At 39.6% G+C, this 72,089-nt stretch overlaps 4 protein-coding genes, 1 long non-coding RNA gene and 1 other non-coding gene across 8 annotated transcripts; 2 read left to right on the top strand and 4 right to left on the bottom strand.

Annotated features, from left to right (window-relative positions):
- The first annotated feature begins 886 nt into the window (after positions 1-886).
- LOC128632902 (uncharacterized) lies at positions 887-3,120 on the top strand. Its single transcript, XR_008396526.1, has 3 exons — positions 887-967; positions 1,800-1,848; positions 2,329-3,120. It is a non-coding gene; the product is annotated as an uncharacterized LOC128632902 (long non-coding RNA).
- Positions 3,121-3,284: 164 nt separating this feature from the next.
- Positions 3,285-7,205, bottom strand: cryba2b (crystallin, beta A2b; the record flags this gene model as incomplete). The annotated part of the gene is given in 4 exon segments (NM_001201164.1): positions 3,285-3,518; positions 4,352-4,494; positions 4,583-4,724; positions 7,018-7,205. Coding segments are annotated over 4 exon segments (597 nt in total). The 3' UTR covers positions 3,285-3,370.
- Positions 7,206-21,844: 14,639 nt separating this feature from the next.
- Positions 21,845-21,958, top strand: trnal-caa (transfer RNA leucine (anticodon CAA)). Its single transcript has 2 exons — positions 21,845-21,882; positions 21,913-21,958. It is a non-coding gene; the product is annotated as a tRNA-Leu (tRNA).
- A 2,070-nt stretch (positions 21,959-24,028) lies between these two features.
- dnajc10 (DnaJ (Hsp40) homolog, subfamily C, member 10) lies at positions 24,029-52,240 on the bottom strand. 3 transcript variants are annotated; one of them, XM_053680723.1, is made up of 23 exons: positions 52,094-52,240; positions 50,759-51,027; positions 49,916-50,081; positions 49,629-49,679; positions 49,254-49,336; positions 48,870-49,001; positions 47,100-47,193; positions 45,323-45,400; positions 43,556-43,599; positions 43,283-43,414; positions 41,342-41,431; positions 39,353-39,463; positions 38,224-38,338; positions 37,797-37,924; positions 37,430-37,546; positions 33,471-33,572; positions 31,910-32,065; positions 30,495-30,628; positions 28,538-28,591; positions 28,103-28,250; positions 26,645-26,767; positions 26,418-26,525; positions 24,029-24,773 (listed from the first exon to the last, which is right to left on the bottom strand). In XM_053680723.1, exons 2-23 carry the CDS (start codon positions 50,984-50,986, stop codon positions 24,762-24,764), a joined length of 2,406 nt encoding a protein of 801 aa, XP_053536698.1. In that variant the 5' UTR covers positions 50,987-51,027; positions 52,094-52,240; the 3' UTR covers positions 24,029-24,761. The 3 variants fall into 3 exon arrangements, with proteins under 3 accessions (XP_053536698.1, XP_053536699.1, XP_017325246.1); XM_053680724.1 differs by having other exon boundaries at positions 52,157-52,228; XM_017469757.2 differs by lacking the exon at positions 52,094-52,240 and adding an exon at positions 51,442-51,502.
- A 4,074-nt stretch (positions 52,241-56,314) lies between these two features.
- cxcr2 (chemokine (C-X-C motif) receptor 2) lies at positions 56,315-59,995 on the bottom strand. The gene is made up of 2 exons (XM_017469760.3): positions 59,612-59,995; positions 56,315-58,831 (listed from the first exon to the last, which is right to left on the bottom strand). The coding sequence occupies exons 1-2, from the start codon at positions 59,720-59,722 to the stop codon at positions 57,779-57,781; spliced, it is 1,164 nt and encodes a 387-aa protein (XP_017325249.1). The 5' UTR covers positions 59,723-59,995; the 3' UTR covers positions 56,315-57,778.
- A 1,951-nt stretch (positions 59,996-61,946) lies between these two features.
- Positions 61,947-68,240, bottom strand: LOC108266440 (C-X-C chemokine receptor type 1). The gene is made up of 2 exons (XM_017469761.3): positions 67,851-68,240; positions 61,947-66,705 (listed from the first exon to the last, which is right to left on the bottom strand). The coding sequence occupies exons 1-2, from the start codon at positions 67,855-67,857 to the stop codon at positions 65,618-65,620; spliced, it is 1,095 nt and encodes a 364-aa protein (XP_017325250.1). The 5' UTR covers positions 67,858-68,240; the 3' UTR covers positions 61,947-65,617.
- Between the last annotated feature and the right edge of the window lie 3,849 nt (positions 68,241-72,089).

Here is a 72,089-nt window from a genome sequence, read left to right as displayed (position 1 = left end):
AAAAGATTATTCATATGTTTAAAAACGCGGAAATAAATAAAGTGTAAAAAAAAAAAAAATATATATATATATATATATATATATATATATATATATATATATATATATATATATATATATATATATATATATATATATATATATATATATAATAAATATATATATATATATCACATGAATATAAATGAGGTGTGTAAAAATAAATAAATCACACATATGGCTAGTGAGTCATTCAAAAAGAATCAAGAATCATTTGAGAATGAATCATGATTCTCTAACTGATGCTCATATTCTGCATACAGAGAGATTTAATATGTACATGAGTAATGTACATAATAAAACATTATTTAAAACACAACCACTTATTACTTATCACTTATTAATTATTACTTCCTGTTTATGCCCCGCCCTCTCTTTCTGGTCTTTTTGAAGTTCTTTCTAAGGTTCTTTCATCAATTTTACTCCATAGTGTTCTACATAGAACCTGACAGTCACGTGAGAGTTACAAACATCAGTTCTCTTAAGGGTTCCACATGTGACTAATGAGTTCAGAAGAACCTGCTTAAAATTTGCTGTATTAAAGCCACAAACCCAAAATACATCCCTGAACACTACTGTGAGGAGGCAGAGCTTTCTGAACTGATTGACAGGAGACTAGAGACACCAAGTCGTCCTGATCACATAATTCTGAATTCTGGATTCTGATTGGTCAGAAGGTGTTGATTAATTCTCTATATCAGCAGCTCTGACAGTAGCGCTCCACATAAACTAACATTTTATTTATTTAACATGTATGGAAGGAGTCTCCAGTGTCAGCACTTTGTAACAGTCAGAACTTTAAGTTTTCCCAGTTTTCTTCAGAATGACAAGCTGCGTGTTTTTTTTAAACCTTATTAACTTGAAGGGAGAGAATAAAGACAGAGAATAAAGAGAGGGCACAGATGGAATTGTTTACAGCTGCTATAACGTAAGTGAGAACAGGAACTTGCTTAACAGATATTAAATGTGACTATAAATGAATAAAAAAAACTTGGCATGATGAGGATGACTTTACTATTCAATAGAACTTTAATTGATGAGAAAAAGAACAAGGAAAGACAAGTGTACATAATTAAATAACGTCTACCTAACCTCTACACGCCAATATAGTGAAGAGTTGAGATCATATATAGACTTCCTGTTTCTTGTCGATGTCTCAGTCTCGGTCGTGGTGTCTGTGGCGTCCCAGACTTGCTTTAGCTGCCTGAGTCTTTTACATTGATCGCAGGCAACTTAAAACAAGCCTCGAATGCTAGACAAGGACTCTGTTAGCACGACTGCAGCTAGAGTTAACATAGAGTAACATTACTTTAGCATGTTCTTAACGTGTCGTTTACAATAGAAACATCTCACACGATATTTTTCACAAGATTCCTCACATCTTCGTAGCCCGGATCCTAAATCAGCATTATCCAGTGAATTAACCACAGAAATCTGATAATCCATCGTCTGTTTTCACATACAGAAGGATGAAAGTGACTCACCATGTCCTCTGAGGAGTCCACACACACACACATACACACACACATGTTTCTGTCGAACAGCCTGTCCCCTATAGTGTCCTCTCCATCCACACACACACACACACACACTGGTTCTGCAGCACAGCCGGAGTGTTCACACCACTTTTAATACTCCACACCTGAAATGTGTGTTTGTGAAAGGTGTGTACAGTTGAACATTTATTAGGAGATCCTGGTCTGGGTGTGGAGTTTTCAGCCAGCTACCGATATGTAAACGTGTGTGTGTGTGTTTTGCAGGTTCCTCAACAAACAAACCAACAGACGGACTCGGAACAGGATGCTGATGGTAGTGATTAAACATGTCAAATTAAAACACACATGATTATATGAGTGTAATAATGTGTATGATACTGTGTATAATAATGTAAACTGGGTCTTGTTAGTATTTGGTGTCTGTAATGGTTGACATGGCTCCACATGGCTCCACATGGCTCCACATGGCTCCACATGACTCCACATGACTCCACATGACTCCACATGACTCCACATGACTCCACATGCCAAAGTGTCCCTGGTCCTTGGTCACTGAACCCCAAGTTGCTCCCGATGGCAGGCTAGCGCCTTGCATTGAATGTGTGTGTGTGTGTGTGTGTGTGTGTGTGTGTGTGTGTGTGTGTGTGAATGGGTGAATGAGAAACAGTGTAAAGTGCTTTGTAGAATGACTTAAATAAGTGCAGCACGTTATTCTACCATTTACATTTGAGTTTGAGATAAAAAGATGAGACGATGGATCAGAATTTCAGCTTCAGGAACATTTTATCTGCAGATTTACAGAGAAACGCATCCGAATGAATCAGGAGGAACTTCATCATGCAGCAAGACAACGATCCAAAACACACTTCCACCTCAACACAGGACTTCATCAGGGGGAAAGTGGAAGGTTTTAGACTGGACAAGTCCATCACCAGACCTTCACCCAACTGATCAGCATCTCACCTCCTGAAGAGGAGACTGAAGGGAGAAACAACCCGAAACTACTGGAAGAAGCTGCAGGAGAAACCTGGAGAAGCTTCACAGAAGAAGAAACCAGCAGTTTGGTGTCATTGAGTCGCAGGAGTGATGCACTTACTGCGAGTAAAGGAAATGCAACCAAATATTAGACTAAAATGTTAGTCTTGAAGTAAATTAAAGTAAATCTGTTCCTATACTTTTGCTCACCTAAAAATGGGTTTGATACAAAAGGTTCTATGTTTGATGTTGTTTAACACGTCTAGATGTAAACACCAGGAAATAAAAGATGAAATCCTAAACTGATCTCATCTCCACCTTTTAATCTCAAACACAGATGTATTTGGTGTGGAGCACAAACACATAAACTGGCTTTGTGTTCCAATAGTTTTGGATGGGGCTGTATATTGTTTATACCTGTATATAAACAGTTAGTCTTTTTTTTTTTCATCGTCACATAGCAGGACTCGGGTAGGGGGCGTGGCCTAACTCAGAATGCAGGTTATAATTTGTACATTTTATTATTTTCTAGTTCATGGTGAATGTTTTGTTTTGTTTTGTTTTACACTGCACTATTCCTTTTTGTTATTAAAAAGCGTGTTGAACACTGTCCCTCTACGTGCAGAGTGGTGATTATTGTGTGTTTAACGTGTAGTGTTGATCTCTGTGGAAATATTTGCTTCATGATCGTTACGTCCTGAGACAGTTACGCAACGTGTCCGTGTTTTAACCGACATTCTGTTTAGTTTAAAAAGCAAAGAAACGACACTCAGAGAGGGTTTTCACACAGTTTAATCATTGCTTATGGAAGTACAAGGAAGGGTGTGTGTGTGTGTGTGGGTGGGTGTGGGTGTCAGTGTTTAATGCTGAATCCTGCGGATCGACTGGATCTGGTTGGTGTGAGCCTGAGTACCGAACTCGTTGTAGTTTCTGTACTCGCCCTCGCGTCGGTCTCTCTCCAAGATGTACTGATAACCACGATAACCTGGGAACTGGTACGCCACCCAGCTGCAGGAGAGAGAGAGAGACAGACAGGTAGAGAGAGAGAGCGAGAATGAGTATTTTCATTATAGCAGCACTGTTCCAAATCTCACCTTATTCCCTCTTCCCTACACTAGAGAATTATAGAGAACATACATGTTGTGTATATGTTACACCATTAAAGCCAAAAAAACATCATTTTTTTTAAATACTGGAAGCTGGTTACGAGTTGCTGTAGTGGTGAATAATATCAGGAATGTTTGCAAACCTTAAGTTCTACCTTTTTTTTTTTTTTTTCCTTTTAACGCACAGCACTTATATCCGTTAAAGAGAAATCGCCTCGGAATCATTTTAACTTCACGTAAATCGTTGTCTTCATTTCTGTCGATTTCTAAATGTCTGTGATTATATTTTTACAAACTTGCTGCACAAAATCTCACATTATATCAAAATATTTTTGATCCGGATTCCAGTCCCAGCAAACAGGGGACGTCACCGGGACGTTGTGAACGACCACTTAGGTCCGCATGAGGTCCGGTTTATAACGTTCGCTGGCGGACATTCGGAATACGTCAGAGGATATCAAATCATAACACTACTGAATGTGTTCACTTCAGCGAAAGTCCCCTAAACATCCTGAATGTCCGCTGGACGTCCTGTGAACCCTACACATGGATGTTCGGGGACGTTCGTAGAGGCCATTTAGGGGACGTCCTGAGGACCTTTTTTTTGTCAGCTGGGGTGACGCTCCTTGGCTTAGAAACGATAGTGTATTAATCAGCACCTTCTGACCAATCAGATTCCAGCGTGCACTAAAGTCTGACTTGACACAGTGAGGTAATACGGCAGCGTGTCCTTACGCTCCGGAGTTGACTTTGATGGACGGTACTTCCTTGCTGCACCAGCCCATGGCCTGCAGAGACGGATAATCATCACACAGCTCGAACTTCCGGCCCTGGAAATCCTCACACTCGTACAGGGACACCTTACTGTCACTGTGCTTCTGTAGGACAGAGAGAGATCAGTGTTAGGACTGCTGTGTGTGTGTGTGTGTGTGTGTGTGTGTGTGTGTGTGAGCGAGAGAGACGTACAGCACAATGGATGGGCCTGAAGGACAGAAGGTGTTCAGTGCGGTAGCTGCTGTTTCCACTCCAGGCCTGATAACACGGATAATCTCCCTTCTCCAACACAAACTGCTGTCCCTGGTACTCCGGGTACTCGTAACCCACCCACCTATACACACACACACACACACACACATACACAGAGATAGAGAGCAGTGTAGGTAAATACAGTAGGTCAGACAGAAGGAAGTTGTGAAGGAACAGGAAAAAAGAGTGAAAGAATAAATGAATCAAGAAAAAGTGAGACAGAAGGAGAGATGGTGGAGAGAGAGAGAGAGAGAGAGAGAGAGAGAGAGAGAGAGAGAGGAAAAATTGGGAGTGAGAGATTTGAAGCATGGGAAAAGGAAGATAGGTGAATGCAGAGAGCGAGAGAGCGCAGTGAGAGAGTGAGAGATAAATATATACAGTATGTTAACATTAAAATATAAATGGAGCGAATTACATATTCATATTACTCTCAGCATTGATTTGGAATAAATATGTATAGAATATTACAATCAGAGTGAAAGACAGAAAAAAATTAACATGAGAGAGACAGTTACACAGAGACATGAAGAGAGAGAGAGACGGATGATGTGAGACCGGAAGGCATGTCTGATTGGCTGTGTGTGTGTGTGTATGTGTATGTGTGTAAAGCTCTGTGCTCCACTAATCAGCAGGGAAACACAAAGCAAACATCACGTCTGTGTGTGTGTGTGTGTGTGTGTGTGTGTGTGTGTGGCAGCTGCTGGCCTTTTGACACACTATCGCCACACTGTGTGTCTCATTCACACCCAAAACGCATACACACACACCATGAATTTCTAATTACTGCAGTCTAATCTCCCCCTTTTTGTAATTCATCACATGTTCACTAAACATCAGGAACCATATTACAGTTTAATATTATACAATCTGTTTATATATGTTTATTTACCCGTGTTATACATATTTCATATAATCTAATGTACATCAATGAGATTTATTTATCTATTATTCTTGCTTTAAATCTCTTTTTTTAAATGAAATTCTCATTTTTAATATCTGATAATTGTTAAGTCTCCATCCCTGATAGTTAATAGCTTCAGTTTGATACGAGAAACTTAAAGTTAAAACTCTAACGATGCTCATCTTCACGTTCCTATCAACACACTTTATGACTCTGTAGTACACAATTATAGGCGGGGTGTATTTATTTATAATCGCACTGTTGGGTGTCACCCAGATGACGATGGGTTCCTTATTGAGTCTGGTTCCTCTCGAGGTGTCTTCCTCATGTCGTCTCCGGGAGTTTGAGAAGGAGCGATTTCAAAAGAGCTGGAAACAAGAACACTTTCTCAGCGAGAGCTAACGCGTGTGCCTCATATGTCAAGAGACTGTTGCAGGAATGAAGGAGTTTAATAGGACGAGACGTTATGAAACAAATCACAGGCATTGCAAAAATATATATATTCAGAGAGAGAGCAGAAAAACTGAAGCAGCTGGAGGCTCTCCTGGCTTAAAGAACATTTTATCAGAGCAAACATGGAGAAGAACATTAGCGCTAGAGCTAACAAGTGATGACGATTTCATCCACTAAGCATGGAAAACTTCTCATGAATCCTTAAGAGTCTTCAACTAAAGTGGTTGATGTCATGTGTTTGGAAAAGAAGCACGAATTTATGAGGATCATCAACATCTTCAGCTGCATTTAATCCGCTAAAATGAAATTCACTATATCGGCGCTCTAAAATAATATTTTGGTGACTCTGGTATTTTAATGTGTCCTGATCTGGGCCCTTTTTTTTTAAATAAAGTTTTGACACCCCTGTTGTAATGGAATTGTTCAGGGTTTTCTGAATTTTCTCACATGGTGCAGAATTCCTCTCACTTCTCAGGGAAGTAAAGGGACATGCATCGGCCTGATGGTTTGGTGGTCTATATCTCATTAACTGTAAATCAAAAAAAAAAATTTTCACTGATTTCATGGCTTTTGCCAACAATAAAAAACACTCAAGATCTGTTTTATCCACCCAGTTAGATGTTAAGCTCATAGTTACTTCATAAACATGTATTGTTGAGCATCCATGAGCTCTGGAAAGGCACTATATAAATGAAACATGTTGTACACAAGGCTGCTGACAGCCAATCAGGATTCAGCGGGCATTTCACACAACGAGCACTAAGCTTTCATTACAAAACAAAAGTATTTTCATCTCTGGCCTCTGCCAAGAACTGGCCATCAGGGGCATTATTTGCAAAGAGTGCTTGGCCCCCATAGGTTGCTGCTTGTTTCTATATTTACTGTAAATATATCATGTGACCAGTGTGACTCAAACTTTAAGTTTACCACACCCCCTAATCCCCTAAACCTCCTGAGCCCTGTGCTTAGATTGGCTCCTGCACTGACTTATATGTAAACGAGGGAGTCAGAGGTCACTCACGGTCCGTTCTCCACCTTGATGGAGCGGATCTTCCTGAAGTCTCGGTCCAGGATGTTCTGACACTCCATGGTGAAGTGACAGCACTTTCCCTGGAAGTATTCCTCCTCGAACACGGTGATGCTCCACTGACTCCCCCTCTGCTCCATCTGCTGCTCCGGGTTCATGTCTGCCGCTCTGTGTGTGCGTGCGTACAGGGGTGTGTGTATGTGTGTAATCACTGCGCCGCCGCTCTGCCCCGGGGTGCTTATATACCTCACTGACCCCCGCTGGAGCCCCGGGGCGAGAGGCACAGACCTGCACAGTCAGCACACACACACTCAAAACCTGCATTAACACACAACACTGTGAGCTTCAGAGACACAATCACACTCACTGACTCAGCACAACCTGTAAAAAACACTGCGTGTGTGTTTGTGTGTGTGTTTGTGTGTGTGTGTGTGTGTGTGTGTGTGCGATGAAAGCAACCATACTGAGCTCTGAGTGCACTGACGCACTAATATAGTTGCACTATTTGCATTTTGTAACAAATTTTCTGTGTGTGTGTGTGTGCACACATGTGCATGTTCAACTTATCGCTTAGTTAAGTTCAACTTATCGCTGGACCAATAGTTGATCAGAAATACTAAATTACCCAAATTTCCGCTTTCGAGTTGATCTGCTTGTCTTCCCCACATATTTGGGGAATAATACAAGTAGTTCAATCAAAACAAGTCATTTTCTTTACATAGAATGGTGGAGAATGAAACAATTTAACCCCAACAGCTAATTTTCCCTACACAGAGGAAAGGTTCCGGTAGGTTCTCTACTACATCCGGTTCTCAGCGGTGAGGTTCTGGAGCTTCAGGGCTGTAGGTGAATAAACTATTACTGAATTGAGAGAACAAATTCTGATCTAAATAATGATAAGAAGGAAAAATACAGTTCCACTACTCACATTCAGTCGGTGCTTGGCCCCCTAATAACAACACGTTGGAGCCTCCAGAGAAAATAGCCGGTGTAAAAGGATTTACTGATCCAACCAAATGGCCTCCACAATTCTCCATATTTTGGAACATTTTATATTCAAATATCATTTTATTTGTCTTTCCCTCTGTGTCTTCATGATTTCCTTTATGGATTAATGATCTCCATGTGCTATTTAAATCATTAAGAATAAAAACACAGGATGACATAGAACAAATAATTGGGCCTGGCGTCAGGGTTTACCTCATTAGCATAACAGCAAAGACGTCTGGGAACTGGGACGCTACCATGGACTCCTTAAGCGGGAGACTTTTATCTTTCCAAAGAGACCTGTCTGAGAGAATGAGGAGGACAGGAGGAAGGTGGAGGAGGGTGAGTGACATCTCCTGGGGCATCTCCTTATTGCAAGATGGTAATGACAGATGCCTCCCTCAAGGGCTTGGGCGCGGTATTAGATGGCTGTCCAGCCGACATCTTTGCAGCAGCCCTCTTCTGGAGTGGCATATAAATTGCCTAGGAATGCGGGGCGTATTTCTAGCACTGAAATTCTTTTTTCCTCGATTAAGAGGTCACCATGTCTTAGTTGTGACAGACAACACCACAGTGGTCTCATATATCAACCACCAGGGAGGGTTATGGTCACGCCCCCTGTTAAGTCAGGTGCAACTAATTCTTCTCTAGAGTGAATGTTCTTGTCAGTGAGTGCAATGTACATCCTGGGCAACCGGAATGTGGGGCCAGACATCCTGTTGAGGCAGGGGCTGAGGCCCAGGGGTTGGATGCTCCATCCTCAAGTGGTGGAGCCCTTATGGTGGAGGTTCAGTCAAGTGGAAGTGCATGTGTTTGCCCCTGAGGAGACAACACACTGCCCACTGTGATTCGTCCTCACTCCACCATTGGGGCTGGATGCCATGGTGCACACGTGGCTGAGGTTAACTCTGTATGCTTTTCCCCGATTGCTCTGGTCCCACAAGTTCTGTCAAGAGTTTGCCAAGACCGTCTACATCTGCTAATAGCACCTTATTGGCCAGCTAGAATATGGTTCTCAGAGATAATATCCCTGCTAGATGGCACTCATTGGGAGATTCCCATCTGCAGGGATCTACTGTCTTTGGCTGGAGGGCTGATTTATCACCCTCGGCCGGAACTATGGAAACTGTGGGACTGACCCCTGAGTGGCACCAGCTCATAGATTCTGGTCTCAAAACTGAGGTTGTAGAGACCATGTTGAATGCTAGAGCACCATCCATGAGGAAATTGTATGCACTCAAGAGGCAACTTTTTGTGTCTTGGTGTGAGGAACCTACAATCAGTGTCTACATGGCCGCCATTTCAGCCAGCCATGCCCCTATTGATGGAGCCTCTGTGAAGAAACATCCTCTATCTGCAAGGTTTATGCGTGGTGTCAGGCAGCCCATTTATGGAGGCCCATCTGCAAACCACGTATACCTCCCTGGGACCTTTCTGTCATCCAGGAAGGTCTGTCAGGTGCCCCATTTGAGCCCTTAGAGTCAGCTTCTAAGAAGCTTCTGACTCTAAAGGTAGCTTTTCTGCTGGCTCTGACATCTCTCAAGAGAGTAGGAGATCTACAAGCTCTCTCTGTTACCCCTTCCTGACTTGACTTTGCCCCTGGATAAGCCAAGGCCTTCCCATATCCTAGGCCTGATTATATTTATTAAGTGCCTACATCTTCTGCTCAGCCAGTGGTGTTGTAGGCTTTCTCCCCTCCTCCAGTAAGGGCTCTCTGTACTTACTTCCACTGCTCTGGCCAGTGGCATAAGTCGGAGCAGCTGCTTGTCTGCTTTGGTGGCGACAGTAGGGGTGATGCTGTGTTGAAGCAGCGCATCTCTTCTTGGAGGGTGGAAGCAATCGCTATCGATTAAGAGGCGCGCAGTCTCGCTACACCTCTGGGCATAAGGGCTCATTCCACTAGGGTGGTTGCCTACTCGAAGGCTTTGTCTAAAGGGGTACCCTTACAGGATCTATGTGTTGTGGTGGGTTGGTCTATGCTGCACACATTCATTCAATATTACAACTAGGATATATGTTCCACCTCGGGCTCTGACCTTTTGTACAGGCTGTACCCTCAGTATGACAGAGTGGTTATTCTTGTTCCCACAGCGTAAATCTCAGGCAACATCGTGACCCCTTCTAAGGGAACAGGATCATAACCCAGATGGTTTTTGTGATGTAAAAAAAAGGTTTTCCATTCTCAAAGTGAAATTACAATGTATACAGGTACACAGATATCTGGCATGCTTAATATCTGGAGCTGATGGGCAACTCCACACCCTTTGGTGTGAAAAGTGTCGTCACTGGAAGTGATTGCAGCGATGAGCTACAGCCAATGAGAGAGCAAGGTATGGGGTGAGCTCACCATGAGGAAGGGAAACCCGCAAAACCTTCTTTCAGTGAAACAGGCTTGTCATTACAAAAAATTTTTTACTCACCTCCAGATCTCTCTGTAACACACACAATCTCTGCTGCCTACATGTGCTAATCCATTCTTTCACACACCTTCTTTTTTTTCCTTTTTAGGGTTTCTTCAGCACAAAATAATCATGCAAATAGCTCACACCGCTTAATTTTGTCCTACGTCCATCTTCAAATAAACTACTCCTGTTTCAGGCGTGGTTTTCACGTCACATAACCTTGTGACTTCTTGCATGTGTTTTCATGACAAAACATAGTTTGGATGCCAGATAGAGTCATTGGGTGACAGAGTCATTGTCAGATCATGTAGTGTGTGTGACCCCCCCTGCCACCAAACAATCACGTAGTGTGAACACCACAATGACTTCATGACTCCCAGTTACAAGTGAGCAAGTCGTGTAGTGTGAACAGCACAGCGATCTGCCGATGTTGAAAGTCGTGTAGTGTGAACTTAGCCTAAGAGCCTATCAATGTGGCACACCTTGACTTGGCAATATTTTCCCAAGGTTTCTTACAAAAACATTCAAGATCTGTCAAATTGAAAGGGCATCTCCTGCACACAGCCCACATCAGGTCATCCCACATATTTTTTGATTCAGTTCTAGGCTCTGGCTAGGTCATTCAAAAACATTATTCATTCAAAACAAATCTGTATAGCTTTTTTTTTTTTTTTTTTGCACCAAACATATCTTTAGGAATTATTATACCTTTTGGATTTGGTCTCATCAGACCATAACACATTTTGCCACATGGTTTGGGGTGATTTAATTGGGCTTGGATGTTTATTGTGACATCAGCAACAACCTCCACAGGGCTGGGTTGATGGTATCACAATCCACCATCCAAGGAACACTTTGAAAGCAGAAATATAGAGGTCATACCACAAGATGTAAAACACTCATCAGCAGTAAGAGATTGGAATTTGCAAAGTGATGCAGAAAGGTGCCACAAAATTCTGGAACCAAGATTAACATCTACCAAGTGATGGAAAGGACAAAGTGTGTAGAAAGAAAGGATCTGCTCATGATCCAAAACATACAAGCTCATCTGCAAAACATGGTGGAGCTAGTCTCATGGCTTGGGCTTGCATGGCTGCTTTTGGAACAGGTTTACTTATCTTTATTGATGATGTAACTCATGATGGTAGCAGCAGAATAAATTCAGAAGTTTACAAGAACATTTTGTCTGCAAATTTACAGAGAAATGCAACCAAATTAATCAGGAGGAACTTTATTATGCAGCAAGACGATGATCCAAAACACACTGCCAACTCAACAAAGGACTTCATCAGAGGGGAAAAAGTGGAAGGTTTTAGACTGGCCAAGTCAGTCACGAGACCTTAACCCAATTGAGCAGCATTTCATCTTCTGAAGAGGAGACTGAATAGAGAAAAACCCAAAACGAACCAAAACTGAAAGAGTCTGCATTAAAAGCCTGGAAAAACATCACAAAAGAAGAAACCAACAATTTGGTGATGTCAGTGAGTGCCAGGCTTTATGCAGTTATTTCAAGCAAGGGATATGCAATCAAATATGAAGTGTTTTTAACTTTAATTTACTTTAAGACATATCCGTTCTTATACTTTTGCTCACCTAAAAATTGGGTGGTCTGATACAAAAGCTTCTATGTTTTATGTTTAACATATCTAGATGAAAATACCAGGAAATAAAAGATGAAATCTTAAACTCTTATCTCATATCAATCTTTTTAACTAAAACCTAAATTTATTTGGTGGTCACCCATAGTGAATAAACACCTTTGTTAGTTAAGCTGAAAACTGTCAATGCTAATTCTGTCACTTACTAAGAAGTGGGGGCGTCTCTCTATCCTGTTAGATCCGGGGAGGGTGGGTGCTTGTAGTTAACTATACTTACCTTGTTATCTATACACACACTTCAGGTGGCTGCCGTGCTACAGAACAAATCCTGAAGCCCACCTCATCTTGAGCATCACTACGTTGCAACACGATAGGTACCAACATACAACCACAATTTGTACAGAGACTAAAAGCATTGGGTGGGAGGACTAGGATCCTGTTGCTCACTCAGTCTTCTTTAGTTAAGTGTTGAATAATTCCCCTACAAGGCGGTTGTACGTTGCCTTCCGCCACATATTGGCGTCACGAACAGGATCAACCAAGTACTATTCTGATTAAGTGCACATTCCTTATTTTGGAGCTGGAGCTATGGCTGAACTGGAAGAGTTAAAAAGGCAGTTTGCTGAGATGCAAAGGAGGTTTGGTGAACAGGCCATGGCCAAACAGAGAGAAGTGCTTTCACTTGCTAAGGCTGTTATTGATCAACAGGCTGCTGTTCAGAGAGCGCCATCTGACGTTTACATCCCAAGAGACCGTAAACTCCCAGAGTTCAGCGGATGTCCTTCCAAGCCTGGTGAATCGAGTATAGAAGAGTGGATAAACTCGATGAAGTCTGCCTTCAAAATGATGAAAGTCCCTGAAGAGGATAAAATAGAGTTTGTTAAGCAGTACTTAAAAGATGAAGCCAAAATGACAATCAAGTTTATGCTCCAGGGAAAAGAGAGGTCAGTGGATGAGATCTTCGATGCTATAGACCAGACTTACGGGGATAAACTTCCAATTGGCAGCAGGCTGAAATTATTTTACGAAAGCAAGCAAATGCTGGGAGAAACAATCCGCTCTTATGCATATGACTTGCAAGATAAACTGAACATCATCCAAAACCGGGAACCATCCAGAGTCCCTGATGCTGATGGTGTACTGAAACAGCTTGTATTGAGATCAAGGATGATTCACTGCGACGTGAAATGAAGAGGAGAGTCAAAGCTGAGAAGAATCTGACATTCATCCAGCTTATGCAGGAAGCTATTACTTGGTCAGAGGAAGAGGAAGTGCAAGCTTCAAGTAATGCTAGAAGCAGTACTCATGCAAGGGGTACCATTCATGCTACTACAGTGACAGAGCGCTCTTCATCCCCTCTCACCATGGAGATGCTCCATGAAGCAATACAACAGATAGCTGCCTGACAGGACGAGCTCTTTCAGATTGTAAATAACAAAGAAAGTGAAGGACGGCAAGACAAAAAAAAAAAAAAAAAAATGCACCTTTAAAAGATGGTGAAGGAAGATATATTTGCTATATGTGTGGTAAGCCTGGACACACTAGTCGACACTGTTCTCAGAGCAGAGAAAACTTTAGTGGAGCGCACCTCTGAAACACACAGCTGAGATGGAAATGGCTGCTGACCAAGACACCTCGGTGCGGAAGAGTTTAGGTGCACCTGTTATTAGAAGTTACACTGCAGGCTGTGATGCAGAAGAGTTTCCAAAATCCTTTGTGAAAGTACTTTTGGAGACTGTCTTACCACTGAAGTGAAGATTGCTGGTATCAGGAATATCTGCGGGAGCAACTTGGGGTTCATTGTCTTGCCCAAGAACACTTCAGCATGTGGAGTCATGTGGGTCGGGAATCAAACTGCCAACCCTATGATTAGTGGACAACCTGTTTTACCACCTGAGCCACAGAAACCAAATACAAATTTACAATAGTTTGGTGTGCTGTTTGTGCAGTACTGAACAGAAATACCTGAATGTCTAAATATGAAACGGAAACTTCTGTAGTAGATTTATAAATTGTGGCAGTAATTTGATTAATGTTAAATGTTTCAGAGATACCAGGTGAACTAAAACTGGTTATCTAAGCTGTCTAATTACACTATTCCTCAGGGCATGTTTGGTATTAATTTAATCCATATTTCATGGTGTATGATGTGGTGAGATCAAAAACATCATAGAAGTATTAGAAATAACATTTACTGGTCACTATACATTATAAAAGATGCTCAGGGGTATAAGAGGGTATGCTTGGTAGAACCCAGAAGTTAAGTTAACAATGGTAGCAAAGCTGCCATGCACGGCACTAACTTGCCATCAGGAGCAACTTGGGGTTCAGTGTTTGCCCAAGGACACTTCGGCATGTGGAGTCATGTTGGCCGGGAATCGAACCGCCAATCCTACGATTAGTGGACAACCCGCTCTACCACCTGGGCCACAGCCGCCCAGCCGGATCTACAGACTCCGCAGATTTACGGTTCTGTGAAACTACAGATTTAATTTGTAAAATGATCATATTTTGAATTGAATATTTGAAACATTGAATATTTGCTTCCAAATATCCATATGTGAAATGAGGTACTGCATTTACTTCTCTGACCCATAACTGACACATGGTGTACTATATCAGTCACCATTTAATGAGAGGAAAAACTTACGTTTAGTGCACTGCTCTAAATTTTCCCTCATCTCTTGAAACTGCATCTTCAGGAAACTGTGAGCCTCCCGCTCTTTCTCCCTCTCCTAAAACAGCATGAAGCAAAAGAGGTTAAAACTCAAGTGCTTACTTTGTACATCTGCAATAGGCCACATCCATTCAATGAAAAATAAACCCAGGTGCCTCTACCACCACCAAGTCTATTTTTACAAATACCCTTCAAATTAACTTCAAATACGATGGAAGCTACTGATGAAAATCTATTTCAGACATTTGACCTCACTGTGACCTTGATGCTGTTTGGAGTTCATCTGATGGTTACTGTGATAATTCCATATATATCCTATAAACATTCAAATGTTCTTGAGAGATCGCACTAATGAGAAACTTGGAAGTACGGAAAGCCAACCCTCGAAAACATAATGCCTCCATCACCAAGTGGCAGGGATATGAAATCTTACCCTTAGCAACTCCTTGTTGAGCGTAAATTTTCCTTCATCTGACTGTACTGTAACATTAGCATACTGCGAGCCTCCCTCTCACGTTCACACTCCTAAAACACAATTATGGAGCAGAAGAGGGTTACATTTTTGGGCTAACTGGGCTACTTCACTTCAGTGAAACAGGAGAAAGTTCAAAGTAAAGTGAATTTTGATCAAGTAGAAATTGAGGACTAGATACTACATGGACTTTTTTTTATTGCAGCTCATTAAAAATTGCCATAGCAATCCTACAGCATTCATGGCTTAATGAGAGAAAAAGCTTACCTTCAGTAACTGGTCACGCTGGTTTAATGTCTCCTTGTACTGTGACTGCAGGATGCTGTAAGCCTCCACTGCTTGCTGACGATCCTAAAACACAGCCATGGAGAAAATTAGGATTCAGATTTGTTCACATCTACAATGGGCCACTTCTGTTTCCCTTTTAGAACAGATGCAGTGTAAGGGTATAACAAAATTCAAATTTGGAGATGCATTTTTCCCCCCACATCTTTATTTTCTAACTTGAGATCTTAAATGTTCTACAATGCACCATTTCTATTCACTTCTATTCTAAACTAGCATCTTAAACTACAAATGCAGCTTTTATTTTGTTCAAGTACATATAGGCGGTGGTGTAACTCATCATGCAGATTTTCCTCACTCACCTGTGTTATCTTAGCAAGCCGGCGCTGGATCGTACAGAGCTTTCCCTCCAACTGGTGCATGCTGTCTTGCAGTACTTCCGAGTCAGACATCAGGTCGGAGTTCTCTTTCTGTAGCTCAGCATTGCAGTTCATCACCTGCTCACGCTGCCTCTTAGCTAGATCCAGAGAGACCTGCATGTCCTACAACCAAAACATGTTGGCTTAATTTACTTCTACACACACATTCAGACACTCATTAGAACAGCTTGAAATGTTTTGGGGATAAGAGACAAAATGTCCCAAAAACCGTGACTACATGAGAATGGACACACACACACACAAACAGAAAAAATTACATTTAGTGACTCCTCGTCGTGTGTTAAATTTTCCCTCATCTCTTCATACTCGGACTTCAGGATACTATGAGCCTCTCGCTCCTGTTCACACTCCTAAAACACAGCCATGGAACAGAAGAGGTTTAAACTTTAGTAATTGTTGTTGACATACGCAAACAATTATACACAACTTTACTAAAAGAATGATAAATGAGGCTCAATGTGAGTACTCACATTATTTCTAAAGGAACTGCTTAATGCAAGGATTTTCTCACCATTGTTATCATGTGACACTTCTCGTGTGCCTCATGGAGCTCTTCTGCATAATCCTGCATTGAGTCTTGCAGTATGTCTGAGTCAGATGTCAGGTAGAAGTTCTCTTTCTCTAGCTGAGCATTGGACTCCAGCACCTGCTTGTACTTACTCTCAGCTTCAGCCAGAGAGACCTGCAAGTTCTACAACCAAAATATTCTGGCTTAATTTACTCCTACACACACATTCATACACTTTTGAGGACACACACATACACACAAACAGTGAATAAATCGTACCTTTAATAACTCCTCATTGTGTGTTAAAGTTTCCTTCATCTGATCGTACTGAGACTTCAGGAAATTGTGAGCCTCTCGCTCCTGCTCATACTCCTAAAACACAGACATGGAGCAGAAAAGGTTTAAAATTTAGTGTTTACTTTTCACATCTTCAATGGGCCACATCCATTCAATAAAAAAAGAAACCCAGCATTTAAAACTAGAAATACAATTTTTATTTTGAACAAGTACATATAGCATGTGGTGTAACTCTTCATGCAGCATTAACATTGAGCTTCATTTAAGCTTCATTTAAGCTTCAAGCTGGATACAAATGGATTTATTTGTTTAACTTCTGAAAAATAATTTTGCACTATTTAGATGTTCCACAAGGTGGCAACAGTAACCCGTTGACTCTCAAGGTAGCTGAAGAAAAAAAACGGAAGAGACGGAAACGAGTGCAGGTTAGAAAGTACCCGCGTTCGTATAATTCTAGCCGTAAAGACAATAAGGATTTGTATATGGGCGCTAATCGTGGTGAGAGATTGCTCAAGCATTGTTCTTCATCCATCCATCCAGCCATCCATCTTCTACCTTCTACCTTACTCGTTCTTCAGGGTCACAGGGAACCTGGAGCCTATCCCAGGGAGCATCGGGCACAAGGCAGGGTACACTCTGGACAGGGAGCCAATCCATCGCAGGGCACAATCACATACACATTCACACACCCATTCACACACTACGCACACTTTGGACATGCCAATCAGACTACCATGCATGTCTTTGGACTGGGGAGGAAACTGGAGCACCCGGAGGAAAGCCCCGCAGCACGGGGAGAACATGCAAACTCCACATACACAGGGCCACGGCGGGAATCGAACCCCCGACCCTGGAGGTGTGAGGCAAACGTGCTAACCACTGTGCACCCATACTTTTTTTTTTTTTTTTACATTTACTGCTCTGTACTGACTCTTGTAGGACAGGAAGGGTTTTATGGAATTTTGTGGGTGTCACTAAATGCAAATGAGCTGTAACAGCAAAGCTCTTTGCACTTTACGGTTGATCAAAACTCGCACATGTACGAAGAAAATCAGCATTTCCGAAACCTTTGTAGTTTCGGTGGAAAATTTTTGTTTGTTTGGCTTACACAAACAATTACACACAACTTTATTAAAAGAATGATAAACGAGGCCCACTGTGAGTACTTACACTATATTGCTACTGGAACTGTTTAATGCAAGGATTTTCTCACTTACCTTCGTTATCATATTATACTTCCTGTATGTCTCATGGAGCTCTTTCTTTTGTTGCTGCACTGAGCCTTGCAGTAAGTCCATGTCAGAGATCAGTGTGGAGTTGTCATTCTCCAGCTGAGCATTGGACTCCATCACCTTCTCGTATTTCCTCTCAGCTTCAGCCAGACAGACCTGCAAGTTCTACAAAGCAAAGCATGATGTAAGTAAAACTGAAATATTCAGTGTATTGTGTGAGTATTGGAGGCAGGACGACAGAATCACAAGTCTAGTGTTTCACTTTGAAAACTTTGAATGATAGAGTTATAGCTTTTCTGCTTAGCATGTTTAGGTGTTCAGAGGAAACACGGCATGAAGCCGGTCAAGCACCACAGAGATGAAACGTTAAAAGATCATTAATGCAGCAGTCTATCTGTCTTTAAGTGTGTGTGTGTGTGTGTAATAGTTTGTTCCACATCATTCTTAGTTATTCATCATTCTTAGTTAGTTGCAGCCCGAATTCTATCTAATAGCACGTCCAGCTGTCACTACTCACGCCCCTCAGGCTCCAAACAGGTGAGCATCAATTTCACTATGCAGATATTATTTTCTCAGTATTTGCCATATTGTTTGGTACTCTTATTAATTTTGAAAAGTACTATTCACATGAGGCTTTTGTAGCTCACCTTGTTTTTTATATCACACTCTCTGTGTATCTCACACAGTTCCTCCAACTCCCTAACTCTGTCCTCCAGTTTGGACCTCTCGCTGTCCATCGGAGCACTGGGCACCTCGTCCTTCTGATTCTTCTCCTCAGCCTCCCTCAGAGAATCCTGAAAGTGCACCATGCAAATGTCGTAAGAGTTCTTTTCATTTACACACACATTCAGACATTTCTGAGGACTGGCAAAGAATCCACGGTTTTATGAATTACGCTGCTGCCAAATGATTGGCCGATTAGATAACTGCATGAATGTGCAACTGTTCCTAATAAAGTGGACGATGAAGTGTCTGAACTAATTTAAAAAGCTATAACTAATTTAAAAAGCTATAAAGGAAAGTTGGGGGCATCTATTTACTTACCTAACAGCCTACTAGCTTATACAGCACTCAGTAACTGCTCAAGTATAAAATGTTCAATATAAATATACCACCAGTCTCATCTAGGACTAAAACAAAAAGTCAGCAGTGTCCATAATGTAGAAGTAGAGATGGAAGTGATTGTGGTTTGGGGAGTACCTCAGGGACAGCGCTGTCAGTCTGTGTGACTCTGACTCCATCCAAATCAGACATCAAGTCTGACTCCACCAAAGCAGACTCTGCACACACCATCTGCACTGGGTCTAAATACCAACAAACACAACACCACATTAACCTGCACTCGTTTGTATGAAAACAGAGAGAATTGTTACTGAGAAACAGAGAGAGAGAGAGAGAGAGAGAGAGAGAGAGAGAGAGAGAGAGAGAGATGGTGTACCCTCGGTGAGAGGTGTGTCCACGGGCTCCTCTATTCTTCTCTCTCCATCTTCACGCTTCTTAAAATAACAATAAACCCCTGCAGCCATGACTGCCGCTCCAGCCGCATACAGCAGGGGGCGCACTGGAAGATCTGCCGCCAGAGAGCGAGCTAAACTCATTAAATTCCGCATTGTAGCACTGACCTCGATTAAACAGCCTGTTAGTTAGAAAGTTCGAGTTCAACATTGAAACTCCGCCTTTCTGTTCTTCACATTCTGTGGCGTCATTCCAGAATATTCTCAAGTTCCATCACCCAGGTTTTAGAATCAGAATCAGCGTCATTACCAAGTGCTCACACACAGGGACTTGATTAGTGAAGCTTCCAGTGTGTACACAAACATGACAGACAGCAAGACACAATAATAATATATATATATAAATATATCAACGAACTTGCGTTGAGTAGGGGCGTAACCAAGTGTACAGTTGGACACACACACACCTATGTATATTAAAAAGGAACTTAATAGTCTAATTCTTGGTGTTGGGAGTACTTTGTGTTCTAGTGCTCTTTGTTGAATGGTAGCAGACGTATTGCGTCATTTCCGGTTTCTCGTCAGTCAGCGTTGAACTTGAATGTGAGAGGTGTAATTAAGACAGCTCGATTATAAAGTTCGAATTTTAAGTTTTAAAAGTCGTTTCGAGCACACAGACCAGTTTAATTTATAATTTATAATATTGTTAGGATAGACGGACTGTGTCGTTTATAATAATTAGTTTAAATCTCGTATAACCCTCACTTTTATAACGGCTCAGTCCTGGAAGATAATGACCGAAGAGGCGAGCGTGTCGATACACACGTATATTTATTCTTATTTGTTTCATTTATAATGTTAAATTACTTTAGTGTACTTCTCACTCTCTGTGCTGCTGTAATATGTGGATTTCCCTCTGGGATGAATAAAGTGATCTATCTATCTATAGTCATGTGAAAAAAATAAGTACACCCCATGGAAATATATATATTTTTAATCATATTTGGACAAGCAAACGTGATCCTCTGTGAAACAGTGATATTAATAAAGCTGATACTCTATCACATGACACATAACATTTACATTTTGTAGAATTTTCACAATTTAAACGAAAAATAAAAACAACCCAGATCAGTTACATGGAAAAATTAAGTACACCACTATATTTATCACACCTTCAAATCCATAAAATTATACTCAGGTGTTGAAGATCAGGTTCCAGTGATTAGAACCTGCTTAGGGAGTGCAGGTGGAACCGGTCTTATTTATACCCCTCTCATATCTAGTCTCTGGTGTTCCCTTTGTTATTGAGGTGTGTGGTGTCATCATGCCAAGATCTGAAGAGTTCTGTAAGGCCTTCAGAATAAAAGTTGTGGATACCTATGAGTCTGGCAAGTGATTTAAAAAGATCTACAAATTATTTGAAATACATCATTCCACTGTAAGGAAAATCATCTACCAACAGCACAGATTAGAAACGCCTGCCGATTAATCCAGGACTGTCCATCCCAGCAAATTCAGCCCAAGAGCAGACCGTCTGATGCAAAGAGAAGGGGTGTTACTATGACTGGGAGTCGATTAAAAAAAATTCTGAGTCGTGGTGAATCTAGAATCGACTCCAAAGCTTAGATTGGACTCCGATCAGGGGCGAGACTAGTTCAGACAGTTAATTAGCTGATTAGAGTCTTCTCAGGTCGACATTTCTGTATTATAAATTCTTTATTCCAATATTTTGAGATATTGGATTTTTTTTATTTCCGTGAGCTGTAAGCCGTAATCATCGAGAATAAAAATAAAAACAACGTTTGAAATATTTCTCTTTATGTGTAATTAATCTAGAAAATATGAAAGTTCCACTTTTATAATTAAATTATGAGCTAAAAACTGAACCTTGCCACGATATTGTAATCTTTTGAGCTGCACCTGTACATGCTTTTCCTTTTTTCTGATTCTGCTTTATTATAGAGCGCTGCAGACTGAATAAATGATGCAGATATAATTGTGTGTGTGTGTGTGTGTGTGTGTGTGTGTATGGATATCAGAGTTGTTGTGTGTGTGAGCAGTTTGAAAGAAAGAAATGATATTGAACTGGAAATCACAAATCCCACCCCATGTATATGAGTCAAAGAAGGTCACTGAGCTTTGAAGAAACCGGTGTGTAAAGGGTTAAAATTCTGAAAATGAATGAATGTTGGGTAATTATGATTAGATCTGTATTATATAATATTTTCATGACAGTTTTGGACATGGACATTTCTGTCCTCTATGGACGCATGTGTAAGTTTTTTTGAATTGACGCACAAGGGTTAATGTAGCTTTAATGACATCTGTGTGAAAACAAACATGCAGTGATAACTCTTTTCTCTAAACAACGCACTAAAATAAAGACCTGGCTGTGTAAACTGGGACAGAATCCTTTTCTCCAAAGCTCAGAGTATTGTGCACTGTGATGTATTTACTCTGTTTCAGGTCAGGATGGCCGAGCGGTCTAAGGCGCCAGACTCAAGGTTCAGACCTTCTCCCTGGTTAAAGGAGGATTCTGGTCTCTAAATGGAGGCGTGGGTTCGAATCCCACTCCTGATAGGATTTTATTCCCTCTAAAAAATCCGGTGTGAATATTAAATAAATGAAGTTAGGATTATAAAATGTATTTTGTACCTGTGCAGTAAATTAAAGATGAAGACACTCAACACTGGAGAAATTTAAATGAGAGGAGGACATATTTATATGTAAGGTACCGTGCTGAGCGTAGTAGTAGTTCAGAATGTAGCTTTCAGATAAACGCTGATAAATACACACATTTAAGTGGAGTTGTGGATCTACTCAGGATGTCATCTGATAGCAGTCATAGAACGTTCACGTGCAGAAGCATGAAACGCCAGAGCCGGAACGTTTCACCAGCCAGTCAGGTAACACTTTCCTTATTAATATTAATGAGCATTCCCCTGCCATCCCATGTTCCTGAAATTCACAAACAGTTTAGTCCAATCGGAAGTCTGGTGATTGTGAAGATCAGTCATGTGATGCGTTTTTACTTCACTGAGAATCATGGGAATTGGAGTTTGTGTTTCTGAGGGTTGTAGATGATTTAATTCTTGGATGATCTCTGTGGAAATATGGATGAATAACATGATACTTGAACAGAACGTGTGGTTAAATGACCCTAGAGAACGGTATTATTATAAAATTGTTGTTTTTAGCACCTTTTTTCTCTGACTCTCTCCCATCACTCTCTCTTCCACATCCGCCCCACATTCTCACAGTGAACAAAGTGATTTTATTTCATCCTGCATTGTAGTTTAAATTGTGAATCAGCACCTAATGCAGGATTAACATACAGATCCATCGGATCTTTACAAAACCACAAACTGCTGGTGGAGGGAAACTTAGAGCTCAATTCGAATTCTCCTCCACTGCACAGTTTCACACATAACACACGCATCCAGCTAAACATTTCACAAAGGATTAACAGCATAGCGCTAACAATACAAATACAGTAAAGACACCAGTCTTCAAAGCCTCAGTTTATTTACAATGATTTAAATTCATGTATAAAATGAATACACACAGAGATCTATGTTTAAACATATTTTTATGATTTTAAATTCATCCTGTGGTTTATTTATTTCTGGAAGCCGTTTTGGGGGAATGTACTATGTAGTTATTTGAACTTTATCACATTATTTTTATTTAATAATTCATTATTTCAACACAGTAGCTTGTTATTTTCACTTAAAATATTTCAGTGAATATCTTGGAATTTCAAGATATACTAATATCCGAGATATTATCTTATTATTTTGAGTTTTCATGTTATTTTGACGTAATTGATAAGGTGAGTCGAAGTAATACAACACTTCTTCAAAAAAAAAAAAATTTCCACAATGAAGGGTACAGTGCTTCAGTAAAAACAGACTTTCACAAAGAACATGAATCTTTTCATCAGGAATATTTCATTTATCATTTGGAATAAAACAATATCAGCTCTAACTGATCTGATTCACTCTTACAGAGCAATGAAGTGGGAGGATCTTTACAGGAGATTTGTCACAACTAACACCTATAAATGGCAGTAATTTGTCAGTAAATGTGTGTTTGAACGTGTGTATGTGTGTGTTAGTGAGAGGGTCAGAGAACGACAGCTTCCGTCTGTTCCAGTCCAGCTGCACTCTGATCCTCTGGAGGTTCTGTGTTACTGAGCGGAGAGTGTCTGACTGTGGTGTAGAATATGTTCCATATTCACCATCAGAATACCCCACACACCAGATTCCACTTCCACTTCTATCTACTGGAACTAAATAGTTTAGAAAATTCTAAAGCAAAAAACGCAAATGTGCAGTATCTTGACTCTTCAATGTTTATGTTAACGCCTTCGTACAAAAGGTCAAACTTTCCATGACTCTTATCCCTACCATTAAAGCACGTGTTCAGACGACACGATGATGGATTTGATCTAACATGGATTATCTAAACATTATTTGATTATATATATACACGGTATATAATCAGCAGACCTTTATGTTTATGATAACCACCCATGAATAATCATTTGGATGGTCATAAAATATTTCAGGCTGAATGTGGTGAAGAGAGATCACTGAACTGTGATGGTCAATGGCTCTCAATAAATAAATAGACAAACAAACAAACAAATAAATTAATTTGTAGGAAAAAAAAAACAACTTTATTCTACACCAGGTATCTGTACAAAACAGCATTACATGACCGTGGAAAGGACAAGCGAATAAATGAGAATACGTGATTAATTTTCCTGACTACAGAACATCCAATCCCATCACAACAGGACATAATTATTGCTGTACAGTCCAGTAATAATTTGATCAAGAAGAGAAAAGTTTAGATACTGGTCATAATCTTCAATTCAAAGTAATAACCATTGAAAACCATACTGCATGAAGGATTACAGTGCTTCAGTAGAAACAGAGGTGAAACAAACTCTTTCATTACACAGACATCGTCCCTGAAAGCCGCATTAAATAAAAACATTTGATATGATCATGCTCTCACACTCCGCAATACGACACTGCAATAAAATAATAACCAACACAGAAGAAAACGGTCAGGATTCATCATTACCGTCATGACACTGAGAGAAACATCATGTGTATGAGACACACTGCAGACGATACGGTTCCTCAGTACAGTCGTTAATTAGGGTCAGAAACATTGTCTTGTTCCAGTAACCATTATATTCGTGGTGCTTAGAGAGGAACTGTAGAGTCTCGTCACACGCTGAGGTAAAAATACTTTCACACACTTTCTCTGGTGCTCGATAAAAGTCTTTTAACATCCTGGGAGTGTGAAAAGTGCAGTCCGTTCTGCCACAGGACAAGATTCAGTGGATTTTTATTTTATTACGACATTTTTACAGCTCATCCTGGAAGAAGAAGAAGAAAAAAAAAAGACAAACAAGATGAATCTTATAATCTTTGATTAAATAAATGACATTGTTTAATGTTTCAACAGGTCACATGTTAATAACATCATATCAGTTACACTAATCACTGCAGGCAGATCTCAGATAAACACTTTTTTTTTTTTTTTTTAATGGACCTCAGTACCACACAAGTATTATAACGTTTAAAACTGGTAGAAACATTCGGCATTCAGGTGGAGATTATGATCCTACATTAAAATATTTAAGTCTTACCATTATAAATTGAAAACAATGCCCTACTCTATATAGTGCACTTAAAAAGTACATATCTGTATTAGTTTTCACTCGAGCAAGATTAAAAAGGAATCCGTGTATTTAATGATGTCTCACACACACACAGACCTCTTCATCTTGCGTTTATGTACAGTAGATAAAATATACGGTAGGGATTGCTTCTAGGACTGTATGCAAAACCATGTTCAGATTTCTGACCATTTTCTTTTTGAGGCTGCTATTCTATAACAAACGGACATTTGTGGTGGTGCAGCGGAGAGCATTGCTGCCTCCAGTGGTTCCTGGTTCGATCCTCAGCTCACGATACTACCTGTGTGGAGTTTCACATGTTCTCCCTGTGTCTATGTGGGTTTCCTCTGGGTTCTACGGTTCCTTCCCACTTCCAGAAAAACATGTTGGTAGGTGGATTCTCTACCCTTAGGTGTGTAAAAGTGTGTGTGTGTGTGTGTGTGTGTGTGTGTGTGTGTGTGTGTGTTCCCGCTTCCCATCCAGTGTTCCTGGTAAATGCCCTGGATCCATTCTGGCCCTGACCCCAATAACACATTTACAGAAGATGAATAAATTTATGAATGTGATCACTGTTGGACACTAGGGGGTGCTAATCACACATGGAAATATAATTCTATATAATTTGGGCTGTACGTATAATTATTTGTGGATATCCAGGTCATTTTTTGGGGAGAAAGCTGTGCCACGCAGAGGTTGCGGACAGTGAACTGCAATTCTGTACAAACATTTTAAATGTATTATATTATATTATAATATATATATATTATAACATACATACATATATATATATATATATATATATATATATATATATATATATATATATATATATATATATATATGTATGTATATATATATATATATATATACACACACACATATATATATATATATATATATATATATATATATATATATATATATATATATATATGTGTATATATATATATCCTTTTTGAGAGTTCAGTGTGCTGAAGTTTGAGTGTTTTCAAACAGCTGATCATCTTTTGATCATCTTATGTGAGATGAGGATTTAACTACACCACCCTGACAGTTCACGTGTACCTTAATCACATCTGGTGAGAGTTACATCTGGTCTGAAACCAGTGCAATTGGTTTTAAAAGTGTCGCCTCATTTCCATACAGGAAGACGAGGATTTTTGTAGCTACGATTTCAGCCGGTGTGTATTGAGATTTTTGTTGTTATCCCACGATTTCCCTTGGAAATTCTGTTCAGATTGACCTGTACTATGATTTCAGTGCGTGCACGTGAAGGTTTTTGTAACTGAACTACTAGTTGGATGTAAACATGGGTACTGATGATGGCAGTTGGGTTTGTACCTTGAATTTGGGTTTCTTCTGTTTGCTGAACTGCTGGAGTCTCTGCTGGATGATGTCAGAAATCACGTTGGAGTTCTGGCTGTTGATGTACTCTCCTCCTTGGTCTCGCTGTGTAGGAGAGGTGTGTACGAGTAAGAAGAGAGACCGTGCAGGTTTGTGTGTGTGTGTGTGTATACGAGTGTATGAGCAAGAGCAAGTCATAAGTATGCAGTTAAGCTGACACTCACCCGTGTAGTACCCAGGTAGGGGTAAAAGCGGACGGTGGGGTAGGACTTGACACCCGCACGCTGACACGTATCATAGTGCGCCTGGCAGTCCACCTTTCCTGCTCTCACTGTGCCCTTCAGCATCTGTTGATCACATGACACACATCACACACATGTATTAGGTGTAAAACACACGAAGACGGGAAGTGAAGCCCCGCCCCTTGTTTCTGAGAAAAAGTGTAAAACGTACTGATGTTAAAAGCTCTGACACTGGAGACACCTTCCATAAATGTTAAATACACATAACATCTTACAGACATTATAGATTTTTCTGTTAAATAACTTGTTGAATCTGTTTTTAGAGGATTTAAACCTAACATGGTGAACAAATTATGTTATAGAATTCAGGCAATTTTACTGGGGTTATCTCATACAGTGTAGAAAGTAATAATCTGGAAGGACCTTTGTAATATCACAGTCTAAAACTGGATTTAAAGAGAAGCAAATTAGTAAATGAATCACAGGTAAATGAATTATACGTAAATGAGTAACATGAAAATGTATCACTTGAATATGAATCTCATGAATATGAAATCACATGAAAATGAATCATACAGAAATGAATCACATGCAAATGAATCATACAGAAATGAATCACATGTAAATGAACCATATGAAAATGAATAAATAAATTAAAGACAAAATAACCTGTTGAAGATTAGTCTTACTTTGTGTGGACAGAATGTTACTATAGAAATGATAACATACTACAGGGGGTCTGAAGTCAGGAACCATTGTCTCTAACTTTTCATCCAATGTTAATGTCATTTTTTACCTGTATGGAAAAAATAAATACACATATATGTAGTTCAACCCCTATTCGCTCATTAGTTTTTGGACACCCTGTAGAACAAAACCTGTGCTGCAGCTGGTACTACTGTCAGAGCTGCTGCTATAGAAAATTAATCAACACCTTCTGCCCAATCAGAATAGAGAATTGAACAGGTATGAACTGCGATATGAACAGAATATCTTGACAGTTTACAAATGTCAGAAGCCATTCTGGGTTCGCTGCCCGTTAAATCAAGTAGTGTCACACTCTTGCACAATCTAAGTGCCTGTGTGGTGTGAGTTAACCTTGATAACGGTCAGCTTGATAAAGATCTGGTGTTAATAAGAACAACAAGATGGTGCACAGTGCGTGGGGAACTTCTCGAACTTGAGGTCTCTCTCCGCTCCTACACATCTTGATAATTAGGTCATGTTCACAGAGAAAAACATCAGTGTGTGGAATGAAATTCTGACCTTTGACCTACCTCTTACTACTGATTTAGTGCTACACTTATGGGGTTTTTGTCCATCATGAAAAGGTCAGCTGTCCCACAAGGGGGAAATGAAAAGGTGAAGTCGAGCAAAGGTTAAAATAAATAAAGAAAGAAATAAAGAGCATTCCGGTGGAGAATTTAATGAATTTAATACCCGAGCGAGGATCTCGAACTCCGGGGAGAAATGCTGGCACGGGCCACACCACGGGGCGTAAAAGTCCAGCACCCAGTGTTCCTTCCCTTCCAGAACCTTCCTTTTAAAATCCTCGGGTGATAAGTCGACTGAGGCGCGGGGCAGAGAGCTGGGGGGGGGGCAACAGAGCATCGTTAATGAGTGGAATGAAAACCAGCATACGAAACCAAATTTGTTTCAAAACAAGTTCAACTTGCTTAGCAGAAATTTTAATCCTCTTCAGGATTATTAACATAACCGTCGTTCAGAACACACACACACACACACACACACACAGCACAAGTTGCCTTCTTGCTTAACTCTCAATTTGCATTCACAGAAAGATTTTTTGCAACAATGCCAGGCTTGCACTTAGCAGAAGACTTCAATCAGAATCAGAAGTTTTAAAACACTTACTTGAGTGCCCAGGTCTTGAGGGAGTGGGCATCTCTGTGCCAGCCATTATAGCTACTATGGGACCAAAAAAAAAAAAAAGGAACTTGTAATGCAATGAGTATCATAACTGTCAGCCTTATCTGTGATATTAAACCATCTTTAATACAAAAAAAAAACAGTTAATACTGATTAAAAAATAATCCAAAAAGCAGATGAAAGCTTTCATAAAGCCATTACGGTGTAACCCGTATTGTTTATAGAGTGTAGAAAGGGGCACCAAGTGCTAAGAAAACAGAACATGAGAAGGAAAGAGAAATGTGGTTGTGACTGTGTGGTTTGGTCAGAGTAAAACCAAGTACGCAAACACAGATCTCTGCGGCTAAGGCAGAAGTTTGGAGAGATGTTGGTGAGTGAAACAGCATGATGATGAAGCATTATAATGCGTTTGCCAACCTCACTAACCTTGGGGGTTGGGTGATGTGTAAAATAATATTATAATACATTTATGGATGCACATACTGGTGTCTGAGTTTCAGCGTTCCATTAAAACAAATGCTTTAAAATTTGTTTTTAAATGCTTGTACTTGTCTCAGATATATACTGTGCTGCATGTAAGAGTGTTATAAGGCTTTTATGAATGTTCAGGCTGGTCTCTGAGGTTCAGATGTTCATGAAAGAGTGTTATAAGGCTTTTATGAATATTCACGCTGGTCTCTGAGGTTCAGATGTTCATGAAAGAGTGTTATAAGGCTTTTATGAATATTCACGCTGGTCTCTGATGTTCAGATGTTCATGAAAGAGTGTTATAAGGCTTTTATGAATATTCACGCTGGTCTCTGAGGTTCAGATGTTCATGAAAGAGTGTTATAAGGCTTTTATGAATATTCACGCTGGTCTCTGATGTTCAGATGTTCATGAAAGAGTGTTATAAGGCTTTTATGAATATTCACGCTGGTCTCTGAGGTTCAGATGTTCATGAAAGAGTGTTATAAGGCTTTTATGAATATTCACGCTGGTCTCTGAGGTTCAGATGTTCATGAAAGAGTGTTATAAGGCTTTTATGAATATTCACGCTGGTCTCTGATGTTCAGATGTTCATGAAAGAGTGTTATAAGGCTTTTATGAATATTCACGCTGGTCTCTGAGGTTCAGAAGTTCATGAATGAGTGTTATAAGGCTTTTATGAATATTCACGCTGGTCTCTGAGGTTCAGAAGTTCATGAATGAGTGTTATAAGGCTTTTATGAATGTTCACGCTGGTCTCTGATGTTCAGATGTTCATGAAAGAGTGTTATAAGGCTTTTATGAATGTTCACGCTGGTCTCTGAGGTTCAGATGTTCATGAATGAGTGTTATAAGGCTTTTATGAATGTTCACGCTGGTCTCTGAGGTTCAGATGTTCATGAATGAGTGTTATAAGGCTTTTATGAATGTTCACGCTGGTCTCTGAGGTGATTATGTGTTATGTGAAGGGTTATGATAAAGCGCTATAATACTATTAGATTCATTTTGAAGTGTTATAATTTTGAAGCTGGTCACAACATGAATGTTCATGCTGTTCTGTGGGATTCACAAAGCAGCTCCTCTACAGGAAGTTTAACAGAACGATAGAGATTGATATTTTTCATTATTTAGCTTTTTAAAAAAATAAATAAATAAATAAATAAATAAAAAAGTAGAATATCTGTTAGCTTGAATGCTGCTACATAGGCACGGTGTAAACAATATCACACATGCTGAAGCGTGATTAGTCAGAACGTAACGGACGTGATGTATTTGTGTGGTGGTATGGTTTTACCAGTCTCTTCTGTCTGATCTCGGAAGTAAAAGCCTATCGTGGCATTTGTGTGGATCGGGACACTATGAATAATCTAGACTGTACCGGTAGTGAGAAACATTATAATAACATTTATGAATACTTGCGCTTGCGAACAACACTGTGTGAAGGGTGTTATTATGCGTTTATGAGCGCTCGTACTGGTGTTGGTCTCGGTGGTTGCTGTTTTGTGGGTAGAGACGAATCTCGGGGTAGGCACGCACGCTCTCGCCCTGGCAGAATGAGTGGTACTTCTGACAGTCCACTGATCCCACGCTAATCATCCCACTCACCATCTACAGAGAGAGAGAGAGAGAGAATACTATATAAATGTTCATCTAGATCCAACAGGCATCCGTATTAATAGAAGAATAATAATAAAGAATAAAATATAAAAATAAAACAGAACTGTATCTTTAAAGAATCATCTAATGTAGTCCTAACAAAATTGAAAATAGCAGAAATGAACGTAAAAAAATCTCTCTTTTAAAAAAAAAAAAAAAAAAAAGTCAAAGGAAAAACTTACAATATCCTGTTTGCAAAATTATCCACACCCTTAACCACATGTGTTGATTGATCTTCTTGTGAAGCAGTTCCTTTGTTGACTTGAATTTGTACTTTGAGTCATTATCGTGCTGGAAGGTGAATATTTTTTCCTTCACCTTCAGCTGTCTGAACAGATCAGCAATGACAAAATATCAGCAATGACAAAAACAGATTTCGTATTTTGTATCCACGAGTCCCTCTATCTTGACTAGAGCTCCGTAGCATGATGCTGCCACCACCATGCTTCACCATGGGGACGATCTTCTTCTAGAGTGATAAACTGTCTTGATTTTGCACCAAATATATATTTTAGAATTATGTCTTGCTCTCATCAGACCATAAAACATTGCATCACGTGATTTTGGGTCGGAAAGGGCTTCCATCTAGCCGTTCTACCCCATAGCCCAGAAATGTGAATAATACAAGAGACTTGTCATTTAAGCTCCTGCAGCTCCTTTAATGTTGCTGGAAGTCTCCTGCCAGCCTCTCGGATCATTTATCGTCTTGTCCTTTCATCTACATTGGATGAACATCCTGTTCAGGGTAATGTCACTACAGTTCTCCATTTCTCGATGATCACCTTCACAATGTTTCAGTTTACATCGAAAGTTTTGGAAATCCTTTTGAACCTTTTGACACATGCTTTGTAAGCTTTTTGAGGAACACGGCTTCTGGAATCAGATGAAACCAAGAAGATGTGAAGAAAATCCGACTGAACGATAAATTCTTTTGAAGACGAGTTTGAACGTGACTGGGAAATTCTGAGAACAGCTACATGCCCCATTATAAAAGGGTGTGCACACTTACGCAACCGGGTCATTTAAATATTTTCTTTCATTTTACCGAAAAGTTTCGGTTTGTTTTTCACTTGAATGTTGTCGGATCACATTAAAGCTGGAAAAACAACCTGTCATGATTTATCTTGATTCATCTTTTTTTTTTTTTGTTACATTAAAAAAAAAAAAACCTGCAATTTTATCAGGGGTGTGTAGACTTTTAAAATCCACTATATGTTTATATAAATCAAGTACCCGAGCCATCCTCCTCCACTCAGGGAGCAAAGCCTGGCATGGACCACACCACGGTGCATAGAAGTCCACCATCCATGTTTCTGTTTGCTTCCTCTTCTTCACCAACTGATGGAAAGAGTCTGGGTCCAGAGTCACCACCGCAGGGTTGACCAGGTCCTGAAACACACCCCGTAACGAGCAACCCGTTTAACATTACCAGTTCCTGTCGTACAAATCGTACAAACATTTAATCATAAACCTGAACAGAAACCTAGCAGATGTTCTCAAAACATCTGCTGGGTTTTCGTTCAAAGCTTTTTGCACATTTCCCAAAACATTGCGTACAAACAGGATGTAAAACTAACTAATAACTAACCTAAAATGAGAGGTACACAACGTTCCACTTTCCCCGAATGTACTCAAAGGATGTGTTGATGTTTGAATCATGCTTATGTCACACAGCCACTTGCTTCAAACAGTCGTTCAGTATTTCACACAGACTTCCTCATGTGATTTCAGAGGAATGATGCACCGCATGACACAATGTTTTCTACAAAAATGAATACCCATGACATCAAAGTTCACCCATGAACTTTGATGTTGGATCGATTTCACTGTCATGGACTTGAAAACGTTAAAACTTTTAACATTCAAATGTTAAAATGTTGAAAACATGGGAGATATGAAACGCCAGGTAGTTGACTAGAAACACACTTGACGGTGAACAGTTTACGACGAATACGACATACAGGTTGAATGACGCTAAAAGGGCATCTTTCGGCTTCCGTTGCTTGTTATCTTCAAAAGACATAAACTTCAGACACCAGACATATCATGGCTGTTCGAGTATACTTCGAGTTCGAGTATAGTATCGGGAAAAGTGTAACTCTTTCTGGCAAGTACACTGGCATTTCATTCTGCTGGTGGAATGGAAATGGACTTTTTCAATCAGTACTAATTATTGAATTATTTTATCGCCGCAAGTCTATTGTAAGATAAGTCAGGACGCTGTTGGGTTTCTGTGTGTAGAGTATCATGACTCCGGTGAGCAGGGTGAAGAGAAATGGGAGGGGTGTGAGCCCCCTGTACCAGTAACAATGGTACAGAGATAAAAACGGACAGCACAACTAGAATATTTTTTTTTTATCTATCTATCTATCTATCTATCTATATATATATATATATATATATATATATATATATATATATATATATATATATATATATATATATATAGTAAAATATTGTATACAACTGCCACAATAAAATTATAACATTTAAACCTAGTAGGCTTGGTAAAGAAAATAAATACTAAAATAAATAAAAATACGAAAATAAATACAAACTGCATATTTTTAAAGCCCTGAGTGTCTAGTGTCATATGAGGCATTAACCATTACTGTGGAGTGCTATAATACAAATAAATTCAATGCTGAACACTGCCCCAAAAGAGGTAGAAATTCCACTATTTCCCCTCTGGGGAAAAAAAAAAAAATTTAATTAATTAATTAATTAATTAATTAATTAATTAATTAATTAATTAAAAAAAAGAAGTTAAAACACCTCTCTAGTGTCGTCTCACCTCGATGAACTCCAGAATGCCATCTGCTGAATGGTGACCTTCATACTCATGGATGCTGGACTTGTTGAAGATAACGGTGGTTGGATAGGCGTTAATGTTGTACTGCAAATCAGAAAGGGGGGAGGGGGAGGGGTGCAGAAGCATCACATCATCAGGAGATAATCTCACCTGGATACTGAAGCGCTGCTGTAATCATAAAGACTATCATACTCAAACTGAACAATCTTCCTTATGACTTTATAGTACGCAGCTAGAATAGTAAAGACTTATAATCGCACTATACTCTGGTGTCACTCAGGTGAGGACGGGCTCCATTTTGAGTGCGGTTCCTCTCAAGGTTTCTTCGTCATGTGTTTTTTTTTTTGTTTGTTTGTTTGTTTTTTTTTACTTCTAGCTTGCTTATTAGAGAGATAACTTTAAACCTATGTCCGTATTTCCGATTGTCACAACGTCTATTGTTAAAAGCGCTATACAAATAAAAGCTGAATGGGGTGCAATTGAACAGACTGATTTCAGAGAAAAATAAAACCATGTGCTTTGGAAGCAGTCGAACCTTATTGCATCAGCATTTTCTGAGAACACCTTTTGTTTTTGTAGAAGATGGTTATCTGTGATTTTGCACAGTGTTAGACTCATCAGGAAGCAGCCAGGGCCAGGTCTAATTTATCTAGAAAGAAGATCTCCTCAACATGTTAGAGTACTCGCTTCTATTCCTGTACTATACGTACAATAGGAAATACTTATCTGAACTTAAAGCAGACCAACAGACCAATGCAAAATGTCTATGGGCGAGGCCGTGCATTAGCAAGTTTATTTAGCAAATACTTTTTTTATTTAAAATTTCATTACAAAGATTCTCACGAAGTAAATATGACCCGAATAAGAGATGTTCTTGAACGGTCATTTAAAAAATTTTTTTTTTTTTTTTTTAAATCAGATTTTTAATCCTTTCTCTGCAACACAACTATGCATTGATTTTTGTGTGTGTGTGTGTGTGTGTGTGTGTGTGTGTGTGCGCAATGTGAGATTTCTCAAACAGGTTATGAGCAGAAAGAAAGTCGAAAACAAATCTGGGTTTCCGTTCTTGCGTGGTTTTTGCTTGCAGATGTAATGAAAAACATACCAGAGGAGATCTGAGGCAAATTCAAGAAATCTACGATAGATAAATAACTAATTTACTGATTAGGTCAGCATGATATTTGAGATTTCAGTGTAATTCCCGAAACTTATAAACCCTACATTCTCATCCCACAGCCTCTTGGAGTTACAGTCGAGGTCATACGTTTACTCACGCCTCGCGGAATAATCTATTTCACATAACAGCAGCATAGCAGTCTGAGAATGCAAAGGAATTAGATACCATTTTCTTTTTAAACCCAGGAAATGGTTGCGTAAAAATTTAAAAAGGGGTAGTTAACTGTTAAAAAAAAAAAAAAAAAAAAAAAACTTAACATGCTCTATCTATCATTTTCCATGCAAGTTACATCATCAAATAAAATAAATGTGTGAATAAAAATTAATGTTCTAAAAAATATATTTTTTTTTACAAAGCATCATCAAACATTTGGCCATTGACGAAGTTAGTTATTTTTATCTGTCTGGGGTTGAAGCGGACTTTCAGCTTTAATTTGAGGGTATGTACATCCACATGAGGTGAATGGCGTAGGAATTATAACGCTTTTTATATACGACCCTCCTTTTAAGGAACCAATAGTAATTGGACAAACTAACATCATAAATGAAATTGTAATTTTTAACACCAGGTCTCAAACCCTTGCGGTCAAAGTCTGGAACCCACAGGCATCCCCAGACACTGGGTTTCTTCCATGGTGATGCTCTGCCAGGTCTTTACTGCAGCTATCTTCACGTCCTGCCTGCTCATGAGGTGTTTTGGATTCAGTTTTGCCTTCAGCGAGTGAAATGCAGCTCAAGTATATTCAGGTCAGGTGATTGACTTGGCCAGTGCAAAACGTTTCACTTCTTCTCCTTAAAAAAGTCCTGGGTTGTTTTGAAGTATAATTCAGGTCATTGTTCATCTCCACTCTGAAGCAATGGGTTTTGAAGCATTTCGCTGGATCTGAGCAGATATTATAGGCCTAAACACTTCAGAATTCATCCTGTTGCTTTAGTCAACAGTCACATCATCAATATATACAAAGGAACCTGTTCCATTAGCAGCCGTACACACCCAGGCCGTAAGACGAGGAGGTACGCTTCAGATCATGACCTTCTCCACCCTCTTCTCTTCCCATCATTCTGGTACAACTTCATATTTGTCTCATCAGTCTATAGGATGTTCCAGAGCTGTATGGGCTCTTTCTTTTTTGTTTTCCGCTTTCTTTTTTTTTTTCCTTCTTTGAAGTTTTTGGCATACTCTAAAATGGTCTTCCTGTTTTTGCAGCTTATCAATGATTTAGATCTTGTGGTAAGACCTCTGTGTTCACTCTGGTGAATTCTTCTCTTGATTGTTGACTACTACCACTTTTCCACTGTAAGAACTTTCCCCAGGAACTAGGGACTTTAAGAGGTACTCGGTGTGTTTCCACTGCAGGGACCAGGGTCTAAATTAAGTTCCAGGTAAAATATTTAACCCTCGCAAAGTCCTTACTCGGGGTACTTTTTCAAAAGCCAGGAACTTTGGGGGACTTGGGCAGTGAACATGCTGATTGGTTGAGTGCACACAGCATTTTTTTATTTTTTTTTCAGTCAGCATTTTTAAAATTCTGTTGCGGTGCGTACGGTAACAATTGTTTATTGCGACACGATGTGGTTCGTTAAAAAATACGACCGATAGACCAACGACCAGGTTCAGGCCTTATTAAGTATCTATGCCGAGGATGAAATACATCGGGAACTGGAAACGGTGACCCGCAATGGAAAAGTACACTTAAAATATTAAATCTGTTAAGTGAGCTGGGCGTTGTTCTAACAGGACAACAGTGCAGAGAGAAGCTCGCGAGCGCGCGTGCGTCGTCTCAGCTATAACCTAGCAAATCCGTTTGCTTACTTTAAGTCTAGCATTTCAAGCCTTCTGAACTCGCTTTACTACCACTGCTCATCTCTTTTCCAGCTTTTCTCAATTACCTCTTTAGCAAAGCAACATCACAATCGACAGCAGCACGGCTCGAATCGCCTCCATGCTTCTTGTTGGTGCAAAGATTTTTTTAAATTTCATTCCGTAACCGGAAATCGAACCACTAGACCACCGGTTTCGTTGCAGCAACCTCTTATGTGTTCCAATCAGAGCCTGCCATGTGTTTTTAATAAGCTGGGCAAACATTTGACATTATTACAATCATTCAAATCAGCTGACTTTGTGTCAATAATCAGTTTGAGGATTCATATCCTCGCCAAGGGCTTATGCGTCAGCGGAGTAATTTGCCTGATCTTCTAGGCCAAACTGCTGTAAAGTGGGGTTTTCTTCACCAGGGATCTTGGAGTTGTCCAAGATAACATCTTCCAGGACTTCTGGTGTTCCTGAGCTCGCCAGATTGTTCTTTCTTTTTTAAGTCGTTGATTTGGCCACACCAAAATGTTTTTGCTATCTCTTTGATGGATTTGTTTAGATTTAGATTTTGCAGCTTAATAATGGCACCGGCAGTGACAGCTCTTCACACTGTTATCTGTTCATCTGAAAGTGAAATAATGACGGAATAACACACACCTGACCATGGAACAGCTGGGCTGCCAACTGTCCAATTACTTCCGTATAAAAACGTGCTGTAATTCCTACACCGTTCACCTGATTTGGATGTAAACATCCTCAAATTAAAGTGTAAAGTCTGCACTTTGAGGTCGTATTCAGTATTTCATCCCAACTCAAATGTACCGTGGGCTACGTCATGCGCGTACGCAGAATACGAACGATCGCTAGGGTGAACACGTGGTTGAAAGATGAAATAATCGTGTTAACGTGAGGTTAATCAGCAGTGAGGTCTGAGTGAAGTGTCGCTGCTCACCATGTTGCACAGTCCCTCGTGTATGGTGCAGTCCAGAGTGCCGAACTTCATCTGACCATGAAGCTGAACGGAGGCTTTTCTGAGTTCAGGAAGCAGGGCGCGACATGGGGGACACCACTACAACACACACACACACGTCCAAATTTTGTCACGGCATACTTATTAAGCCTGAGAATCCACAAGTACGTCAAGTAATTCTGCATCACATGATTAAGTCAATAAAGGGAGTTTGCATGTGCACTAGGGGTGTGTTGATTATACTGGTGTCATGCTGTATTGTATTAATGATATTCTACAGTTTTATTTATAAATAACAATCGGTTTTGTGTAAGAATCATTTAGTTTAAAATCAGTATTATTGTATTACCGGGGCGAAGAAGTCCACTACCCAGGGCTCCTTCTCGTCCCGAGGGAAATTCTCTGGCCGCAGCGTGGTAACGTGGGCGCTCACGCTCTCTTTAGCGAAAGCTACAATGTTATACAGTGCATCTTTACCTGAGGACAAAGCAACACGTGTTAACACGACTAACCATGCACAAAGCATAGCACTGTTGGTTGCTGACGTCAAAACCACTGCGTACTGAAACTATTTCTATCATAGGCACATCTTCTATTATATCAACACTTGAATATATTTCAGACAAATGAAAAGCATGCAGTTCATGCAAAGCTTAAATCACTGAAGTGACAGGAAGGAATTGTTTTTGCAACCACACACACTTCTCCAAGGCACAGAGATATTACGTGGTGACATTTCCAGGAAACAGACAGGCCCGTTAGGTCTTTGAACGCACCGTGGTGGATCTCGAAGTTGTGAATGCCGAGGCCTTTAAAAACAGCCACACAGGGCTTCTGGATGTAGAGGGAGGCGCATAGGTCTGCCTCAGACATGCAGTCCACCTTCCCTACCTGTACAATCATTAGACAAGTTACAGCCATCAATAACAGCGGAATACACAACTGTGAAATTATACTGTACATATATTAATAGAAAGGAAATTATTATACTAGGAAAAAAAAAGGAAAAATTTACAGTATACACTACCAGTCAAATGTTCAGACACACTCATTCTTTATTTTTCCTCCACATTTTAGAATAATAATGTCATTAAAAACTCTGGAGTAACACAAATGGAACTACGGGAATTATGTTGTGATAAAAAAAAAAAAAAATCCAAAATACATCAAGATAATTGAGTATTTTAGCATCGTCAGAGTAGACATTCTTTTTGCCTAGAATTCCCAGAAATGTATTCTTGGCGTTTTCTCACCCGATTGCTTGAGGAATTTCCCTGAGATGCTTTTTAAACAGTATTAAAGGAGTTCCCACCGACGCCGGACTCTTATCGGCCGCTTTTCGGAATATTTCTCTCCGAGTCCTCCGTTTAAATAAAGGTTATTTTGTAAATAAAACGTTAGTTTTCTAATGAAAGAAACGAATACGTCGGCGCGATTATATTTTAGTCTATGACACCGATTTCACACGTTTAATCACAACATTTCAGTCGGGTGTCCACAAACTTTTGACCGGTAGTGTGTGTCAGCCAAAGTCCAGGTTTTCAGTATACTACTGAAAACTTGTTTAGAATTTATATAAAACGTTTCTCTCCATTTATTCATATGTGGGTGACGGCTAACACGTGTCCCTGTCTTTTTAACTGCCCCTGTGAACACTACAGAGCAGCTGAATACACAAAGAAGAGTACTGATAGCTCTGGGCTGTTTACCTGAGACACCTATTTACCTTACAGACACTTATGATTGACTAATATCACTCTGACTGGCAGGTGAGAGAGAAACACTATCCCGCGTGAATGCCCAGACACTGATAACAGTGATATAGTCAGGATTCAAACCCACAATCCCCACACCAAAATACTTTTCTGTTAAAAGTGTCACATGACCACTGGAACAAGCCTTAACCTGTATGTGGGAGTCTTTGAGCAGGGCGCTGAGCTTTTTGTACTCGTGGGTGGCCGTGTTCTTCTCCCCAAAGGTGAAACTGACCAACCAACGGTGCTGAGCCAACTTGTCCTGAAATTACATTCAGAAAAAGGACGATTAGCGCATTTAAACCAGGCGATCAGAAATTTGTCTACACTGCTGTTAGATTCACAGCACCTGCTATTTATGCTACAAACATGAATATATTATAGTCCAGAATATTCAAAATGGGTTTTGATTTGGCTATGATTTAGTGATTAATACATTAATTTCACCATGACTTTTTTATGTTAATGATGCTAACGCATTGCAATGTTATAAACTACCTCCTAACGGGCCACCATGCATCGCCATTCAGCCCGCGTCCTGTCAGCTAAATCTAGCCTAATGTCACTACTAATTATTGAACTGTTAATGGTTTTAATCAATCTTTTTGGCCTGCCACCATATCGGTGAATTTAAATTAATGCTTGCATTCAGAGGATAAGGTGGGTGGGTGTGTGTGTGCGCGTTTAGGAGTGTAATTTAGCACTTATGTAGCCTCCACTGTTTTATTAGTCATTGTCAGACAGTGTTTGATAACTAAAATATCCCTCGCTGTCTTTTTTTTTTTTTTTTTTTTTTGCCAGTATCAGCCAGAGGAGGATGACCAGCAGGAGTTTTTAATTTTATTTTTAACATCTTTATTTTATTTTTTTAACCACACCGTGGTATCGACTTTGGTATCAAGTACCATGAGTGGTATCGGTACCGACTACTAGATTTTTGGTAGCGTGGAATCCCTAGTTCAAGCTGATAAAAAGAGTATAGTAACTCGAATAACAGTAAAGTAAAGCATCACAACAATTCCACTCCTGTCACGCAAGTACAGGAATCTGAGCCTATAGTGGGCACGGGATCACCAAAACTGGACAGCTGAAGATCAAAAGCCCAGGCGATGAACATTACCTGTATCTGTATGATCTTATGCATTGCTCTGCTGAGTGGATAATTGAATGAGCAGGTACATGGTTACTAAAGTGTCCGTAGAATGTATGCCACAAATACCGGTGTTTTATACCGATTTGAAAACCTCTGACTAGATGTTTGATTGAAATGTTTTTTGTACAGATTATTTACCATTGTAAAACGTTAAAATATCACACAGAATCTTTTGCAGACATTACATAAATGAAATGCTTTTGAAGCATTGTGCACAAGGACATTTAGAATCAAGCAGAAAACACACTGACGCGTTACTGTACAAGTGCTTATGGACGGATTGTTCTGCCCCGCTCGACCTGCAAACTCCCTTAAACGAGAACATTCCGACATTCAACAGCCGTGACCTCGACCCCACGGAACACCTGTGGGATGAACCGGAACGCCGACTCGACTGCACCTCAGACCTCCTCACCCGACATCAGTATCTGATCTCACTAACGCTCTTGTGGCTGAATGAGCACAAATCCACACAGCCACGCTCCGAAATCTAGCGGAAAGCCTTCGCAGACGAGGGGAGGTTATTCTAACAGCAAAGGGGTACTACATCTGGAATGAGATGTTCAACAAGCACATATTTCACACATGCAACACTGCCAAAACACTTGGTTGAGCTAGGTGTGAGAACAAACAGTTGAAAAAAACAAGGTCTTGATCCCTCAAATTGCTGGTGCATTCAAAACTACCCGATGAATACGTGCTTTTGGCACGAATACATTCAATGTGGTTAAACTTGTGAGAACACTGCTGCAGCTTGGAAATGAGCTAGCTTGCATGCTATCTAATGGCGGAAGTTAGCTGGATAGCACATAGCTGTTATTAAGCTCATGGTAACTCTCAAGCTTCGCAGATAAATGACAAATTCACAGCTGGCAAGGAACCGTAAATATAGTACCACCTGCTAAGTTTAAACTGACGTTCTGGGATCAGCTCACTCCGTGGAAAAATAAGGCCTGTGTTATTATCCTTTATGATCAGATCGAGTACCTCAAAGCTCTGCTTGGTGAGAATCTCCAGGTCGGGCATGTGCTGCAACACCTGTGCATAGATCTCTCTGGCATCCAGAGTCTTCAGAAACTGGAACAGAAACCAACAATCCCGTCAGTTAGAGTGAGCGTGTGGATTTTAAAAGAATCATTTGTATGAAATCTGTTCCAAGTTGGTAATTGACTGCTTTACATTTACATTACTCTAGCGAGCACACACACACACCACATATTTCTCAAAAATCAGTAAATACAGTATTCTCCAGACTTTTATTGAAAATTAAGCACATTGTAAACCTTAAAAAAAATTGTTTAAAAGAAATTTGAGAACTTTTAAGAATCTATATAAACCATGCAATTTATTACTACTACTTATAATAATAATAATAATAATAATAATAATAATAATAATAATACTGATACTGATGATGATGATGATGATAATAATAATAATAATAATAATAATAATAATAATAATAATACTGATGATGATGATGATGATGATAATAATAATAATAATAATAATAATAATAATAATAATAATAATAATAATAATAATGATAATAATACTGATGATGATGATAATAATAACAATGATGATAATAATAATAATAATTATTATTATTATTATAATAATAGTTGGTAAAGTGCAACCGTTAGTTTAAAAATAGGTTTTTTTTAAAAAACATTTTTGTATTGCATTACTACTAATGCTTAGAATTGGCAGAGGTGAAAATGCATCTTATTCTCTTAAAATATAAAAATGTGCTGTATATTTGTATTGCACGTCTTTGGTTTCACGCATGCAACACTTCCAAAACACTCGGCCGAGCTAGGTGTGAGAACAAACAGTTGAGAAAACAATCAGATCGCTGGTGCATTCAAAACTATCCGATGAATATGTATTTTTGCCGTGAATACGTTCGCTGTGGTTAAACTTGTGAGAACACTGCTGCAGCTTGGAAATGAGCTAGCTTGCATGCTATCTAATGGCGGAAGTTAGCTGGATAGCACATAGCTGTTATTAAGTTCATGGTAACTCTCAAGCTTCGCAGATAAATGATCAATTCACAGCTGGCAAGGAACCGTAAATATAGTACCACCTGCTAAGTTTAAACTGACGTTCTGGGATGAACATCTATCAGCTCACTCCGTGGAAAAATAAGGGTGTATTTACATGGGCGATTATATCATGATATTTACTAGCAAAACAGTACTGTTTATCTTTAAAAAATACATTAATAATAATAATAATAATAATAATAATACCTTTCTATATTATGAATAAATTTATATTTTTTAATATTTAAAAATAATACTTTTATTTATTAAAAAAACATATATATATATATATTTTTTTTTTGCATTTTACAATTTTAAAGATTAAGTACAAAATCCAGCTGCTTTCATTCAGTTTGTCTTTTTTTTTTTTTTTAAACGTTCACAAATTTTTACCTTATAATGAAAAAAATATTTTTCAATGTTAATTCTCTTGTATTATTCTTTTTTTAAATATTTAACAATAAAAAAGAGAATTTACTATTATTTTTTAAAGTTTTTTTTAAACATTATATCGCCAAATATCCCCGCAATATCCCCAAGTGGATTGTGACATAATTGATCACAATACTGATACATCATTGTGTCCCCTAGCTCTAGATAAAAACCCCTTTCAGATGGAGACACAGCGATAATGAAAGGTAGGGGAGAGGAAAAAGAAAGGAGAAGAATATGATAAACAAAGTAGAAGGTGAAAGAGGAGGAGGAGGAGGAGATAGAGGAGAAAAGGGAGGCGAGAGAGAAGCAGAGAAAGAAGAAGAAGAACAAGGGGTGAAAGAAGGTATGGGAGAAGGAGAATGATATAACGGAGTAGAGGAGAGAGGAAAAGAACGAGGAAGAGGAGGAAGAAGAAGACGACGACGGTGAGGAAGCAGGATCTTACCAGCACACTGCCCTCCTGTGTGAGGGAGCTGCCAGGGGGGAACAGAGCCGTCGTGCTGGTCGTGACGTCAAAGCTTTCACACAGATCAGTGTGTAAGGTGCAGTCCATCCAGCCCACCTTCACTAGACTGTTCTACAACAAACACACACACACACTTTCATTTCAACACCTACTGTACCTGTATAACAGCTCTGATCACTAGCAGTGAAACCCTCCCCAAGCGCTGGATCATTAGATATGATAAAAAAGGAAATGAATAAATTAAACACTTACCAACATTCCAGCGAGCTTCTGTCTCGTCTGAGATTCCAGACAATCTATATATATTAAAATACATAACTTGATTATAATCATCAAATTAAAATGAAGCCACTATTTCCAGAACATTACAAGTATCTAATGAGTACGGAAAAACGCAAGACAGAATATAATCCACGCTGAGGTGGTGTGATGATGTGTTACCGCCCCTAGCCTGAAGTGTGTTATTTCATTATACCACGCTGATTTCCCAACAACTACGTCTTTAAATTCATCAAGTAACAACATGATGTGCGCTTTAGCTGTTTGTACGTATTTATATTTAATGTTATGGAACGTCCAGCGAGACAAGTTAGTTCCTGTTATTGCTAACCTCGCCTCCATAAGTATTGGAACACAGAGGCTAAAACAACTCTATTGTTTTCGCTATACCTCGAAGACATTCGGGTTCGAGATCAAAAGATGAATATGAGACGACAGATCGGAATTTCAGCTTTCGGTTCCTTATATGTATATCTAGACGTGTTAAACAGCTTGGAGGTTGGCCAAAACACTGAGGAGGAAATGTGGAAGCTTTTAGACTGGCGAAGTCGATCACCAGACATTACATTTATTCATTAACCCATTTGAGCAGCATTACACCTCCTGAAGAGGAGACTGAAGAGGAGAAACCCCATGAAACAAACAACAACTGAAAGAGGCTGTGGTAAAAGCCTGGGAAAGAATCACAGTAGAAGAAACCAAGAGCTTGGTGATGTCAGGGAGTCGCAGGGAGGTTTGATGCAGTTATTGGAAGCAAGGGAAATGCCTATACGTTTGCCGTCCTAAAAATTGGGTGGTCTGATACAGAAGTTTAATATACCTGCAAAGGCAGTGGTAGCTCAGTGGTTAAGAGAGTGGACTCACGATCAGAATCCCAGCACAAACCTGCCACCACCGGGCCCTCGAGCAAGGCCCTTAACCCTTAACTGCTCAGATGTATGAAATGAGATAAATGTAAGTCACTCTGGATAAGGGCGTCTGCCAAATGCCATAAATGTAGATGTAAATATCAGGAAATGAAAGCAGAAATCCTAAACTCTCTTCACATATCAATCTTTTGATCTCAAACCCAGATGTCTTTGATATACAGCACAAACAAATGAATCGGCCTTGCCGTTCCGATAGTTTCGGCAGGAACCGCATGAACCCCTTCCCTCAACAGCCTCTCCTGTATTCTCTCTCTTGGGCCTGTCATTTTACTGAGAAACCGTAAAACTCCTCTGTCCTGAAAAGCGTAAAAAACCTGAAACCCCTCCTATAAACTTTACATAATCGTCTTCTAACAAAAAAAAACAAAAAACTGCAGCACATCAACAATCATACGTTTTGCTTTGTTAAACAACAATGTGCTTTTTCACAAGTGTGTGCTTTGATTACATCACTTGCCCCCATTTTCGTTTTGCTTTTTTACACTGACTATACTGGATTTTTTATTTCCATGAGCTGTAAGCCGTAATCATCGAGATCAGAACAAAAAAAAGGCTTGAAATATTTCACTTCCTGTGTAAGGAATCTACAATATGTGAAAGTTCCACTTTTTGAATCAAATTACGGGGAAAAAATGAACTTTTCCACGATATTCTGATTGATATTCTGAGATGCACCTGTACATCTATGTGTGAAAACAATTCTGCGCTAGTGATCAAAAACCCCCAGGAGTGCCAAAGTTGGACCTCAGCTCTGATCTGGGTTCTGTCTCGCTTTAAAATCACTGTGAAAGTTAAACCGCTGGAATCTCACCTCCGGTGTCGGCGCAGAAGGTTATGAGCCACCCGATTCTAGCAGCAAACGCTTGATCGATCTCAGTGAAAACATTCCCTTTAAAGTAGAGCAGAGACCGAACATCTTGGTTAGAGCACAGTGAAATGATAAGGACACCTTCCACTAATAATGGCACCCTTGGTAAATACGAGCAAAGAAGGCTGTGAAAAATTGTCTTTATTGTTTACCCTTTTGATCTTTTGTTAAAAAGATATCAAACAATTGCAAACAAAACACAGGCTTATCCAAAAAATATATATATATCTTTGTGAAATATAGGTGTGCAACAATTATTGGCACCCTTCTAGTCAATATTTTGTGTTACCTTGCTTGCCAAGATAACAGCTCTTCTCCTATAACGCCTGATGAGGTTGGAGAATACACGGCGAGGGATCTGAGACCGTTCCTCCATACAGAATCTCTCCAGATCCTTCACATTTCGAGGTCCACGCTGGTGGACTCTCCTCTTCAGTTCACTACACAGGTTTTCTATGGGGTTCAGGTCAGGGGACTGGGATGGACATGGCAGGATCTTGATTTTGCGGTCAGTAAACCATTTCTATGTTGATTTTGATGTATGATTTGGATCATTGTCCTGCTGGAAGATCCAACCACGGCCCATTTGAATCTTTCTGGCAGAGGCAGTCAGGTTTTCATTTAATATCTGTTGATATTTGATAGAGTCCATGATGCCATGTATCCTAACAAAATGTGCAGGTCCTCTGGCAGAAAAACAGCCCCAAAACATTAAAGATCCTCCTCCATATTTAACCGTGGACATGAGGTACTTTTCCATATGACTACCTCTCTGTGTGCTCCAAAACCACCTCTGTGTTTATTACCAAAAAGCTCAATTCTGGTTTCATCTGACCATAGAACCCGATCCCATTTGAAGTTCCAGTAGTGTCTGCACACTGAAGACGCTCGAGTTTGTTTCTGGATGAGAGTAGAGGCTTTTTTCTTGAAACCCTTCCAAAGAACTTGTGGTGATGTAGGAGACTTCAGATTGTAGTTTTAGAGATTTTCTGACCCCAAGACGCAGCTAACTTCTGCAATTCTCCAGCTGTGATCCTTGGGGATTTTTTTAATCCACTCAAACCGTCCTCTTCACAGTGCGTTGAGACGATATAGACACACGTCCAATTCCAGGTCGATTCATAACATTTCCAGTCGACTGGAACTTCCTAATTATTGCCCTGATGGTGGAAATGGGCGTTTTCAATGCTTCTGCTATTTTCTTATAGCCACGTCCCATTTCGTGAATCTCAACAACCTTTTGCCGCACATCACAGCTATATTCCTTGTTCTTACACATTGTAATGAATGAATTTTGGCCTATATTTTGGAAAAAATTTGGCCTATATGTTACCTCATATTTATACCCCTGTGAAACAGGAAGTCATGGTTGAACAATTTCCTGTTCCTAGTCACCCAGGTGTGCTAAAAAAAAATTAAATATCAATAAGAATATACTTAAAATATATTTCTCTCATATGAATTCATAAGGGTGGAAATAATTGTTGCACACCTATATTTAACAAAGTTTTTTTTTATAAACCTGTGTTGTGTTTGCAATTGTTTGATATCCATGAGAGTAGAGAATTTTTGTGAATTTTTTTTTTTAAACAATAGATCAAAATGTTAAGCAATAAAGACAATTGTTCACAGCCTTCTTTGCTCATATTTACCAAGGGTGTATTAGTGGACGGCACTGTAAGGACAGCTGAATGCTTGGTGAGAAGATGAGTCAAGGTACCTTGCCACAGCTCGGTCACTTTGGTCGTCACAAACCGCATTGCGAACTGGGTGAGGCTGGCTTTGGATCGGTCTCCGTAGTATTTCTCTGGATTCTGAAGACAGGAACATAAAAATGCAGTGACAGACGTAAAAGTTTCCCATAGGAGTTTACTGTAGGAGTCTCTCACATTTTCTTTATATCTCTGAGCATTAACCTTGGACTGAATTTGCTGTGACGCCACGACTTTAAGACATTTGTAAACTTCTCACTGTAAAATGGTGAATTTCAAATTGTTTGGAGATGGCCTTATAACCCTTCCCAGATTGATGAGTAGTAATAGTTGCTTCTCTGAGGTCATGGCAAAGGTCATTTCTTCTTGGCATGTTGTAGACACACACACTGATTGCTTCAGAACACCAAAGTTCAGTTTTTATAGAAGTTGTCACACGATGAAAGATGAACTAATCTTGTGGATTTCATCAGTAACACCCGACCGCTTATTACTCTCTTCATGATTGTGGAAGTAGGTGTACTTAAATGACTACATATTGAAATCTGTTGGGGTTTTGTTGTCATCTGAGCTTGTTTGTTTGCTTACAGAATTTGGCGAGGACCACACAATGTTTATAACAACGTTTATATTAGCGTGTGTGTTCTAATACGTCTCCGTTACTATAGTGACAACTAACTTGTATAGTGGACACTCCACATAAACAGATTAAAGAAGAAGAACAAAAAAAAAAAAACGTGTAAAAAGTTTTCTAGTTTTTCGCAGGAGTCCCGGTGTCAGTATCAGTCAGAGATAAAGCTGTAACTTTAGGTTTTCCGATACAGGAAATGGTTAAAGGATGAGGGGCTTTGTGGGTTTTTAGTAACATGGCAAGCTTTGTTTGATGTTTTATGACCTACCTGAGCGAGAACGGAAGGAAGGCTTGTCAGGAAGTGATTGTTTGTAGCTGTTATGATAGCACCAGAGATGACAAGAAATAAGTCTCACGGACGTCCCATGATATTTAATGCAACTATAAACGGATAACAACTATGAAAAGTCGTCGTTAATTCATAAAACTAGCATTTTTATGCATAACATTGGCAGATGCATAGCACTGGCAAATTACTGTAGTATAAGAGGAATAAAACACCACACGGACATTGATTCATTTCTTATAACGGCATGCTTACAAGCGTCAAAAATACACTGGAACACTTTGTACGTAGTCTTTGTTTATTGATTCACTGCTGATACTTACTGTCATAATGCGAATTACCACTAGGAGGCATACGAGATTTTTTTTTTTATATTTTGCGTGCGGCATTTTCCATAACTGTCGCGTATACGACGGTGTAGCAGGCCTAACGTAAAAACCGCTAACGGATAAGCATGGTTTGGCGTGTAAGTCACAACACCTGATTGAGACCAAAAATGATAGCTATGAATCGGCACTTTTAAAAGATCCTCCATTTTAAATACGGAAACAATAAAGAACAATTCTTCCAAACAAATCAAATATTTAAACTGATACCAGAAGGTGTGAATTATTTCTACATAACAGGGACTAATAACATTGAATCTATCGTCGGCACATCGGTGTAGTATAAGCAGAATAACACACTCCAGACCGTGTGGTTATATGAAAAAAATCTACATCAGGGTGGATTATTATATTCACATAACCACACGGTCCATCATGTGTTATTCCATATCTAACAGCTCTCTCTGCACTGTGAGTGAGTTTGGTGGTAATTAGGTGCACTGTGAGAGTGTGTGTGTGTGTGTGTGGGGCTCACCATGCCGGTTCTGAAGACGAACAGGCTCGGGTAGCTACTGATGCCTTTACTGCGACACAGCATGGTGTTGTCCCCACAGTTTACCGCGCCGATCCTGATCACGCCATCCATCTCTTTCGCAAACTCCCGCCACTGTACATTTCGGCCACGCATGTCGATCAGGGGAAAAAGGGTTAAAACACACACGTTTGCATTGGATTCTGACCTGCAGTCACCAGGAGCGCGTTTTAACAAACGGCTTTCAGATGTCAGCATTAGCCTTCGCAGGTTAATGTAATTGTCTTTCCTGTGCGTTTGTTTTATTTTTTTAAATAAAGTCAGTGTACACAGAGCTTTTATATTATTAGTAGTGCTTGTACTAGTAGTAAAGCAGGTGAGACTCACCGTCGGAGCCAACTCGTGACAGTGGGAGCATCGGGGATAGTAGAAATTCACGAACCAAACCTCTCCGGAGTTCACTGCTGCATCTGAGCAGAAGAATATAACAAATTTCGTCTCTCTCTCTCACACACACACACGGACAATTCAGGCTCTCCATTTGTAAACAATCCTTCTCACTGTAAAATGGTGGATTTCAAATTGTTTGGAGATGGCCTTATAACCCTTCCCAGATTGATGAGTAGCAATAGTTGCTTCTCTGAGGTCAAGTCCATTCTTCTTGGTATGATGTAGACACACACACGGAATGCTCCAGAACAACAAAGTTCTGCTTTTATAGAGATTGTCACACTTCTTGATGAAAGACAGACAGACACTTACCAAAGTCTCCTCTGTCAAGAGTAATAACTTCTGCATCGTCATCATAAATGCCTGTAAAACACAAATCATTCACTCAGAAAGCAGCTGTACACTGTCATCCACTTTCAGTACCATGTCTCCGGTACGAAACTTTTCAAACAGGAACAATCCGTCTCTGTACTGAATATTAATAGGTCTTACCAGTAGATCAGTATCAGTATTGTTTTTATATATATTCATAGACCTGAAACACTGGATCCGTATCGGATCTTCCTGCGATCCTTCGACATCTCTGCTTTCAGACTCACCGAAATCGTATCTGTAGTAGTTCCAGCTTTCGTATCTGCCTCCCTGCTGCTCGTCCTGCAAACCTTTCTCTCCGTACTTATCGTATTTCTTCCGCAGGTCTTCGTCTTTCAACACCTCGTACGCACGGTTGATCTTCAGGAACTTCTCGTGGGCCGTGCCATCATTCTAGTTGCGCATAAGAAAAGAGGGTTTTTTTTTTTTGCTTTGGAGCACAAAAATCATTATAGGACAAAAATCATTATTAGCTTGAGTATCAGAAGCCAACTATTCCACTAAATCAATTTTTTTTTTTTTTAGAGATGCTGAACTGCTTTATTCTGGAAGCAAAAAGTTTTACTTCCTGCATCTAGATTGAGGATGTGGCTGAGACTTTGTCTGCACGGTACAGCCACAATGGCACTGAAACTTATTGGTATAGGAAAATAATTAGCCTGGCGTAAAGCAGTGTCTCATCCGTCCACAAAACATTTCGCCAACAGTTTTCAGGATTGTCAACGAGACCTTTATCAAACTGCAGATGGGCAGCAATGTTTTTTTTTTGGAGAACAGTGGCTTTCTCCTTGCAACCCTGCCATGGACACCACTGTTGCTTAATGTTCTCCTGATGGTGGACTGATGAGCATTAAACATTAGCCAATGCGAGAGAGGCCTTTAGTTGCTTAGATGTTACCCTGGGTTCCTTTGTGACCTCATGGACTATTACACATCTTGCTCTTGGAGTGATCCTTGTTGGTCGACCTCTCCTGGGAATGGTGAGGCGTTAAAGGCGTTAAGGCTTTGCGGGAGCCGGGGCTAACGCATCCCAGCATCACTATTCCCTCATTCCTAGTTAGGATACTCACCGGATTCTTGTCCGGGTGCATGGTTAGAGCGAGCTTCTTGAAGGCCTGTCGAATCTCCCGGGTGCTAGCTTCTCTCGAAATACCCAGCAACTTATAATAATCCTCGTCCGAGTGAATCGTCACCACGAGCCACGTCAGGACGAACAGGAACAGCGGCGTTTTCATCGTCATGCCGTCCTGGAACACCGATGAAGATCTCTGACGTCTCGTTGCTGCAGGGAATCTCATGCTGTGTGGACTCACGCTGGGTTCATCTTCAATAAAGAATCCTGCGCGAGTAGAGGAGGCATAAATTTTACAATAAGCATCTGTATTTCTCTTGTGATCTCCCACGCAGATATAACACACTCAGGTATACACATGTTTACACAGGGTGGAGCTACTGTACACCTTGATAGCAGACTGAATCCTGGAGGCAGCAGGAACTGAAGTGGCAGATATTAAAAAGATCTATATATGTATATATATCACATTTATAACAACCTTAATAACTGTTATATTGATCATATATTTATATAAATATATATGACACAAATGTGCTATTTGTGTTATGGTCTTTACCGTAATATATTTCACACAAACCACTTTAGAGGTTTTTTAGATTTCTCTCTCTCTCTATTTAACCTACAGTCTGTTTTTAAACTAGAAAAGTAATAACAGAACACAAAAAATGACCACTTAACTGTAAACTGATACGTAGTCGTCGATTTTTAAGTTTGCTACCTGCATTCCGCCTACTTCGCTATGATTGGCTACAAGTTTGCACTCGGACGCCTTCCAGAGAACATTAGCCAATCAAAGCCGGACGCGATCTACTACTAGCCAATCAAACGCAAGGAAGGCGGGGCATGTCGGAAAACGAGTGCGGAATACGAGCTGAGCTAAGCTAGTTAATATGAGGCGTATAAGTGGATAGCTTTAGATATTATGCTAGCTAACCTTCGTGTAAGTAAACAAAGCACGAGTTTAAATCGTACTCCGTGACTTGCATGAACGCAGAGGATAAATATTCGTTGTTAGTTCATGCTAAAAAAAAAAAATTAAAACACACATAGCTGTGATATGAGCTAGCTGGAAAAAGTTGGGCTAACTAACGTTCATCAGTCACGTGTGTGTATATATGTGTTAAATAGATAAAGAAGGATTTGTGTGGTTTATTTGTTGTAATTCTACTACTAAGTTTATTTCATGCCGTATTGTCGGCATCGCAACACATTTCCGCGTTATTTTAATGAAGAAGTTGTTGCCATAGTGATATGGTGAGCTGTAGATGTAATACAGACACAACCACATGCAAAGAAATATATATATATATATTTTAAACATGCAGATTACCTTTAATTACAAAACGCTGTGAGTATTCTCAGTAACCTTTCATGTTATATCCAGTACACACACCTTATAACCTACAGCTGATGCCGGTATCTTCACCGCCCATACACACACACACACGCTGAATGACGTGATGACGCAACTTCCGGTTGTATACTCGTATTTGCTATTTTTTCCTTCCTATTTTATTAGTCTCGATATCGTTATTATACATATGCTGTCCTTTACATTTTTTATTTACTTGCTGCTAAATTTACGCACATATTAAACGAACTCAAGCACCTACATCCCATGTACACTAAACGGCCAAAAGTATTTGGACACCTGACCATCATACCCCTATGTGGTTCTTCACCAAACGGTTGCCACAAATTTGGAAGTAAAATGTCTTTGTAGGCTGTATCTTTAAGGCTTCCCTTCACTGGAACTAGGAGGCCCAAACCTGTTCCAGCATGTCAATGCTCCTGTGCACAAAGCGAGCTCCATGAACACATGGAGTGTTAAAGCGCCCCTACGATGCGATATTAAAAGTGCCTAATTTTGTTTTAGAGGTCTCATACAATATTTTTACGTGAATCCGAGGTCAAAAAAGACTCCCATTTTCTCATAATTTACATTGAAGCATCACGTCTTTTCTCAGTGTCAAAAACAACTCGTTCGACGATCCGTTCACTCTAAACGCCTCCTTTCAGAGAACTTACTCTGTTCTGATTGGTCAGATGTCCCAGTCTGTTGTGATTGGTCTACCGCTTACAGCGTGTCCCGGAAAGGAAACGCCCACTATCCTATATGAATTTCAGCTCAGTAATAATGTCGATTTGAGCTCGAGTCCGATAGTGATAGATGGGAAGATCAACCCGAACCACCATCGCAAGCATGACAAGAACAGGACGTTTCTCAGTGGTACGTTTGTATGTAGTTTGGGAATAACGTGAGTTACCCGGTTAGCAGAGGCCTGCAGCTAACGGGCTAACAGCTGTGCACTGGCTGTACACGTATACAACACAAAACTACACATTTGGAACACTGTAGAAAATATATACATAAATATTTAATCATACTTACAGGTTGTGATCCAGAGGTGCAAGATGGTCCAAATAAAGTGAGTATGGCCCATTTTTAATGAATAATCGTTTTGCAAATCCCACATCGACGTCAGCTAGATTTGAGAAGCAGTCGTCAGTGAAATGACGGGAGCACGAACGAAGGTTGTTGTGATATTGTTTTAAAATGAATTCTAATCACTGACGCTTTACATCCTCATGCTTTGGGAGGCCGTGCAAAGTCAAACACTACAACCGTAGTGTTTGAGGGTTTGACGACTCGTTTCAGTTGTTCAGAATTGGTTCTGACCTCACTAATGCTCTTGTGGCTGAATGAGCACGAATTGGATATGTGCTGTTGTAGGAAAATAAACTGAGTCATTCCTATGTTCCTCAGATTTACAAAATAAACACATGACAAAGGATCCTAATAAATGTGTATCATGAATACCAAGACAGTGTTGTTTCCGTTACAACTTTACTTTATTCACAAAACCATATTCCACGTTCTGTTCCACTGGCATATGATATCAATTAATTAACCAAGTAATCAATTAATCAATCAATTAATTAATTGTTTTTTAAGAAAGAAATCAGCATGCACTCTGTGTGTGCACATTTCATATTCTCTTTGGGAAATGTCTAGAGACACCCCTGGTGCTTGCTATGTGCCCTTTTTTCATTTTTCGCCCCTATCGTAACAATATTGTCACTGCATTAGTATTTGGACATTTAAGCAGTGAGATGTAAGTCACAGCTAAAAAAAAAATAATTAAAAAAAAAAACGTTCAAAATTATCTTAATTAAAATAAACGCAGAAAAAATATGGCAGAGCTGGGGAACAGAAAACCCCTTTGATGAGTTCATGTTCATGTCATATTAAGCGAATACAGAGCTGGAAACACGTTTATCATGCGTTCATTATGTGCCATATAAATCTGGGGAACATAGATACACCCCAAAATAATCCACGATGAGGTGGTGTGATGCGAAGAGGAGTTAGGTCTGTTACATACAAACATGACTATTACTATACCAAATTTGATCATTTTCCAATAACACGACAAGCACAAAGTGTTTTATTCCTCTTATACCAAAGCACTTTGCCAAGGATAAGGCTTTTTATTTATTAAAGAACAGCACATACTTTCTATCAATGAATCCATCCATCCGTCCGTCCATTTTCTGTACCGCTTATCCTACACAGGGTCACGTGGAGCCTGGAGGCTATCCCAGGGGACTCGGGGCACAAGGCAGGGGACACCTTGGATGGGGTGCCAACCCATCGCAGGGCACATTCACACACTACGGACACATTCACACACTACGGACAATTTGGAAATGCCAATCAGCTTACAACGCATGTCTTTGGACTGGGGAGGAAATCAGAGTATCTGGAGGAAACCCCCGAAGCAAACACCACAGGCACAGGCAGAGGCTCGAATCGAACCCCCGACCCTGGAGGTGCGAGGCATTTATGATTGCATTAAATGTTGTGGAACGTCCATGAACCAAGTTTCTTTTAAGTTCTGGTTATCAATTATGTTTTATTCCTGTTTTCCTCTTAAACCAAAGTAATTATCCAACAACTGCAGTTTTAGATTGATCAGTAAATGACATATGGTGGTCTTTAACCATTTAATGTTGCAGAAAATCTGCGAGAGGAGTTAGTTCCTGTTTTATTCCTCATAAAAAAAAACCGCAGCAATTTGCCAACACTTTAATATTTGTCAGCGAATGACATATCGTGGGCTTTAACCATTACAGTTACATGTAATGTAAGCGAAAGATCTGACAGACAAGTTAGTTCCTGTTATCACTTACAGCAGCTATAAACAAGCACATTGTCTGATTTCTCTCTCGTGCAGACGGTAATACGACAAAAAATTGCAGCTTGTTGTTTATCGAGAAACTGGAAAGAGCAAAGTCATCTGCCATTGTGGAAAACTTACTGATAGAATGCACTGACACTTGCAATGTTGGTAAATGCTATAGAAATATCTCTGTGGCAGCGAGGAGGTGGTCGAGTGTCGGATGGAGAGGAGGCGGGGGAACCGGCTGTTAACATGCGATAATTCTCACCTGTGCCTTATTAACAACAGGGTACGTATGTGTGTTTCTCTGTGCGTTCAGGAACTGCGGTAACTACAGAGAGAGAGAGAGAGGCATAGCTGACAACACACACACACACACACACACACACACACACACACAAACACAGAAACATATGCATGGAGCGTGTACTTGAAACTTGAACTTTAATGGGGAAAAAGCCACAAACACCAGGGTTACTGGTTATCACATTTGCCTCACACCTCCAGGGTTGGGGGTTCAATTCCCAGCATTGCCCTTTCAAAATTTGCATGTTCTCTTTGTGCTTCAAGGGTTTCCTCCTCCAGTCAAGACATGTGCTGTAGGCTAAAAAACTGTCCCGTGGGATAGGCTCCCCATGACCCTGTGTAGGATAAGCAGTACAGAAAACGCATGGATGGAAGCCATTTAGATCACAAGTCTCCCCTGTCCATCCTCATGAGTATTGGAATTCATTTGCATCCTACCTGGTCGGTCGGTCGGTCACCTCAGGCGACATGTAAGGGATCCACATCTCCACCGTGCTCCGTGTTCTCCATGCTCCTCCTCCAACATGTATAATCGTTGATGTGGTGAGGTTTTCTATGAGGAGATGTTTATTTATCATTTTTGGAAGGAGTCTCCAGTGTCAACAGTTTGCTTGTTTGTTGTTCCAACACAAAGAAGTCTTCAGGATGGAGTTTTCAGTTTCTCTGAAACACGACCGGATGGATTTTCAAGAATTAATTTTTTTTTTTTTAAATAAAGACTGATTATATTTTATTTGCTACGGTAAGTTTTCCAAGCACATGCTTGCTGCAAGCGAGATCATTTGCAAAAATCTCTTATCAGTATAGGTTAAGCAAAAAAGGTTTCCGCAAATTCTGCAGTTGTTATCGGTGAGTTCTGAGATTTCCTCCAGCACCTGTGATTCATGACTCATTTATGGATTCCACTGTAGGCTATATCAAGTACATAGAACATTACAGGCTTGAGTCTTTGGAACTACTTATTAGAAATGATAAAAGGATGAAAGCGCTGGAAAAACAAATGCTTAATTTAAAAAAAAAAAAAAATTAAATCCTTTTATAATAATTCTAACGTCGTAACAGCAAATATGAAACCTTACTGCTTGGACTAATTTTAAGAAATCATATTTAGTATTAAGTGGATCTATTTTAAAAACTCTCCCAAGTGTAAAGAGTAAACCCTCCCTATGCAAAGTAAGATAAGGGTTTTGAGGGATTTTTTGGTTCATTTATTGTTCACCCCATGTCCCTTGGGTGTGGTTAAAGCAAGAAATGTAGAAACATATGTGAAAAAGACAGATTTATTTTAATATTCAACACACTGATGATGTCAATCAGGGAAAAAAGAAAGAAAGGCAAGAACACAAACATCAGAAATGTATTTTTCAGTTCTTCTTTTTACATCCTCTTTATAAACTATACTCTACCCCAAGTCTCTCTAACCGAATCATACATGGCTTGTACAATGCATTGTCTTATTTTGTACCACCAATATTATTAGGAATATAAACAATGCTGATAAAATGGTGCCTAAAAACCGCTTTCTCACAATGACAGGTGGTTCTTTAGGTGTTTTTACATTTTAAAAAAATATGGGTTTATAGAACATCCACGTAGAACATCATGGTTTTGGTTAGGATTCACCAATTAAGTCTGAAAGGAACTAAATAATCATCAAGATAACAATCAAGATACTTAGAGAGACGACATACAAAATCAAGAAATGAATCTGAGCCAGAAAGATCTGGCTGCACTCAGTGAGGGAAGATAGCTTAGATATCTAATTGCCTTGGTTTAGTCCGCAGGTAGCGTTAGCGGCAAAGGTTCTGAACGATTGAAATTATGAACGTTATATTATGAATGTGGCTGAAAAATCTGCTAGAAATCCTGTCAGGTTTGTTCGTGTTAGCTAACTAACTACTATTAGCTGTATAGATTATGAACGTTCATGAATACGACTGAAAAATCCTCACAGAAATCCTGTCAGGATCACGTTAGCTATAGCTAGCTGCCGTTAGTTGCGTAGATGAACATTTATCAATATGACATTCATAAAAAAAAAAAAATGTTTAAATGAATTTAAACATTTTTTGAGCTCTCGTTACCATTAGAATGTGGACTATGAACATTTATGAATATGACTTTAAAAATTCTCTTTGAAATCCTGTCAGGTGTGAGCATGATAGCTAGCTAACTACTGTTAGCTGTGAAGATTGAGAACATTTATAATGACTTTTTAAAGATTAGATACAGTTATGAACATGACTGAAAAGTCCTTGCAGAAATCCTGTCCGGTTTGATCATGATAGCTAGCTAAGTACCATTAGCACTAGATTATGAAGCTTGTGTTAAAATGTTAAATACAAGCACATGAATGGCAAACTTGAACTATTTATGGACTCAAAGACACACCTACTTCCATTTATGCCCTTTAAGACCCACACAGAGTTACTCTTATTGCCATATAGGCACTCCAAGATGCAGATATTGGTGAGCACATATTGTTTCATGTTGGAAATCTACTTTTAGTACAACTCATGGAAGCTCTACAGTGTGACAGAAGTGTGTCTGGTGCTTCCTGAGCTGTAGACTGAGCCAGCTCGGTAGCGATTGAACACTTCCCTGGTCACTAGTCCCTTTTTCGAGAGCAAAGTCAGCAGATGGTTCCTGAACTTCTTGCCCACAAAGGCGTAGAGGATGGGATTGATGGCACAGTGCATAAAGGCCAAAGCCTGAGTGGCATACAAGGTGACCTCCAGATTATCTCGAGTCTCGCATGTGTCGGTGATAAACCCACCTCGTAGCAGCGTGTCCACGAACGCAGCTACATTATTAGGCAGCCAGCAGATGATAAAAGCCAGCACCACACTCAAGATCACTCTCATTGCTTTGTGTTTTTGGCTATTACGTGAGCGAAAGAGGGTTCCAACTGTGCAGCCATAGCAGACCGCCATGACTGTAAGTGGAAAGAAAAAGCCAAGGACATGACGGAGGACTCGCAATCCTACACGCCAATCGTCCATCTTCTCCGCTGTAATGTTCTCGTAGCAATGCATTCTATTATTGCCGTCTATATCCAGTGCTTCTCGCTGAACAACGATTGGAATCGACAGTGCAATGGCCCCTAACCATACCAAAATACACACTGACCTCACTACACGCTGCTGTTTTGAGAGGAACTGAGTGGCTTTGACGATGGCCATGTAGCGGTCGATGCTAATGCACGCTAACAGGAAGACACAGCCGTAAAACGTCGCCTCCTGGACACCCGAGATCAACTTGCACAGAAAAGTCCCGAAAACCCAATTCGATTTGCTGGTGTAGATGGCCCAGAAGGGCAGCGTGAGCGAGAACAGCAGGTCGGCAATTGCCAGGTGCATCAGGTAGACGTCAGTAGATGTTCTGTGCTTCTTCATGGTGCACACAACAAACATCACCACACTATTCCCCATGATACCAAGGAAGAAGACAACAACGTAGCCAATCACAACCGCAAGGCTGTTTGCTGCACCCAGGTAATTGTCACACGGAGAGGCCCCAGTTCCTGGATAGCTGTCGTTCCCATAGTAATTCTCATCCTCCATGTTTGATGTGTTGTACTGGAAAAGAAGACAAGATGTCACTTTAAACAAGTGCTGAAAAATGAAATGCCCACAATTTATTTTTTCATTCCAAATGTAGTGTTGTTTGCTTCTTTAGCTTTATACTAGAACAGCCAGTTTAATGGCGCCAATAACTCACATTAAATAGATTTCTGCAAAATATCCATCCCTAACTGTATCTAGTTCTTCAGTGATGTCAGAAACCATAAAACCACGATATGGTTTAGGATGCAGCATGCAAGTATAAACACGAACACTTCATTGTGTAGCTGAGCAATTATTATAGAGGTCGTTCAGCTCCTCTATGCGTATGATAATACGGTTTTACTTAAACGTAAACTTGTAAATATTTGTAGAACTCTGTAAAACGCCAAAAATTTGACAAGATCTGTATTTAAAAAAATCCACAGCTGCAGTGTTATGAAGATATAGACATTTATTTATGGAAAGTATTTTGTGCAAGATATAGTACTTCAATTACTTTAGCAACCATTCAGCCTAAATTAGGGCTAAATAGAAAATAGCAAACAAATATTTGCACCTAACTCGCCTTTTAAGGCAAGCATTTGTCTGTACATGCTTCACAAAGGGAACAAAGCGAGAAATAGGGCAACTTGTAAATTAATAAAGTGGAATTCGGTTCAAAAGCGTACAATAGATAAGCAGGAATTTAAATCTTTAAAATAAGGAAAACTTTTTTTTCGCGATTGTTCTTGATCTGAGATCTGAGTCAGGTCTTTTTTTTTTATTATTATTAATAATGATACCTGGTCTTACCATTCTGCTGTTTTTTTCTGACTGGAGAAGATAAATCCGCAAAGTTTCAGCAAGCAGCAGCTGCTCATGAGTGCCAAAGCTCCTCTGGTGGAGTAGAAGCACATGCCTCATATAGAAAAGCAAATGATTACGGCCAGGTTCTTCCTGTGTATGAAGTGTAGTCAAGAAATGTGCAAAGATTTAATCAGCAGTTTCATAACAGAGAAGGAGACGATAAGGGTTTTTCGTGGTGTTTAAACATCACACCTGTCCACGTGTACTATACATTCATGTTGAAATCATTTTAAACATCTAAAAAGTAGGGGAAAATCACAACGATATGCGTGTTGTAATGGACGTGCTGTACTACCAGCACCTTGTTTCGAGTTATTCTTTGTATTGCAGCTCTAGTCGTATAACTGTATTACAACAACATGCAGTAATATTTGACACTGCATTGGTCACACCTCAGTAAAGTTATTGGCAAAGCTTGCAGAATTATTAAGAAATGACATTCAACTGGGAAAGCACCAAACGCTTGCACAGAAATGCCTTGCACAGCACCTTACGTAAACAAACCCCGCACCCCCTTAAACTTTTAACACTACACCATTAAATTAATTTACATTTATTCATTTATTCATCCAAAGTGACTTACAAATGAGGAAATACAAGTAAAGCGATATATCAAGTGGAGAACAATACAAGTAGTGCTACAATACAAGATTTATAATTCAATAAATTATTAATAAAAATTATTTAAAAATTCGCAGTCCACCAAAAGTTAATGACAGTAGTATGGAGGGTCAGAGGAACAACCAAAAGGCCAAATGTAACTCTGAAGAACCTGGAGAGATCCACAAGATAGGAGAAGCTGTTCACAGGACAACCATATATCACAGACACTCTATATAGCTGGGGTTTATTGCAGATCGGTGAGAAGAAAGAAATTATTGGGCGGGAAAAAACACCATATGAAAGTTTTCCTGAGACCAAAATGTAAATTTTTTGGCCTTGGCAAAAAAAAAAAAAAAAAAAAAAAAAAAAAAAAAAAAAAGAAAGTCTTTTTTTTTTTTCAATATCTTTTTTTTTTTTTTGATCATAGAATTTTTATTGGAAATTTGCATTTTACAGATTATAACACCCCGCTAAACAACCCCAACAAAACAATCACAGCCAAAACCAAAAGAAAGGGGGGAACGAAAAACAATAACAAACAAACAACCGGAAAAACAAACGAAAAACAAAACAAAACAAAAAAGGGGTGAAAAGATTAGTGTTTACCGTCTAACTCTCCTCAATCCACCTCCAGGGTGCGTACATCATCGCAGTAGATAATAAATTGTTGCCATTTTCCCAAAAATGATTCACCCCTGCCTCTGATGTTATACTTGATTTTTTTAAGGGCTTTGTGGAGAGGTCCAAGACAGCAATATTCTGCGTGGCCTTGGCAAATTTGTCAGAAATCTAACACTACTCATCACCCTGAAAACAACATCCTCATAGTGAAGCATGGTGCTGGGAGCATCGCCTAGCATGTAGTAGGAATGCTGTTGTTTTGTTTTAATCAACAGGACTGGGAAACTGCTTAGGGTTGAGGGCAAAATGGATGGAAGTAGAAACGTGAGACTGGGGCAGAGCTTCACCTTTCAACAGGAAAACAAAGCATTCTTCCGGGCAAAAATGATCAGCATCCAGATGTGCAAAGCCGACAGAGACATATCGGAAGACGTGCAGCTGTTATTTGCTGACAAAGCTGGTTCTACTCCGTGTTTGATTCATGTAGGTGAATGCTTTGTGTACATCAAATGTTAAAAAGTTCATTTCCCTATGTGGTTTAAACTACTATGAAGTTTACGTTATTTAGGAATTCCTCCCAGATGTGTCGCATAATCAAGTTTTTTATGGAAGCGACACATACTCATGTGTTGGGTGTGGTGGGAATTTTCTTGATGTTGCAGGGCCGGTACCCTTTTCTTTTGTACTTTGGATATAAATGTGGATATAAATGTACCCTTACAAAGCTTTAAGGTACATAATTGTTACCTTTTAAAGTGTAAAATATACACTGTATGCACCTTTCTAAGTAAATGACGAAAGCATTAAATGTACGAAAGGTGTATGCTTGAGAGTACCACTGCAGTGACAAGGAAAGGTACAGATTAGTACCCTTTTCATCTGAGAGTGTAAACTGTGTGAGTGGTGTGGTTTGTAATGTCTGGAATGATTATGAAATTTCAGGTATCATGTAATGGACATACACATACACCATTCTCACTTCTTTTGCCAGTAGGGGGCAATAACACACCAATGAAAACAGCACTGATTGACTTATTTGCTCAATTAGTTAATCAATTTAATTCAAACCTGTAATTAGTGAAGTACATCCATCCATCCATTCATATTCATATTTTTATCCTACACAGAGTCGCGGGGAGCCCTGGACGTACGAGGCAAGCGTGCTAATCACTAAGCCACCATAAAATATATACCGCAGCATCTTTTTTTCTTTATTGAAAATTTGCCATTTTTATGAAATACATTAGGATATGTTTGAGAGTGAAGAAGTCTGGTTCCAAATTGTTCTGTTTTAGGAAGTCCACTTCTCTCGAAATGTGTTGTGATTTTGGCGGCTCGAGACGTTTAACCTTTTAATCAGTGCTCAGAACGCTGACTCATACAGGGAAAGTAGACATTTTACACAAAAGAATATGATCCTTTAAGCATACAGAAGCGTTTGAGTCAGGCTGGATCCACATTCATCTATTTAAGGATATGTTTTTAGTAGCCCAAAAGGTTTTAACTCCTTCAAAAGTTCTCTGAAAACATGGTCAACATGGCCAATTTTAAGGGCGAAGAAGACTTTGTGCCAAGCTGGATCCAGATTCTTCTACTGTACAAAGCCCATTTATTTCAGGATGTGCTGAGACGCTGGCGGCCCAAGACGTTTTAACACGTTAAACAGTTCATACAGAGAAATTAGACATCTTGGGCAATATAATATGGCAAAGGGTTTAAAAAAATCAATTTCGTACCAACAACAAAGACAAATCAGTTTGTGCAAGTGCTAGAACTGGCTGTTTCAGTGCTGGTTTAAATACAGCACATGGTTCTGAAGTGAATAATGAGCGTCCTCTACAGGCTCAATGTTGCATCTGCAATCATTTCAAGTGGAACTCCAACGAGAAGCTGTGAATGAGAAGCCGACTTCGTCCTCCTGAGGGATATCACAGCCGGTGAAGAATAATAAAGAAAAATAAGGATAGCTCTGCTTTTATTAAGCTAAGATGTCATTTCCTCCATTCCTAACATGTTATTTTAACCAGTTTCAGTAGCATTATCATAAAGATATTTTATTTTGGACCAAAGCTGAAGTTGTCTTCGCTTTCTGCTAAGGTTTTGTTTTCTGAACAGATGTGAACTTGTTCGGTGGGTCGACAAAGTAGTGTGGCTAACATCTCCACCTTTCACATGTTATTCTTAAACAGGACTAGAGCGATAATATAATAATACATCTCATGTGTACCACTTGACATTGTACTGTAAGAGAAAATAATCAGTCACAGTAAGATCTATAAATGATGACTAAAAGCATCTAAACTGGAGGGAAATAATAATAATACAAAAGCCAGTAACCCACTAGGCGTAGGGTTAGGCAACACTACAGTATGTCTATGTTAACACTGCAAACCTGAGTGCTCAAACCTGCATTCATGCATACGTTTGAATTTATTGTTAGCTTATTCACAATGTCTTTTTTATGTGGTGTAACATAACATAATATGTAACATAACATAACATGACTAACTACGTTTCAAGCACAATTAACAACAACAGTGTACCTGTAAACTGGTATTGTTTACTATAATAACATGGTTGTACCATATTTGAGCTATAATGATGTTCATAAAAATAAAAAAAAGTTGTAGTCATTATTGTTGCTATATCATACTTAAGTGCCTCAGACATCAAATAAACCAAATGATCCTATTAGGATCATGTGGGGTTTTTTTTTTTTTTAAAGCTACTAGCCAGCTTGCTACATTCTGAGTTTAGGGATATTGATGAAGTACAGGAGGTTTACTGTAGGAGAAAAGGCTAGATCTGATGTTGTTTCTACGCTGTAATTTCCACATGTTCTTTTAATCATTTTCAGTAGAACAGTCAAAAACCAAAGAAGGTATTTTGGGGCAATGTTTTCCATAGGACGAGATTGGTTGTCGGTAGATGGTGCCACAAAATAAATCTGTGCCATCACCGCTTCTAAAATCCACCTGAGTGCATCACTTTTTATTTAGTGTATGTCCTCACACACTAGTCGTCATCTTCCCCCCTCCTTTTCCATTCATCTGAGTCTGAGAAATACACCGAGGCCAGTTTAGATATACAGTAGTAGACTCCAGAAATTGAAACAGGAGATAAAATGAAAGGGAAAAAAACAGACTTTTTTTTTTTTTTTTACTTCCATAAAATGCTTACAATTTAAAATACAAAAAAATCAATTGAAGAAAGTTTTTCTTACCCTCATGCATCATCTCTGTAGGTTAATATATAAATATTTTAGACCAATCAAATAATAATCTAGGATTAAACTCTACTGAAGTTTATTTCAGCTGTGTGTAAGCGGTGTATATCAGCCATTCAACAAAATTTCATCTTCATAAAGTCCATACGTTTAAAATTCTGTTCCAATACTAATGATCTCCTTTGAGTGATCAATACTCTTTAAAAAGTTATTTTACAGATTTAAGCTGATGTTTTTGCTCACCTTTCTAGATGTTGTGCGATCGCAGGGCAGAGCACTCAGCTAATATTGGCACCCTTGGTAAATATGAGCAAAGAAGACTCATACCTCAAAATCAACACAAAAATGGTTTACTGCCCACAAACTCAAGGTCCTGCCATGACCATCCCAGTCCCCTGACCTGAACCCCATAGAAAACCTGTGGGGTGAACTGAAGAGGAGAGTCCACCAGCGTGGACCTCGAAATGTGAAGGATCTGGAGAGGTTCTGTATGGAGGAACGCTCTCAGATCCCTCGCCATGTATCCTCCAACCTCATCAGGTGTTATAGGAGACTCAGAGCTGTTATCTTCGCAAAGGGACATAGCGCAAAGTATTGACTAAAAGGGTGCCAATAATTGTTGCACACCTATATTTAACAAATAGTGGGGTTTCTTTTGGAATAAACCTGTGGTTTGTTTGCAATTGTTTGCTATCCATGAGAGCAGAGTATTTTTGTGAATCTTTTGAACAAAAGAATAAAACGTTAAACAATAAAGAGATTTTCACACCATTCTTCGCTCATATTTACCAAGGGTGCCAATATTAATGGAGGACACTGTATCTCCATAGAGTTATTATTGCAAACAATTAGTGGTCAAAATGGGAACTGCAACAAATGCTAACCCAGACCCATTGGGTCAGGAATCACGCTGCCTCGTGATCGGAGGTGGAGCAGAAGACAGAACAGTTAATGACATGGTTGCCAGATTGGTCTATCTTAAACATCCTTGTTCACCAAGATTTTGTTTTATAGCAGATAATCACAATCAACTCTAATACATTTTTACAAACAAAGGCACAATGTAAGTGCAGACAATGTGTCTACGATATTCAGAACCATTTCTATTGTAAAATGTGTTGTAAAGCTTGGGAGAGGGTGAGCGGGATTATGGAGTGGATAATGTCTGTACATCGGAAATGCATGTGCACCAAAAAGGTGTGAAGACAATAAAACTTCTTATAACAAAGCTGCTAGACTGTTTGTTGTATGGCTATGTTGTCGACTCTCAACTGTGCATTATGTGGTGACTCTGAAAATTATAGTAGCCTTTAGCATAAGTCAAGTGCAACAGCCTCTCCACTTTGTTTGAGGCTATGTTATTATTGATGTCGTCCTGCTCCACCAAAGTCTATGGTCACGAGGCACTGCTATTATATATATACACTATTGCACATACATTGGCATCCCTTTCCTGATACATATTTTAAAAATGTTGACAGTGATTTTGTAAGCGCTGTTACTCAGAGGAAGCGGGACACACCCTCTGAAGTCTGCGAGGTGGACCTGGTGGACCTCGAAGGCGTGCCACGCTCAAACGGCTTTTGAGCCGAGCATGTCTTGATCATGTGGAAGAACCTCATCCTGAACTTCTCTCCCACGAAGCCGTACAGCACCGGGTTGACACAGCAGTGGACCAGCGCTAGGCTCTGTGTGATAAACATGGCCAAGTTTACTGCATGTTGAGCTGCGCAGCCATTTTCCACCAGATTGGCTCTCAGAAGCGTATCGACCATGGTGGCCAAGTTGAAGGGTGTCCAACACAATAAGAACACCGCCATCACAGCTGCAATCACTTTCATGGCTCTCTGGCGCTGAAAACCTCTCGTACGCAGCAGCCTGGCCACCGTCACACTGTAGCACGTCAGCATGACACACAGAGGTATCAGAAAGCCAAGAAGGTGTTTCATTACACGAGTCGCTAGCCTCCATTCATCTGCTTTGTCTATTTCGAAACGTTCAGCACAAATCTGAAAGCCACTGTCATCGATGGAATGGACTTGATTGTACAAGGCAGGGAGGGAAAGTAGGACACCCAAAATCCAGACCACGATGCATACAACCCAGCTACACATGATCCTTTGGACCTTCCGGGCCTCCATCGCTCGCACAATGACCATGTAGCGATCCACACTGATGCAGACCAAAAAGAGGATGCTGGTGTAGAAGTTGGCTTCTCTAACTAAGTTGACCAGCTTGCACATGGCGCCACCAAATATCCATCCGGTGAGGATGTCGATGGAGGAGAAGGGGAGGGTGAGGGCCATCAGTGTGTCGGCGATCACCAGGTGGAACAGGTAGATGTCGGATGGAGAAAGAAAACGCAGGTTGGAGATGATCACCAGCCCAACAGTTATGTTGCCAGGGACGGCAAGGAGGAAGATGTGCACGTATAAAATGCACACGGCAATGTTGTAAACGAGTGGTAGGCTGAAAGCCTTGCATGCTATGGTCGTCTCATCCACCATGAAGGTGCTGTTCAGGATGTCCGTGTAGTTTAATTCCTCTTCATAAAACTCAGAGAAGTTCAACAGAAATAATTTATTTGTATCTAAAAATGGAAAATGGAAAAGAGGTTTGTAATTAATTTAGAATTGGAAGTAGAATAATTTTTATATATTAAGGGAAATATACAGATTAGATTGTGGGTGTGTCTTCCCCTTCCTGCGGCAGTGGATAATCTCACCTGGTTACCGTGAAGATTGCACTTCTCAAGAACTTGCGTACACTAATACTAATCATTTTTTAAAAATATTTTGTACTGTTTCAGCATTGTTGTTGTTGTTTTTGCTGATAATTATTAATACTGCAATATCTGGTGTCCACCAGATGAGAATGGGTTCCCTTTTGAGTCGGGTTCCTATTAAGATTTCTTCCTCGTGTCATCTCAGGAAGTTTCCCTTGCCACCGTCACCTCTGGTTTTCTCATTAATCTGAATAAATATAAATCTACATCTGGATTTCTGGCTATTTTTAATCACTTTGCTGAGAAAATGGCTTTCGGCAGTTGGGTATGGTGTAGCTCAGATATAATATATTTTGTGCTGGACTAGGACAGCGTTTTAATTGTCTTACCTACCTAGCTATTAATATAAGTTTAATTCAAATATGACATTTTTTTGTCACTAATTAAAAGATAAACCAGCGTGTCTTAGTAAGGTTTTGCGCCACTACAAGACCGCTTCAGTGTGCCTTATCATAGATTCTACAAGTCTCTGGACATCTACTGGATCAATGAACATCATTCTTAGAAAAGATTTTCCCTCAGCTGGTGGTAGGTTGAAATTCACTGACTATGACCTCCATAGCATATGATTAACATCAGCAAACCATTCAGTTGGAGCTTGTGCACCATGGATGCTGGCGTGATCATCTTGGAAGCCTCCATTATGTTTTTAGGTTAGAATTAGGCTATTAATTGGTATTTTCCGTTCTTTAATGGCGTACATAATCTTCTCTGTGATGTACATTTCCAGGAAAATGGATGCTCAGAAACGAAAATTTGCTCTTTTCCTTTCTTCTGATAGAGTAATGCAGAATATATCCAATATATCCAATATCTATATAATAAATTGATTATTAAAGACTTTTACACAATAATTTAAATGAGAGTATATCATCTGTTATTTTGAATGTCTATCCTATAAAATAAAATAAAATAAAAAAGCAACAGAGAAAACAACCAAGCTGTCTTACCGGACATTGTGGTGTCCTTTCCCAACAGTTCAGACTGTGTAAGCTTCAGTAGTGATGCACAGGAGTGTTAAGAAAGCAGTGAAGTCACACACAGCCATCGAGACCTGATGCTATATCCTGTTTACCCAATCCCAAAATCTGGCGCCCAAAAAGTACCAAACCTTCCCAGCACTCTAGATGAACCTTTATGTAAATATTAAACCATGAAACATGTTTATATTCCTCAGCGCTGATGGTGTCAATGGAGAACCCTTGTATTTTCTTCCTTTGGTTAGAAAACCAAAAAACAAAAACAAAGGTGAATGTGGAGATCACTAGGAAGAAATTGAAGTTGGAGGATGTTGCATTTATGTGGAGAGAAAAAAAAAAGCAGAAGATCATGGTAGTGGTGATGAGCGCTGACTGGGGAAGTTTTAAACACTCATTCAGTCACAAGATATACACTCGTGTCCAACTTGGGGTATCAGTATGACCATAACAATGAAGCCAAGAAAAAAAACATGTCACATTCTCAGCATGTGATGAATTAAAAATGAAACTAAGGTGTGTAAACTAGATCAAAACAAAGGCTTTCTTCGTATCGCTCTGCTTGAAAGGAACCTGTGGTACACATTCATAAGCAGTGCATAGACATTTAATAGAGTGCTGCTGGAGGATTTATGATAGGGTTATGTGAAAACCTGTGAGATGACATAAAAGTAATTATGAAATATATTGCGTTGTGTTTACATGAAAGAGAAAACATGTTTGTTGTGTGTCTGTATTCCTCTTTTAACAGCATTTTTGGAGGTTATTAATTTGATCTATATTTTATCAGTAGAATAGTGCATTCATGGAGTGTTCTGTCGGTATTGAATGCTTAGAGTTGAAGAAGTGCTGGTGGTCCATTTGTATTTAAAACTTGAAAAAGCACCCCTGTAGTACGACCTACCCATGCAACACACCCATATGTCGGCCTCTTTACCTGGGGAAGAGATGGCACTATGGGAAGAAGGTGAGCCAGTGGAGGCAGTGTTGTTCTGGGCAATGTTCTGCTGGGAAATCTTGGGTCCTGGCTTTCATGTGGATGTTACTTTGACACGTACCACCTACCTAAACATTGTTGCAGACCAAGTACACCCCTTCATGGTGATGGTGTTCCCTAATGTCTGTGGCCTCTTTCAGCAGGGTAATGCTCCCTGACACACTGCAAAAACCGTTCAGGAACGGTTTGAGGAACATTTGTTGCCTCCAAATTCCCCAGATCTCAATCCGATCTAGCGTCTGTGGGATGTTCTGGACAAACAAGTCCGATCTGTGGAGGCCCCACCTCTCAGCTTACAGGATTTAAAGGATCTGCTGCTAATGTCTTGGTGCCAGATACCACAGCACACCTTCAGAGGTCTTATGGAGTCCATCCTCGACTGGGTCAGAGCTGTTTTGTTGGCACAAGGGTAGGGGGACCTACGCAATATTAGACAGGTGGTTTTAATGTTATGGCTGATCTATAAAATGTGTAAAATAACAGTCAATCCGTATCTTTAAAAAGATTCCTCATAATTTACTCGCACCAGCTGATGAATAGTCTGGTAGTGAAAGCATCCTGTATTGAAATCTTTCTTGTAATATGGAAATGATGTGTCAAAATGAGGACGGAGACCTACGTAAACGCCACTGCCACGGTGTTTTAAGCAAACAAGGAAATTGGGTAACATGTTTTTCTGACATTCTGTAAATCCCAAAAGAACAGTGCCACTTTTTTTTTTTTTTTTTTTTTTTTTGTTCGGTTTTTTGCAGTTAAAGACCCAGTCTAGGAGAAGAAATATTGAAGCACATTGCTACCACTCATAAACAAGTTCTAAAAAGATTATTATACTAATTAATAGATTCTGACAAATAGTGTAATAGGCAGAATTAGACATATTTTACTTTACTTAAACAGCATGGACTGTACTGTCATTAATGTACGCACATTAGGAAGGATTCTCATAGTAACTAGATGTTTTTCTTATAATAACAAGATATTTTCTTGTAGTAATGGGGTGCTTTTCTTCTTATAATGAAATTAGGCCCACTGCTATTTCTCTCTCTCTCTCGCTCTCTCCCTCTTTCATATATACATATATACATACTATCTCTGGGTACAAGTATTCGTAAACGTGGTATCACAGTAGCTTCCACTGTTATGCAGATGACACACAGCTGTATGTTTCAGGAAAGCGGAATGAGATACACCAGATTAATAAAGTGAAAGAATGTGTAAAGGACATTAGACACTAGATGCCTATTAACTATCTTCTACTTAATTCTTACAAAACAACCACATGCAGCTGGAAGTAACCTTTCTGGAAATCAAATCAAAGCTGCCACTCTTGGGTTTTCGACCAAGGCCCTTAACCATCAACTTCTCAGTTGTATAAACGAGATAAATGTAAATCGCTCTGGATCTGCCGAATGCCACAAATGTAAAAAGATATTTTCTTGTAGTAACAAGATAGCGTTCTCATATTAACAAGGTGGGTTTTTTTTCTGTAGTAATTAGAAGCTTTCTGTTTCGTTTTTGTCGTAATAATGAGACGCTTTCTTGTAGTAGTGAGATGTTTCTGTCAGAAGAACGAGTCTTGTAATGATGAGATGATCAACCAGCCATTCACTTCCATACAAGAAACACTGATGAAATAACACCGGTATTTGAACAGCAGGAGGTGCACTGCACTACTGTAGCGCTGTGAAATACAGATTCACGCCGTGCTTCTGTGTGTATAATGATGCCAGAGAGAGAAGAAAGACATGAGATATTTATCATGATATTAAACCAAAAGATCTGTGAATGTTTTTTTTTTTTATCTGTTGTTGTTCTTTTAAATCGACGCCCCTATTTTAAATAGATGTTTTATATAATTTAACTGCGAATACAGCTGTGTGTGTAAGTCAATAAAAATGATTGTTTACATTTAGAAGTTGCTGTCTATGCTGAGACATGGCCTTGATACGACCTTGACGTGACCACGTCTCAGGCTTAAAACAGAATGAAACAGAACTTATGGTTGGCTTAGAATTTAAAGACTATAAAACAAAAGATGTGCTTAGCTGCTTATGGGCCAGTTTTTGGCACAGTGTGGGGGTGGATCTTCTAGTACTAGCCACTTTTATTCCACAATCCATTTGCCATAACTGTCTGTCCCATATGTGTCTAAACACATATTCGTCCCTATAATATAATCTGTTATATCCGTGGAGATCTGGATGGTCCTCCTTCTTATCGTTCTGCGTAAACCATGTGTGCAGCCGATATACAGTTTCGTGAAATTTGCGTTTTCATGAAATGCACAGGAAACACGGTGTGGCCTTTCTCTTGAACGTGACCCAAGTTTTTGTTTTGTTTTGTGTCGACTGTTTTGTAACAGAATGAGTCAAGGTGTTTCCAGAGAAAAGAAAAAAAGTTCAGTCACAGATTGATGGCGTGATAACGAGCAAAACAGAAGAGAAAAATCTAGATTAGTTGAGAGATTGTTATCGAGGAATAGAGGTGTATAGGAATCCTAGATGTAGGATTTTAACCTGAATGGATAGCAATGATTTTAAGTGCAGCTGGACATGAGCAAGATACAATGCCTGATTTGTACCTGTGACATATAACTACAGCCCAAATGATCAGTATGATAAACAATCTTAAATCTGTGAGTTGGATGAGTAGTTGGTGCTTTCTCATCAGGATATAAGGATATAGAATGCAAGCTGTTTTTCTTCTGCAATGTCAGGAATAAATACAATCCCCAAAAACCCCTCTGGACGGGTAGGAACGTGTCTAGTCTTCGGGGGAAAGGGGGGAGAGGAATGCTGATGAAATCAATACCAGACAAAGGACCACTATCACCTCACAGCGGTGTTGAAAGTCTCAGACTGACAACCAGCTTTTACAGTGTTAACTCTTTCAGTCTTGCCTAGAAAACAGAGATAATTTCGTTTATACATTTCGGTCGGGGTCATTCCACTAAAAATATGTAAAAAGTCCAGTTATATGAAATTCCTTGCTTATAAAGGCCAGATGAGCAACTAACATGACCGAATGGTGACAATAGCTACGTTTTAATCCTTAACCATATTTGATTAGTTCATGGCTGTACATAAGGCTCATCAATTTCAGCTGCTTATGTTTTGTTTAATAGTAGTGCCTCTCGTTATCATTTCTGGCTACTGCCACAGATTCTGAACAGAAGAATAAACACATACCAAGTTACATTGTTAATAATTAACAAC

Source organism: Ictalurus punctatus, chromosome 6 (assembly GCF_001660625.3).
Source record: "Ictalurus punctatus breed USDA103 chromosome 6, Coco_2.0, whole genome shotgun sequence".
In the NCBI taxonomy this organism is placed as follows: Eukaryota; Metazoa; Chordata; class Actinopteri; order Siluriformes; family Ictaluridae; genus Ictalurus; species Ictalurus punctatus.
This window is presented reverse-complemented; position numbering and strand designations above follow the sequence as displayed.

Excerpts from the sequence above, each read along its gene's own strand:
- dnajc10 (XM_017469757.2), bottom strand. The coding sequence starts at position 51,487 with ATGCAGGTAGCAAACTTAAAAATCGACGACTACGTATCAGTTTACA. Across the intron at positions 49,002-49,253 it reads GTCACGAGTTGGCTCCGACG|TGGCGGGAGTTTGCGAAAGA; the intron begins GTGAGTCTCACC and ends CGAAATGTACAG. Across the intron at positions 43,600-45,322 it reads CTTCTGCGCCGACACCGGAG|ATTGTCTGGAATCTCAGACG; the intron begins GTGAGATTCCAG and ends TAATATATATAG.
- cxcr2 (XM_017469760.3), bottom strand. The coding sequence starts at position 59,722 with ATGAGGCATGTGCTTCTACTCCACCAGAGGAGCTTTGGCACTCATGAG. Across the intron at positions 58,832-59,611 it reads CAGAAAAAAACAGCAGAATG|TACAACACATCAAACATGGA; the intron begins GTAAGACCAGGT and ends CTTCTTTTCCAG.